Source organism: Rattus norvegicus, chromosome 2 (genome assembly GCF_036323735.1).
Source record: "Rattus norvegicus strain BN/NHsdMcwi chromosome 2, GRCr8, whole genome shotgun sequence".
NCBI classification, from domain to species: domain Eukaryota; kingdom Metazoa; phylum Chordata; class Mammalia; order Rodentia; family Muridae; genus Rattus; species Rattus norvegicus.
The window spans coordinates 180629002-180701090 of record NC_086020.1 but is presented as its reverse complement, the minus strand read 5'-3'; the positions used below and the strand labels follow the sequence as shown (position 1 = coordinate 180701090).

Below are 72089 nucleotides of genomic sequence, written 5' to 3'. Positions count from 1 at the left end.
CTTGCTGGGGCACCAGTGGAAGGGGGAACCCTTGGTCCTGCCAAGGTTGGACACCCAGTGTAGAGCAATATTGGGTGTCAGTAAGGGGGATGTATGGGATGAATACCCATATGTGGGAGGGGAGGAGAGGGGAGGGAATGGGGTTTATGGACAGGAAACCACGAAAGGGAATAATATTTGAAATGTAAGTAAAGAAATATATCTAATAAAAATTTAATATATATTCTAGCTATTAAAAAGTTGTAGATATTTGTTTATTTATTCAATTTTATTTAATCTTTTTTTTTACACTCCAGATTTTATCCCCCTCCAAGTCCACTTTCTGACTGTTGTCTATCCTATACCTCCTCCTCACCCTGTCTCCATGAGGATGTCACCATCCCCACCTCACATCCACCACCCCATCCAACTTCTAAACTTCATGGGGGCCAATAGTCTCTTGAGGGATAGGTGCATCTTCTCTGACTGAATGCAGACACACAGTCCTCTGCTGTATATGTGTCGGAGGCCTCATATCAGCTGGTGTAAGCTGCCTGGTCAGTGGTCCAGTTTCTGAGTGAAGTTGGTTGTCCAGGTTAATTGAGACTGCTGGTCCTCCTACAGGGTTGCCCTCCTCCTCAACTTTTTCCAGCTTTTCCTTAATTCAACCACAGGAGTCAGCAGCTTCTGTCCAGTGGTTGGGAGTAAATACATGCATCTGACTCTTCCAGCTTCTTGTCAGGTCGTTTGGGGGGCAGTCCTGATAGTCCCCTGTTTGTAAGCACTCCATAGCTTCAGCAACAGTGTCATGCCTTTGTACCTCCATGCCTCCCCTTAAGCTGGATACCACTTTGGGCCTGTCACTAGACCTCCTTTTTGTCAGGCTCTTCTCCATTTCTGTCCTTGAAGTTCTTTTAGACTGGAAGAATTATGGGTCAGAATTTTGACTGTGGGCTGTCAACCTTGCCACTCACTTGATGCCCTGTCTTTCTACTGGAGGTGGGCTCTACAAGTTCCTTCTCCCTTCTTTAGGGCATTTTATCTAAGGTTCCTTCCCTTAAGTCCTAGGTCTCTGGTGCATTCTAGAGGGACCTCCCATCTTCTACCTCTCAAGGTTTCCTGTTTCCATTCTTCCTGCTGACCCTCAGGGTATAAGTCTTTTTCCCTAACCCAATACCTGATCACGTCCCCCACTTCCCCTCCCTGTCCCCTTTCCCACCCGAGTCCTTCCTTCCCTCCTTTTGATTTCTTTCTTCTTCTTCTCAAATGGAATTAAGGCATCCTAACTTGGGCTCTTTGGCTTATTGACCTTTTTGAGTTACAAGGGCTGTATCTTGGGTATTCTGTAATTTGCTGTGTTAATATCCACTATTAGTGAGTACATGCCAGGCATGTCTTTTTCGGTCTGAGTTTCCTCACTCAGGATACTATTTTCTACTTCCATCCATTTGCCTGCAAAACTCAAGATTTCCTCATTCTTAATAGCTGAGTAGTATTCCATTGTGTAAATAAAACACATTTCCTGGATCCATTCTTCTGTCATGGAACACCTGAGTTGTTTCCAGGGTCTATCTATCACAAAGAAGAACACTATAAACATAGTGGAACATGTGCCCCTGTGGCTGGTGGGGCAACATTTTGGTATATTCCCAAGAGTGGTTTAGCTGAGTCTTCTGGTAGTTCTACTAACAATTTTCTGAGGAACCTCCACATTGATTTTCAGAATGGTTGTACCAGTTTGCAATCCCACCAGTAATGGAGTTTTCCTCTTTTTTTACATCCTCACCAACATGTGTTGTCATCTGAGTTTTTTATCTTAGCCATTCTGACTGGTGTAAGGTGGAATCTCAAGGTCGTTTTGGGTTGATCACCAAAGACTTTGAACATGTCTTTAGGTGCTTCTCAGCCTTTCAAGACTCTGTTTTGAATTCTTTGTTTAGTTCTATACCCTGTTTAGTTCTATACTCCGTTTTTTGATTGGGTTGTTTAGTTTTTTAGTGGTTAGCTTCTTGAGTTCTTTATATACTTTGAATGTTAGCCCTCAATCAGATGTGGGGTTAGTGAAGATTTTTTTTCCCAATCTGTAGGTTGCTGATTTGTTCTAGTGACTATGTCCTTTGCCTTACAGAAGCTAGAAGCTACAGGCAGAGCAAGGTTTTTGTTGATTTTGCCCCAACTAGGTGCACTTTGGAGATAACAGATAGAACTAAGGAAGGGGCGTTTCATCAAGGGAGGCTTGCAAGACAGCTATGACTCGAAGCACAGCGGAGGTATGATGGAAATCAGACACCAAAAGAAGCATGCACAAGATACTATGCATTAGTAGAAGTCCTAGAAGAAAGGTGAGCCTTTATCCTTTCAATCCCAAAGAATGCTTAGTTTATCAAACACAACTGCTAGAAGTTTGTATGGTTTCCTTTTTTCTATAGCATCTTAACTTTGAATATGTGCCTATAACGAACTTTCTTTCCTCATAATACAACAGAAAATTCTACTTATATTCAGGAATATTATTTAACATTTAATATTAGATGACTACACAAAAGAACTCCAGAAAGACATTATCAACTTTATAACTGCTTGATCAATTTCCTAAGAACGCTTTCATCACATTATCCTTTGAAGTACCTATTACAGATGTAACTCAGCTTCCATAGACAGAACTCAGGCTCTACTCCAAAGAATGAATGATTCAGGCCTAACTTCAAGGTGCTCCTAATCTAACAGCCTTAGTAATCTTGTGATTATTATAGTTTAAACTTAATAGAAGAATAAAATGCTTGTAATCCTATTTGGACACCCAAGGCCATGTTAGTAATAACTTAACTAGGAGGTTGAGAATTAGTAACTGAGTTGCATAGCAATAGTGACTCTGCAAATCTAATTAAGATAGAAAATACCAGTGTTTCAAATATGGAGTCAGAACACTCAGATGACCAACAGTGACAGGATGTGACAGTTTGGGGGCTGTTAGAGAAAGAAGGTGATATGCATGAAGAGGAGACAGACAATTTCATACCTTGACCCCTGTCTTTCCTTCTAGTCTGTACTCCCTACATTTTTAGGACAGTGATAGTCACTCCATATATTCCACCAAACTTTCTTTTCCTCAAATGCTATATAGAAAAGAGAGTTTAATTTGAAAACCTCAGAATAATACATTTAAAACAGTATTTCCCATACTAGCTACACATAAGCCTCATACATAAATAGTAATGATGGCAGACGCTGCCAATAAATCATTGTTTGCTAAGAGCTAATTCATTCTTGGGCATTGTGCTAATCTAATAAATATACTGATACAATTCTCTAACAATGTTATAATGTAAATGCTACTTCTTGAATGAGTGCAGGGGAAAGGAATTCAATTTCTGAATATTTAAATAATTTGTTCCTCAAAGAACCAAATAGTAACTGTAAACAATAACAAGTATCTGAATTATTTTAAAAATAATATTTAGTACAGTTTCTAATTCTGAGACAATTGATCTTCAGAGTCTTGCCAAGATATTCTTTATAGTTTGAATGTAAAATGTCATCCATAACCTCATGTGCTTGAATTCAGAGGTTATAACTGTTTAAAATGTTCTAGAACCTTGAGTAAGTATAGCTTTACTGGTAACTGGAAATGGAATTTGAGGTCTAAAACATGGCCCCAGTTCTTGTCTGCTCTCTGCTAATTGATTTTTTCATAAAAATGTGACTATTCCCCTGTCACCATGCCTCCACCATGATTGTAATCTCTCAAACTGACTCCAATTGCATATGTAGCAGAGAATAGCTACATATTACACTGGTGTTGGGGCACCAGTGGAAGGGGAAGCCCTTGGTCATGCCAAAGTTGGGGCCCCCCAGTGCAGGGGAATATGGGGACAGTAAGGGGGATGTATAAGGGGGAATACCCGTATGGGGGAAGGGGAGGGGGAGGGAATGAGGGCTTATGGACAGGAAACCGGGAAGGGGAATAACATTTGAAATGTAAGTAAAGAAATATATCTAATAAAAAATTGTAACCTTTATGAATCTTTTTTGCATATCCTTGTTACATGAAATAGTTATTATGCTAATATAGACACTTTAGTTCTTTTTTAAAATTTTTTTATTACATCAGTAACAATTGTCCAAGTTGTGTAATCCCCTGCCTAAGTGACAGGAACAGTGAGAAGGTTCCACTGAGGGCATTGGGACACCACCTGCTATTCTTCCTTCTGAGCATCAGGAATACTAGACTACCAAAGGGCCATTTCTGGCAATCTCTTGATAGCAGCAGGGGAATACACTCAGAGAAGCTCTTTTCCAATCAGAAATTATCAGTGGTATGTAGAGGGAGGGTAAAGGGTGGGGAAGGTTCTTCTGCATCCATGAGAGGTTTTGAAGGGAAGATGGAGGTGTTGCTTTGGAAGTACATGATGCACCTTGTCTTCTCTTGGTCTTGATGATTGCTAAAGCTTTCACTTGCTTTTGGGTGGGCATTTCTGCTGGCATGGTGGAGGAGTTTGGACAGGAGGGCATTTCTGCTGGCATGGCTGAGGAGCGCACGGTTCAGGGCACTTTGGAGGAGGACATGGCTCTGGGCACTTTTGGGGAGGACAAGGTTCTGGGCACTTTGGAGGAGGACAAGGCTCTGGGCACTTTGGAGGAGGACAGGGCTCAGGACACTTCTGGGATGGGCACACAGGAGGAGGCTGGCAAGGCTGCTTACATTGCTGTTCTTGGTAAGACATTGTGCTGGTGTCTCAGGATCTGAAAGGCATTAAATGATATTTCTCTCTCAAAAAGGGATTCTTATATATTCCCCAAGTTTCCCCAAGTTTTTAGAATATCGGATAGTAATTCTCTCATTCACACACATTAATCCCCCAACTCTTCTTTTATGATGTTATAGATGTTCCATTCAAATTTCATAATTTGTTTCATTTAACTTTGCAAGTCCTTGTTTAGCTACATACCCAGAATCATATCTGTTCCACAGAACAAAATAGCATTGCTTGCAGAAATTAACATATTTGATAAGAGCAGTCCGAATTTCTGAAACCCTAAGCAATTTCAAAACCTTTTGTTCATGACTAGCACCTGTTAAATCCAAGAATATAGGGTTCATATCAGAGGAAGCCTGAGAAAAAACAAAAGTCTAATGCCCGCTAAGGCATAAGCCTTATTAAAGGGCACCAAAATGCAAGAAAATTAAAATTCTCTGTTCTTTCATGTTCTTCAAAGCAACCCTCCCCTATTGTCTTGATATTTGATATAGACCTACACACAAAAGCAACAACAAAATAACGTAGTGTATCACTCTACAACACTACTAAAATTCACATTGTTAACTAGCATGCAATCCATGATAACAATTTAGAAGCATCAAACTGCTTCTCCAAATTAAAATACATGAGAAGGCTATAAAAACAGATCAATTCAGAATGTTAGACTCACCAAGTTTTCTGTAGTCCAAGGCTTGAGTACCAAGTGTGTTGCACTCATTCATCTAGGCACCTTTTTATAGGACTGGTTGCCCCACCCAGTATGATGTAATGCCAATTCACTGTGGGCTGGTCCGACAATTTCCTAACCTAAATGCAAATCCTTATCACTGGCCTAACAAGGACTCCCCAAAATAGGAAATATCCTGTTCCTGGACATAGTCATTGGGTGAAGTACAGTGACTCAGAGACCATTACTTCTTTCTCAGTTTCTGTATTTTGTTGCAGCAGTTGGAAAATCTGGGGGTGGGGGTGGTTGTGGTAAAACTGGCTGTCAAAAATCCTTTTTCTTGTTTTTTGACACTATGTTTTTCATCTTTACTAAATCTAAAAGCCATCTACTCTAGCTGCTTGTCATTTTGTAGCACACAGACCTATTTGCTTTCATAAGACTGATACATGGTCTGCCACTTAAATGTGTAATTTGATGACTATTTCTGAATACGCTCTATGTAACCAATATGTTTGGAACCTGGACCTTTCACGTTCTTTCAGTATTCAAGAGACTAATGGAAAATAGGACATTAAATGTTTAATGTGCTATTGTTAGAACCTTCTTTTCTTGATGAAGTGACTAAGAAGGCTTCCACGATTCGATGTAATCAAATTTGAATTTAAAAAAATAGAAAAAATGTAAAATAATATCACCTTATTCTTTGTCAAGAAAGAATAGAATGAGGAAGATAAAACAATGTTTTAACTTGTATCAGCTATGCTTCAGAGAAGCCCACAGGCACTAAATCAACCTCAGTCAAGTATATCAGGTTCCTAAAACTGTCAAGTCTTCTGAAAGTTAGGAAAGATTTAGTTGAGAATGCCATTGTCCATGTTCCTCCAGGAAAAGAGTCATCAGTTCCGCACCCAAGGCTGGTTCATGGTTCACACAGGCTGATTCACATACTGCAGGGCAAATTCAATAGCATTCATTCAGTAGGTCTCTTACTGCTCTCCATATTCCAACTACATCTAAAGCATTGTCTGAGGGAAATGTTTGATTTCTGATATACAAAATCAACTCAGAGTAAACTTAGGTTTTTGCCCTTGCTTCTTGCCATCTCCTTATCTCTTGTGTTAGTTGGTCTTGCTGTCTCTGACAGTGGTTTGACCCTCCTTTAAGCCTGTGTGTCAGCACTCATGGAGGCTTTCTCCCAGTGGGATCTGGGTACAGATAACTGTGTCAGAGGGTCAGCTCCAGGCATAGGCAGAAACTGGAAGGATCCTATCCCAGACTATGCCTATCTTCCTGTATCCAGAGGACTCCAGGTGGGTTGCCCTTGAGCCAGGAATGTGAGCATAAGTGGTGGTCTTACCTGTGCTCTCAGGGTTGTCCTCACTTCTGAAAATCCAGCTCTCTCACCCACGGGATCTGGGTACAGAGAGCTGTGGCACAGGGTCAGCTCCAGGCACAGGAAGAAACCAGAAAGATTTTGTCCCAGACTGATCCTCGATTCCTGTGTCCTGAGGGCTGCGGTCAGGTTCCTCTTGGTTAGGAATGTGAGCAGAAATGGTGGTCTCATCTGTGCTCTCAGATGTGTCACTTCTGAGACTCTAGCTCTCTTCCAGTGGTATCTAGGTACAGAGAACTGTGTCACAGGGTCAGCTCTGGCTACAGGTGGAAACTGGAAGGATCCTCCATTTTCTTTCTATTTCAACATTTTGTTTTATTATTCTAGGAAATGTTCCCTTTTCTTTAATGAGAAAATGATGTCTTTGTAGTGACAAGTTATGGTGCTAGGAGAAAATAACGTTTTTAAATGTTATTTAAACTTCTCTCCTTTATGAGCCAGGAATGTACTTTGTTTCTTGGGGAAGAACCATACTTACATCCAAACAGAAAGTAACTGATTACTCCCAGGCCTTTGTGCTACATTCATACCAGTGGGCACAAGTTTTCAGGACACTCATTGTTGATCCTTCAGCATTCAGGTCTGGGAGCGTCTCCGTGATTCTTTCTCTCTCTCAACCATGGACATAGGACCTTCCAGTACTTCATTAAAGTCTGAAGTTTAAATTTTAAAAACCCCAGAAATCTCAGGGGTGACAGTAACTACTGTCATTATTATCACTTGGAATGTCTCAGGAAGTTATAGTATGAACCAAAACCCAGAAAAATTAAAGAATCTGGACCCTGCTAATTGGGACAACAAGGTGTTTAAAAAAACAAAAGGAAAGAAAAAAAGAAATTCTGTTTGGTCCTGGAAAGTTGCTTTATATCTGGAAGACAAACAGTAGAATGAGGCAGGTGAAACAAAGCCTTTAAATCCAAAACAGAAAGTCACTGATTCCTCCCAGGCCTTTGTGCTACATTCATTCTCCTAGCTTTGCTCTGAGAAGCAGATGGTTACTCATTCAACACCAGTGAAGCATGCCAGCTTCCTATGACTGTCAAAGCTTTTGACAGTAAGGAAGGGTTCAGCCTAGCACTGTCCATGTCACTAAAAGGAAAGAGTCATCACAGTTCAGAATCTGAGGGCACATGATGACAAATGCACCAACAGTAGAAGGCTCATAAAGGCTGTACATGTACCACCTGTCCAGGTTAGCACAGGACTTACTACTCTCCATATTTGCATATAACACATAAAGGATTATCCTCGGAAAATGTCTGTCTTTTGCTATTACAAATTACAAAATTTCCTACTGAGTTGTGATGCTGGAATAACACAGCATCAGTTATACCCACGTTTCTTCTTCTGAATACATTTATAGACCATTAATACACTCTTCTCAGAAGTGTATAAATGGTGAAAGGGAAATGATGGAAAAGAATTACATTGTGATGGGAGATGGGAGGGCAGAGTACATCAGGGCATATGTGGAAGGAAGATTAACCTAAAGGTCTTAATTAAAAAAGTTCTGCAGAAATCTACTACTCTAAAAGCTTACTAAAAGGTATACATATATAAATGTTTTGAAGTTACATCACAACTAGGGAGGGAAGCACAGGTGAGATACTACCACACGTAGTCAATGCGTACTAGGAAATACAAACCTGGATACCAATAATAAACTATTTCTTTTTTTTAAGGTGTTATCTTTTTTTGTTTTTTTTTTACGATTTATTTATTACTATGTTTATATGAGTACACTATAGCTGTTTTCAGATACACCGGAAGAGGGCAACAGATCCCATTACAGATGGTTGTGAGCCACCATGTGGTTGCTGGGAATTGAACTCAGGACCTCTGGAAGAACAGTCAGTGCTCTTAACCGCTGAGCCATATCTCCAGCCCCAATAAACTATTTCTTTGTTAGCCAGTGGGGTCCATAGACTGATCCTACTGTCTTGCAGACTATTATCTCTACTCTTCTCTATCCTCTAGAACTTCATGGTTAAGACCTTATTGCTCTAGAAATCACATGCTTAAGTCAGAGAACATGGAGAGATGTCATCTAGGAGATAGTCATCTAGACACTTAATCCTTTCTGGCCAGCTTTCAGGGTACTGGAGGGTACTATGTCCACTGTTGAGAAAGAGAAATAATCACCAAGTCTTACCCAGATCTGAATGCTGAGGGTACAACAATGATTAGCCTGACAACTTGTGCCCACTAGTATGAATGTAGCACAAAGGTCTGGGAGGAATCAATGACTTTCTGTTTGTATTTAAGTATGGGTCTTCCCTAAGAAACAAAGTACATGCCTGGCACTTGTAAAGGAGAGAGAATATGTAACTCGGTAGGACATAAGCCCTGCAGGATAACCCAATTAACATCACTATTCTCATAATGGACAAATCAACACAAAAATCCTAGTGACAATTCTATACTCATAGCAATACATCTCCAATACTTCATCAGAGAAGCTCTACTTGCAGCAGATTAGCACAGAGACCCTCACCTGATCTATAGTTCAGAAAATAAGAAACTTGCGTGTGTTTTACATTATGCTTATGGAAGAGTGGGAAGAAATGTTCTTAAAGACAGAGGTTGAAACTTATATTCACTCAACAAGGCCAATAAATATTTGAGACACTGTGCATAAGTCATGTGAAAGCTCAAACCAGACAACAAATCGACACAGGAGAGAAAGGAAGCATGAAATTTCACAATTAGCTTAGGAGCTATTGATGATTGATAGCTTCAGTGTTATTCAGTGATGTTATCCTTGGTATGTTGACCATACACAAAAGAGGTCCTACTCTCTACAATAGTTGTGCACTACACAAACTGGAATTGATGGAAAAGGAAGAAGCATATAGAAAAGAACAGAAGGTTGGATGGGAAGAAAAGCAAAATCACACTGGATGAATGAGGACAGTTGTTTGTAAGCACCTATGTGACTACCATCTAAATTCATTGTATAAAATTCTCGAAGAATTAATAAAGATAATATTTTAAGGGAAGTATCTTATTAAATGACATAAGCAAGTCTCCAAGGACAGGTATGTGTCTGCTCTCATATGTTGAATGCAGTAAATGAGGTTGAATGCAGTCTTTATGCATATTGAATATGATGACATGCTTCACCTTTTACAATTATATATACAATAACGTTTTTAAAATAGAGGCTACTAATTCTCACAGCACTGGTACCAGAGTCAGAGTAGCCCAAGTCTCTTTCCAGGCTGAGACACTAAGATTGAGTTTCTTCCATGTAAGCTTCATGAAGAGCTGCCACAGATGAACAAGTACACACAGCATACTTTCTCCAAATATGAGCCTTCATGGTCTGAGAACATACATGTGCACATACTTGAATATCCACACAAAGGTCATACTATCTGTCATTCTCTCATTGAACGAAATATTTGAGTCTCTCAATTTTAGGTCAATTGGTGCTGTGTTCAACCTGAATATTGTTTATCCTGGTTTCCTGACAAGCATAGACATGGATTTTTAATGTTTTTATAATTCTTCATTTAATTTCATACTTTACTATGATATAATGTATGGCACCAAGAAAAGTCCCTAAAAATAATCATGATTCTACACTACCAGGTGAAAAAAAAAGAAAACAAAAAACAAAATAACAACAACAAAAAACCCAGGATGTTCTATACAGTGAAGGAATATAGGGTCCACACATGCACAGGAGGCACTTTCACACTCACTAATCCCAGAATCTGCCTGATACCCAGAGACAAATAAGACATGTAAGACAGAGCTTGTGAGCAGGACAGTCAATCTGTTGGTGTGAGCTGCGTAACACAGGCAGTTACTACAGGCAGAGGGGACATGGACATGGGCAGAGTGTATAAAGTCACTCTCTGCTATAACAATAAATGAGTCTGCTTCTGCTTCTCACCTGGCTCCCAGATCCTGTGTTATTGATTCTGTGCCTTCTTATCCCCTACCCCCAAGGACCATCTAGGAGGGTGGTTGAAAGCTAGGGCAAAAATGCAGGGCCCACATTGCTTGGCTGGACTCACTTTCCCCTACATTACTAAATTTATTTGGGTTTATGATGATGTTTGTGGCCCTGTTGGTAATGGGCATGAAATTGTTGATAAACATTGAATAGTGCTATTTGGGGGGTTATAATAGTGAGGATCACAAGAATATTGGGTTGACAGTGGTGGATGCTGTGAGGACTTGCAGTGTAATGCATGTGATAATGATGGTGGTATTGGTGATTAAAGATGATGGTGATGCTGATGCTGATGCTGATATGATGATATTGGTGATGGAAGTGGGGATGGTAGGGACAGTAGTATAAACTCTGTAGAGCAGCAGCTTCTAAAACTAACACTTACTTGATTCTAATTACATACTTAGGATTTTACAAACCAAACGGCATATATTAATTCAATTATTACCGAAGACATACTTTAAACATGACTACAAAATTTCACAACCACAACAAGAAAATATTCAACATCTTTAGCTGTTAGAGCAATTAAAATCAAACCTACACCAGAGGATCATTATACCAGTGTAAGAATCAGCACCACCCTCATCCCATGGGCAAGAATTGAGCCCTGATACTATTAATGATACTCTGTTATGCTTGCAGACAGAAATCTAGAACAACTGTCATTTGAGAGGTTCCACTCAGCAGCCAATGGAGAGAGATGCAGAGCCTCACACTCAAACAGACTGAATACTCAAGGAGCATTCAGGAAGAGTTGAGAGAAGGATTGAGAGACACAAGGAAGACAGGGAGCCCACAGAAAGACTTGACAGAGTCAATTAACCTGGACCCTTGGGGGCTACCATAAACTGAACCACAAATCAAAGAGCAAGTAAGAGCTGTATCTAGACCTCAGGCACATATGTAGCAAATGAACAGCTTGTCTTATTTGGAGGTCCTCCAACAACAGGAGCAGAGTCTGTCCCTGAATATATTGCCTGCCTGCCTGCCTGCCTGCTTCCCTGTGGACCCTATACTCCTAATTAGGCTGCCTTGAGGGAAGATGTGGCTAGTTCAGCAGTGACTTGATGTCCAGGGTGGATAGGAGTAGTTGGGGTATGTGATATCTAGAGGGGGGACTCACTTCTTAAAGTAGGGGAGGGAGGAATGGGGGAAGATCTGCATGAGGGGATATTGGGATGTAAAGTGAATACATACATGAATTTAATGAATAAAAAAAGAATGAGTCCCACTAACATAATAATAAGTATTGGCAAAGAAGTGGAGGAGAAAGAATTGAAACTCACTGACTGCAAGAAAACAGATTAACCAATTTATTATGGAAGTTGGTGTGGGGTTTACTCCAGAGAATTAACACTAAAAGCAGAAGTATTTTATGATGCAGTGACATCACTTTCATTCATATAAACAAAAAGTCAAATAGAGCATACAATGGAGTAGTGTTCAATAATAAAAATAATGATATTCAATTGCTTTCAGGCAAATGCACACAACTGTATATGATCATGTAGAGAAAAATAAGTACATATATTCTAAAGAGCAAGGCTCACATGGTTATTTCAAATATAAAAGCAACTGAATGTAATAAGGATAGATTAGTGTAGATGGGTAAGTTCTAGGGAAGGGGAAATTTAGAAGACACAAGTGAGAGCAAATTCAGTGGAGGTGTGCATAGAAAATATAAACCAAATGGCATATGAATTCCTGAATATTACATGATATTCTCAAACTAGCATGTGCTGAAGGTGAGACTGTAATTTTGCAGAAATAGATGATATGTTCCTGAGCAATCAAATACTAAGTGTGATGGCTAGTTTGCTGTCAACTTGAAACAAGCTAAGGCATGGAAGGAGAGGGCTTCCATTGAGAAAATGACTTCATAAGACTGGGATGCAAGCAGGCCTTTGAGAGATTATCATAGTTAGTGATTAAAGCCTACTGTGGATTTACTGCATTCTATAAGAAAGCAGACTGAGCAAGCCATGTGAGATAAGTCAGCAGCCCTCCTCCATAGGCTCTGTTTCAGCTCCTGTCTCCAGGTTCTTTCTCTCTTTGAGTCTTTTTTTCTGAGGGACTTCATTGATAAGTTGTGAATATGGATGTGTAATCCAAATAAACACATTCCTACCCAATTTCATTGTGGCCACAGTGTGTCATCAAAACAGAAGCAATTCTCACTAGGAAACTAATTATGATCCAAACATGATCCAAAACTCTGTCAAAACCTGATTACAGCAAACTGGCAAGCAGAACAAGGTTTAGAATTAAAGGAACATGACCATATCATAACAGTAATAAAGCAAATGTTCTTCAAATAATTTATATTTTCTTTCTTTTGAAGACAATTACTGAGGTCCAGAGTGAGGAGAGTCTTGAGAAAGGCAGAAACGGGAGCAGTGCTGATTCAGTAACTCAGAGTCAGTAGTGGATGAATGCTGTTAGTTCAGGTACTCTGTTCCCTGAAGAGTCTCATTATTCTTCCTTATTCTCCTTTCTGACCAGAGAGTATGAACACAGTCTTTTATTTTTTAAAATTATATCATCATGGCTTTGTTCATTGTTAATAATCTTCAAAAATTCTTAAGTTTACATAAATTCTATGAGTCTCAGATCAATATCTCCAACCTCTGTTTCCTTAGAGCAAAACTAAACACAAAACAAAAGCACATTTCTTTATAGGTTTTACATGGCCTGTTTTTCACAGGCAGCAGGACACAGTCCTTGTGCTTTCCTGGTACAGCAGACAGCAGTCTTTAGTAACTGTTCTCATGTAAGAACAGAAAGATTACAGACTTCTAAAATTAAAGTTATTCCTTACAATGCTTTAAAATTTATGTAAGTGAAGTGCTTAGCTCTCTCTAATATCTTTCCAGGCATTATCATCTCCAATTTTTCAAATTGCTAGATAAAAACAAAGTACTTCTTCAAAAGGGGAACAAGAATACCCTTGGGAGGGGATAGGGAGGCAAAGTTAAAACAGAGGCTGAAGGAACGCCCATTTAGACCCTGCCCCACATGAGACCAATACATATACAGCCACCAAACTAGATAAGATGGATGAAGAAAAGAAGTGCAAGCTGACAGGAACCAGATGTAGATCTCTCCGGAGAGACTCAGACAGAATATGGCAAATTCATAGGCAAATGCCAGTAGCAAACCACTGAACTGAGAACAGGGTCCCCATTGAAGGAATCAGAGAAAGAGCTGAAAGAGCTGAAGGGACTTGAGACCCAATATGAACAACAATGCCAACCAACCAGAGCTTCCAGGGACTAAGCCACTATCCAAAGACTATACATGGACTGACCCTGGGCTCCAACCTCATAGGTAGCAATGAATAGCCTAGTAAGGCACCAGTGGAAGGGGAAGTCCTTGGGATTCCTGGAGAGAGGGCAGTAATGGTGGTAGGATTGGGAGGGGAACACCCATAGAGAAGGGGAGAGGGAGCGATTAGGGGGATGTTGGCTCAGAAACCTGGAAAGGGAATAACATTTGAAATGTAAATAAGAAATAACAAATTTAATAAAGATGGAAAAAAATAAAAAAACCAAAACCCCCCAAAACACAAAAACACAAAGTACTAATTTTTCTATACATCGATATCATCTTCTAATTTTCTAATTTTTGTTTCCTCATCTTAGCAATTCCAAAGCTTCATGTACTCTTCCTATATTATTTATTTCTAAATCATATATATATATATGAGTTTTTCTATCCATACCTTTTCTTCCTCAGACCATTTTATCTTTCTATCCTTGATGGCCACAAGTTCATCCTGACTAATTAAAATAGTAGTCATTGGACCAGAGGGTACCTGTGTCTCCTAATGATTCCAAATTCAAGGCCAAGTCTGACAATGAATTACTTCTACAAAGGACCATGTAGGCTTTTATGGCCTCTGTGGTTATATTGTCTAGATCCTTTCCCGTGGCTCTAAAGACCTAGCAAAAGGACTGGTCCTTGTCCTCCATAGCCTCATACCACCTCCATACCTCATTCCTGAGAACTACATCTGTTTTATTTCTTATGACCTGATTTGCTCTGAGTATCTCATTACTATATTTCCTGGGAAGAAAGAAAGATTAAGAGCAAAATAATAAAGACAGAAGATCAGCTTCAGGGCCAAGAACTGTGTCATATGCAGCCATGCTGGATCAGGCAGAAAATAAACAAAAAAAATGCCTTCAACAAGATAATTCTTTATTCAGGAAATAAAACAACAGTGATAAGTACCCTGCCCAGGTGACAGAGAGAGTTGAAAAATGTCCTACTGAACCATGGAAGAAGGACAATTCTCAGCAGCCCCTTTGCAACAGCAGGATTATCATCTCAGGTAAATGCTTCTCCAATGAGAGATCATCACTGGCATGTAGAGAGAGGTGATACATGTAGCAAATTCTTCTGCATAGCTGACTGACTTTGAACAGAAGACGTAGGTGTGGCTATGGAGGTACATGGGATGGAGTTCCTTCTCTCCTTTGGGTCTTGATGAATATTGAGGTCTTCACTTGCTCTTGGGTGGGCACTTCTGCTGGCAAGGTGGAGGAGGTTGCACAGGAGGGCATTTCTGCTGGTGTGAGGGAGGGGGGCATGGCTCAAAACAAGGCTCAGGACACTTTGGAGGAGGACAAGGCTCAGGGCACTTTGGAGGAGGACAAGGCTCTGGGCACTTTGGAGGTTGGCACACAGGAGGAGGTTGGCAGGGCTGCTTGCACTGCTGCTGTTGGTAAGACATTATGCTGAAGGCTCAGGACCTGAAAGAAATTACATGAAAGTGTTCAGAGGTGATCCCCACCAAGAAGATTAATGGACACTTGAACATCAAGTTCATTTCTCTCTCTGGGAATAAACATGATTTCTCAACTTTTGTTTTACGAGCCCTTGGCTTTTTCCTTTGTCAGTAATTGGTTGCATGTAGCCTTGGAAAATGCTCCTTTGGATCATTCCTTTTTTCAGGAGAAAGTATTTTGTTCCAATGAAACAAGAAATTCTGTTTATACAAAGAAACACTTTCAAAACAGGCAGTCACCCACTGGTGCCCTGAGGAATCTCAAAACCAATTCCTGTCCCCCTCAGTATCTGTATCACACCAACAGGTTTTCTGGGTTTGTACAGTGAAGGACAGTTCAGTAAAGTCTCAGGTTCTGTTACATGCATAAGGTATATGACATTTCAAACACACCAAAAGATGCTTGGGAAGGAAAAATGTACTATGTTCAACTACCGGCCAAATGAAAGGAAAAACCACTTGTCACAGTGGACTATTAGATCCATTGCTAAAGTTCAGACTGCTAGGAAGGTGTGTACTATCCATCTCAGAACAAAAACCTTACACACAACACTTATTTCCTCAAAACTGACGACAGTGCACAGAAGACCATAACGACAGACCAAATCAAGGAATGACACTCACCAGGACCTCCAAAGTAGTCCAGAACTTGAATACCAGGTGTCTGCAGTCAAGCAGCCAAGGATCTTTTTATACCATTGGCTATCCATCCCAATGGAAGTGCAAATGCCAGATAGAGGCAGGTCCAAGAATTTCCCAACAAAATGCAAATTCGTGCATTACTGGCTTGCCTGGGGCTCTACAGAATAGAAATATCCTGTCCCTGAACATCCCCCTTGTTGAGTGCTGTGACTCAGTATCCCTCATGTCCTTCAGATTCAGTGTGACCTCACTAGATGCCTAAGTTGTCTTTCTTGAGTAAAGACAATATTATTTTCTTTAACTTGTGTCCTTTTGTTCTATTTCCACTCATTGGTATTCTATTGTACATTGGCCTATTTACATTTTTGTCTTTTAGGTTTAACTTGCCTATGGGCTTAATGATGGGAATTAAAGGGGACCATAGTCATGATTTCAGCATCACCTTTGACAATTCTGTTCCCTGAGACAGATCAGGTATACATTTATGTCCTCCAGACAGGAGGCTTATGGACTTGGCCCTCTTCAGAACTGCCATATTAAACGACATATTTGGAATGTATATTTGGATTCACACCTGAAAATGACCACAGGACTGCTTACATGACAGTAAAGGAAATAAAATTGTACATATCCTAAACAGTTCTTGCTTAGCATGAAAATTCACAGTCATTCATAGATCAACCATTTGCGGATTCCTTGTGTTACAGCAATTAAATTTTATCTGAGAACTTCCAAAAGGTATAGTACATGGATCCTTTGAATATTGAAGGCATGAGCATCTCTCTGTCTCTGTCTTTCTCTCTGTCTGTCTCTGTCTCTCTGTCTTTCTCTGCCTCTCTCTATCTGTTTCTGTCTCATACATGCATATACACACACCTGCAAACAGAAACACAAACATGCTCATGCACACACACAAGCCCAGGCACATATACACTCAAAGAAAACCGACAGAGAGAAAGGGGAGAGGTAGGAACCTCAGGTCTTACATTATAACCTGTCATGTACTTATATAAATATTGTTTCCTAATATTCAAAGGTTTATTATTAAATCAATGCTGCATAAAACCTGACATAATTCAAATTTTGGGGTTTTGTAGTTTATCCCTTTTGGGAGGGAGAAGGGTCTTGGCACTTAGAGAATGTGCACACCAGAGTACAACAAACATTTTGTACTTCTCCTTTTGTTAGGAATTCTCTGGATCTAGAATATTATGTAAATTTCTCTACAAAGAGGGAACATTTTGTACATGAAATATTAGAACAACTCATCAATTCCAAACTTCTTCAGAACTTCGTGACTTTTCTTCCATGTCAGCTTTCTATTTGTTACCCTTAGATTTTTTCTTTTTCTTCACATTTCCATTAAGACATGTATTTGCCTAAAGGACAGAGAAATGGTACTTGGAGAAAATATCATCTATAAGACAGGCAGTCTGAAGTTTAAATTCTAAAACACTGAGTAATCTCAGTGATTATACAACTGCTGTCAATATTATCACTTGGTGGGTCTCAGGAATTTAGCTAGAGTATAACCAAAAACCCAGAAAATCAAGGATCTAGACCTGCTAATTGGGACAACAAAAGTGTTCAGAAAGAGGGGAGCATTCTATTTAGTCCTGGAAAGGTGCTTTATATTTTGAAGTAAAAGAATAGAATGAAGAAAATGAAAAAGGGCCTTTAACTTCTCTCAGCTTTTGTCTGAGAAGCAGATGGACATTGAGTCAATGTCAGTGAAGCATGTCAGCTTCTTATGACTGTCAAAGCTTTTGACAGTAAGGAAGGGTTCAGCTGAGAATGCCACTAATTCATGTTCCTAAAGGGAAAGAGTCATCACAGTTCAGAACCTGAGGGCAGATGTTGACAAATACACCAGCAGTAGAAGGCTCATAAAGACTCTACATATACCACCTGTCTAGACTAGTAGGAGACATACTACTCTCCATATTTGCATATAACACTTGAAGGACCATCCTAGGAAAATGACCAACTTTTGTCATGACAATTACACAATTATCTATTGCATTGAGATGCTAGTAGACTCATGCTAACTCAATTGTCCATGAGTCAGAGTCAGGTACACCCACATTCTTCTGAATGTAGCCCATTCAGAACGGTATAAAGGGTAAAAATGGTAAAACTGAAAAATGAAGGTTTAGATTGTGGTAGGAGATATGAAAGCAGAGCACATCAGGACATAAGCAGAGGGATGATCAACATTAAAGGTCTGGAAAAAGGTGATGTACAAAGTCTACTACTAAGGGGTTGGGGATTTAGCTCAGTGGTAGAGCGCTTGCCTAGTAAGCACAAGGTCCTGTGTTCGGTCCTCAGCTCCGGAAAAAAAAAAAGAAAGTCTACTACTATGCAAGGTTATATGTGTTCTTATATAAAATATTTCAATACAATTATCTTACAAGTAAACTAGAGAGGGGGTATACTACTACAATAAGACACTATATACTGGGAAACATAAACCTCAGAATTAATAATACCTCTTTTTAGTTAACCAGTGGGGTCTCATAGATGGTCTTAATTATTGCCTATAATCTTGTCTTGACAATCTTGTTGTATCCTTAAAAGTTGAGTCATAGCATCCCGAGTCGTTATCCAGACTGAGGCTCTAAAATTGAGTTTTTTCCACATAATCTCCATGAAGAAACAGCTGCCAGGAACAAGGGAACACAACACACTTTCTTTATGCATGAGCCTTCAAGGCTCGAGAAATAGAACATTCCTGTGAATCCATATGAATATAATTGCAGGATCTTTAGTAACTGCCATCTATCATTGCACTAAACTTTCTAGAAATTTTTGGTAAAAACCTACTTGTCTAGTTATAACATGGTTAAGTTGAGAATATGGAGAAATCTAGGAAACCCTCACTTGGATACTTTATCTCTTATGGCTACCCCTATGATACTGGAAGATGCTATGTACTCTGCTGAAGGAGAGAAATAATCACCAGTTATCACAAAGGAATAGATCATGAAAGCTACAACAGGTCTTCCTGGTTGCTGCCGCTGCAGAGAGCCCCTGGGCAGCACCCCACGAGCGAACTTGAGCCTCGGGACCACAGGTAAGACCAAATTTTCTGCTGCAAGAAAGCTGCCTGGTGAGCTTGGGACACACGGAAGCAGAATTTCTCTAGAACCGGGCACGTTCTGTGTTTACCGGAAGTCCCACACCCGCGGATCCCGGCCCGCAGCAGCTCTCTGCTCCCAGACCCGGTGAGAGAGAGACCCAACCGCCTGGTCAGGTGGGCACTCCTGAGGCTGCAGAGCGGAAGAGACCACCAACACTGCTCACCCCTGCCCACATCCCTGGCACAAGAGAAAACTGTATAAGGCCTCTGGGCTCCCGTGGGGGAGGGCCCAGGAGCGGCAGGACCCCTGCCGGAGACACCGCCGGACCCTGAAGGAAACAGACCGGATAAACAGTTCTCTGCACCCAAATCCCGTGGGAGGGAGAGCTAAACCTTCAGAGAGGCAGACAGGCCTGGGAAACCAGAAGAGACTGCTCCCTGCACACACATCTCGGACGCCAGAGGAAAAAGCCAAAGACCATCTGGAACCCTGGTGCACTGAAGCTCCCGGAAGGGGCGGCACAGGTCTTCCTGGTTGCTGCCGCTGCAGAGAGCCCCTGGGCAGCACCCCACGAGCGAACTTGAGCCTCGAGACCACAGGTAAGACCAAATTTTCTGCTGCAAGAAAGCTGCCTGGTGAGCTTGGGACACACGGAAGCAGAATTTCTCTAGAACCGGGCACGTTCTGTGTTTACCGGAAGTCCCACACCCGCGGATCCCGGCCCGCAGCAGCTCTCTGTTCCCAGACCCGGTGAGAGAGAGACCCAACCGCCTGGTCAGGTGGGCACTCCTGAGGCTGCAGAGCGGAAGAGACCACCAACACTGCTCACCCCTGCCTACATCCCTGGCCCAAGAGGAAACTGTATAAGGCCTCTGGGCTCCCGTGGGGGAGGGCCCAGGAGCGGCAGGACCCCTGTGCCTAAGACACCACCAGAACCAGAAGGAAACAGACCGGATAAACAGTTCTCTGCACCCAAATCCCGTGGGAGGGAGAGCTGAACCTTCAGAGAGGCAGACAAGCCTGGGAAACCAGAAGAGACTGCTCTCTACACACACATCTCGGACGCCAGAGGAAAAAGCCAAAGACCATCTGGAACCCTGGTGCACTGAAGCTCCCGGAAACGGCGGCACAGGTCTTCCTGGTTGCTGCCACTGCAGAGAGCCCCTGGACAGCACCCCACGAGCAAACCTGAGCCTCGGGACCACAGGTAAGGCCAAATTTTCTGCTGCAAGAAAGCTGCCTGGTGAACTCAAGACACAGGCCCACAGGAACAGCTGAAGACCTGTAGAGAGGAAAAACTACACGCCCGAAAGCAGAACACTCTGTCCCCATAACTGACTGAAAGAGAGGAAAACAGGTCTACAGCACTCCTGACACACAGGCTTATAGGACAGTCTAGCCACTGTCAGAAATAGCAGAACAAAGTAACACTAGAGATAATCTGATGGCGAGAGGCAAGCGCAGGAACCCAAGCAACAGAAACCAAGACTACATGCCATCATCGGAGCCCAATTCTCCCACCAAAACAAACATGGAATATCCAAACACACCAGAAAAGCAAGATCTAGTTTCAAAATCATATTTGATCATGATGCTGGAGGACTTCAGGAAAGACCTGAACACACTTAGGGAAGCACAGGAAAACATTAATAAACAAGTAACAGCCTACAGAGAGGAATCGCAAAAATCCCTGAAAGAATTCCAGGAAAACACAATCAAACAGTTGAAGGAATTAAAAATGGAAATAGAAGCAATCAAGAAAGAACACATGGAAACAACCCTGGATATAGAAAACCAAAAGAAGAGACAAGGAGCTGTAGATACAAGCTTCACCAACAGAATACAAGAGATGGAAGAGAGAATCTCAGGAGCAGAAGATTCCATAGAAATCATTGACTCAACTGTCAAAGATAATGTAAAGCGGAAAAAGCTACTGGTCCAAAACATACAGGAAATCCAGGACTCAATGAGAAGATCAAACCTAAGGATAATAGGTATAGAAGAGAGTGAAGACTCCCAGCTCAAAGGACCAGTAAATATCTTCAACAAAATCATAGAAGAAAACTTCCCTAACCTAAAAAAAGAGATACCCATAGACATACAGGAAGCCTACAGAACTCCAAATAGATTGGACCAGAAAAGAAACACCTCCCGTCACATAATTGTCAAAACACCAAACGCACAAAATAAAGAAAGAATATTAAAAGCAGTAAGGGAAAAAGGTCAAGTAACATATAAAGGGAGATCTATCAGAATCACACCAGACTTCTCGCCAGAAACTATGAAGGCCAGAAGATCCTGGACTGATGTTATACAGACCCTAAGAGAACACAAATGCCAGCCCAGATTACTGTATCCAGCAAAACTCTCAATTAACATTGATGGAGAAACCAAGATATTCCATGACAAAACCAAATTTACACAATATCTTTCTACAAATCCAGCACTACAAAGGATAATAAATGGTAAAGCCCAACATAAGGAGGCAAGCTATACCCTAGAAGAAGCAAGAAACTAATCGTCTTGGCAACAAAACAAAGAGAATGAAAGCACACAAACATAACCTCACATCAAATATGAATATAACGGGAAGCAATAATCACTATTCCTTAATATCTCTCAATATCAATGGCCTCAACTCCCCAATAAAAAGACATAGATTAACAAACTGGATACGCAACGAGGACCCTGCATTCTGCTGCCTACAGGAAACACACCTCAGAGACAAAGACAGACACTACCTCAGAGTGAAAGGCTGGAAAACAACTTTCCAAGCAAATGGTCAGAAGAAGCAAGCTGGAGTAGCCATTCTAATATCAAATAAAATCAATTTCCAACTAAAAGTCATCAAAAAAGATAAGGAAGGACACTTCATATTCATCAAAGGAAAAATCAACCAAGATGAACTCTCAATCCTAAATATCTATGCCCCAAATACAAGGGCACCTACATATGTAAAAGAAACCTTACTAAAGCTCAAAACACACATTGCACCTCACACAATAATAGTGGGAGATTTCAACACCCCACTCTCATCAATGGACAGATCATGGAAACAGAAATTAAACAGTGATGTCTACAGACTAAGAGAAGTCATGAGCCAAATGGACTTAACGGATATTTATAGAACATTCTATCCTAAAGCAAAAGGATATACCTTCTTCTCAGCTCCTCATGGTACTTTATCCAAAATTGACCATATAATTGGTCAAAAAACGGGCCTCAACAGGTACAGAAAGATAGAAATAATCCCATGCGTGCTATCGGACCACCACGGCCTAAAACTGGTCTTCAATAACAATAAGGGAAGAATGCCCACATATACGTGGAAATTGAACAATGCTCTACTCAATGATAACCTGGTCAAGGAAGAAATAAAGAAAGAAATTAAAAACTTTTTAGAATTTAATGAAAATGAAGACACAACATACTCAAACTTATGGGACACAATGAAAGCTGTGCTAAGAGGAAAACTCATAGCGCTGAGTGCCTGCAGAAAGAAACAGGAAAGAGCATATGTCAGCAGCTTGACAGCACACCTAAAAGCTCTAGAACAAAAAGAAGCAAATACACCCAGGAGGAGTAGAAGGCAGGAAATAATCAAACTCAGAGCTGAAATCAACCAAGTAGAAACAAAAAGGACCATAGAAAGAATCAACAGAACCAAAAGTTGGTTCTTTGAGAAAATCAACAAGATAGATAAACCCTTAGCCAGACTAACGAGAGGACACAGAGAGTGTGTCCAAATTAACAAAATCAGAAATGAAAAGGGAGACATAACTACAGATTCGGAGGAAATTCAAAAAATCATCAGATCTTACTATAAAAACCTATATTCAACAAAATTTGAAAATCTTCAGGAAATGGACAATTTCCTAGACAGATACCAGGTATCGAAGTTAAATCAGGAACAGATAAACCAGTTAAACAACCCCATAACTCCTAAGGAAATAGAAGCAGTCATTAAAGGTCTCCCAACCAAAAAGAGCCCAGGTCCAGACGGGTTTAGTGCAGAATTCTATCAAACCTTCATAGAAGACCTCATACCAATATTATCCAAACTATTCCACAAAATTGAAACAGATGGAGCCCTACCGAATTCCTTCTATGAAGCCACAATTACTCTTATACCTAAACCACACAAAGACACAACAAAGAAAGAGAACTTCAGACCAATTTCCCTTATGAATATCGACGCAAAAATACTCAATAAAATTCTGGCAAACCGAATTCAAGAGCACATCAAAACAATCATCCACCATGATCAAGTAGGCTTCATCCCAGGCATGCAGGGATGGTTTAATATACGGAAAACCATCAACGTGATCCATTATATAAACAAACTGAAAGAACAGAACCACATGATCATTTCATTAGATGCTGAGAAAGCATTTGACAAAATTCAACACCCCTTCATGATAAAAGTCCTGGAAAGAATAGGAATTCAAGGCCCATACCTAAACATAGTAAAAGCCATATACAGCAAACCAGTTGCTAACATTAAACTAAATGGAGAGAAACTTGAAGCAATCCCACTAAAATCAGGGACTAGACAAGGCTGCCCACTCTCTCCCTACTTATTCAATATAGTTCTTGAAGTTCTAGCCAGAGCAATCAGACAACAAAAGGAGATCAAAGGGATACAGATCGGAAAAGAAGAGGTCAAAATATCACTATTTGCAGATGACATGATAGTATATTTAAGTGATCCCAAAAGTTCCACCAGAGAACTACTAAAGCTGATAAACAACTTCAGCAAAGTGGCTGGGTATAAAATTAACTCAAATAAATCAGTTGCCTTCCTCTATACAAAAGAGAAACAAGCCGAGAAAGAAATTAGGGAAATGACACCCTTCATAATAGACCCAAATAATATAAAGTACCTCGGTGTGACTTTAACCAAGCAAGTAAAAGATCTGTACAATAAGAACTTCAAGACACTGAGGAAAGAAATTGAAGAAGACCTCAGAAGATGGAAAGATCTCCCATGCTCATGGATTGGCAGGATTAATATGGTAAAAATGGCCATTTTACCAAAAGCAATCTACAGATTCAATGCAATCCCCATCAAAATACCAATCCAATTCTTCAAAGAGTTAGACAGAACAATTTGCAAATTCATCTGGAATAACAAAAAACCTAGGATAGCTAAAGCTATCCTCAACAATAAAAGGACTTCAGGGGGAATCACTATCCCTGAACTCAAGCAGTATTACAGAGCAATAGTGATAAAAACTGCATGGTATTGGTACAGAGACAGACAGATAGACCAATGGAATAGAATTGAAGACCCAGAAATGAACCCACACACCTATGGTCACTTGATTTTTGACAAAGGAGCCAAAACCATCCAATGGAAAAAAGATAGTATTTTCAGCAAATGGTGCTGGTTCAACTGGAGGGCAACATGTAGAAGAATGCAGATCGATCCATCCTTATCACCCTGTACAAAGCTTAAGTCCAAGTGGATCAAGGACCTCCACATCAAACCAGACACACTCAAACTAATAGAAGAAAAACTAGGGAAGCATCTGGAACACATGGGCACTGGAAAAAATTTCCTGAACAAAACACCAATGGCTTATGCTCTAAGATCAAGAATCGACAAATGGGATCTCATAAAACTGCAAAGCTTCTGTAAGGCAAAGGACACTGTGGTTAGGACAAAACGGCAACCAACAGATTGGGAAAAGATCTTTACCAATCCTACAACAGATAGAGGCCTTATTTCCAAAATATACAAAGAACTCAAGAAGTTAGACCGCAGGGAAACAAATAACCCTATTAAAAAATGGGGTTCAGAGCTAAACAAAGAATTCACAGCTGAGGAATGCCGAATGGCTGAGAAACACCTAAAGAAATGTTCAACATCTTTAGTCATAAGGGAAATGCAAATCAAAACAACCCTGAGATTTCACCTCACACCAGTGCGATTGGCTAAGATCAAAAACTCAGGTGACAGCAGATGCTGGCGAGGATGTGGAGAAAGGGGAACACTCCTCCATTGTTGGTGGGATTGCAGACTGGTAAAACCATTCTGGAAATCAGTCTGGAGGTTCCTCAGAAAATTGGACATTGAACTGCCTGAGGATCCAGCTATACCTCTCTTGGGCATATACCCAAAATATGCCTCAACATATAAAAGAGACACGTGCTCCACTATGTTCATCGCAGCCTTATTTATAATAGCCAGAAAATGGAAAGAACCCAGATGCCCTTCAACAGAGGAATGGATACAGAAAATGTGGTACATCTACACAATGGAATATTACTCAGCTTTCAAAAACAACGAGTTTATGAAATTCGTAGGCAAATGGTTGGAACTGGAAAATATCATCCTGAGTGAGCTAACCCAATCACAGAAAGACATACATGGTATGCACTCATTGATAAGTGGCTATTAGCCCAAATGCTTGAATTACCCTAGATCCCTAGAACAAACGAAACTCAAGACGGATGATCAAAATGTGAATGCTTCACTCCTTCTTTAAATGAGGAAAAAGAATACCCTTGGCAGGGAAGGGAGAGGCAAAGATTAAAACAGAGACTGAAGGAACACCCATTCAGAGCCTGCCCCACATGTGGCCCATACATATACAGCCACCCAATTAGACAAGATGGATGAAGCAAAGAAGTGCAGACCGACAGGAGCCGGATGTAGATCGCTCCTGAGAGACACAGCCAGAATACAGCAAATATAGAGGCGAATGCCAGCAGCAAACCACTGAACTGAGAGTAGGTCCCCTATTGAAGGAATCAGAGAAAGAACTGGAAGAGCTTGAAGGGGCTCGAGACCCCAAAAGTACAACAATGCCAAGCAACCAGAGCTTCCAGGGACTAAGCCACTACCTAAAGACTATACATGGACTGACCCTGGACTCTGACCCCATAGGTAGCAATGAATATCCTAGTAAGAGCACCAGTGGAAGGGGAAGCCCTGGGTCCTGCTAAGACTGAACCCACAGTGAACTAGTCTATGGGGGGAGGGCGGCAATGGGGGGAGGGTTGGGAGGGGAACACCCATAAGGAAGGGGAGGGGGGAGGGGGATGTTTGCCCGGAAACCGGGAAAGGGAATAACAATCGAAATGTATATAAGAAATACTCAAGTTAATAAAAAAAAAAAAAAAAAAAAAAAAAAAAAAAAAAAAAAGAAAAAAAAAAAAAAAGTCTTAACTAATGACAAAAAAAAAAAAAAAAAAAAAAAAAAAAAAGCTACAACAATGATTGTATTGAAAATGTATGACCAACCACCAGGAAGAATGTAGCACAAATGCATAGGAGAAACCATCCAATTTCTGTTTGGATTTACGATTCTTCTCCATGAAACTAAGTGCATCTATAGCTAGACAGGACATAAACTCTAGGGGATATTCCAAATGCTATTATTCTCATAATTGACAAATCAAGACAAAAATCCCTCAGGGCATTGTTATAATTATATCTCTCATTCATGTGTGAAACCTACAATCTACACCGACTAGCCAAATAAGACATGTACACTGGTCCAATAGTGTAACTGACTACTTTCTGATTATATCTAAAGGCTTGGTCAATGAAATGGAACCAATATCTGCTATTGGCACTGTTAATGAAGCTGAGAACCTGAGGCTGGAAAGGGCAGAGTCCTTAGGGGAGAATGAAATATTATTGTATTTTTAAACATATTTAGCCTTAAAATAATTCCCTATGCCCAAGGACTCCCAAGATTGTAATTCTCTGTGCATTGACCAATGGAGATCTCTGTGTTAATTAAGTATACATGAGGAAACTTCTCTGATGAGGAATAAGTGATACATTATTCCATTTGCAATTTGCGTTTGATAGCTACTGGCAGAAAGAGAGTCAGTTTTCTTTAATTAGGGGACCCTGGCAGGTTAATCACACTGCTGGGTATGGCACATTACCATGACACCTTGAGAATTACAATCTTGGCTTATAGACAGCTGGAGGGAACTTCAAGGTGCTTTAGCAGTTAGGGTGTGACAGTGGACAGAGGCAGTAGAAGAGATAGTGGGTGAGGTGATTAATATAAAAATGTACAGTATGATACTATCAAAGAATTATTAAGTATTATGTTAAAGGTATCATATTAAGAAAAATAAGCAAATATCCAAAAGATAAATGTCATGGTTTTCCTCAGACATTGAATGAGTGTTAATGAAGGATGAATGAAGTTTTGAATGAGGTCTAATATGCTCTATTCTGTCTATTATAAATTAGCATAGTATATATTAAATATTTTTATTCACCTTACAACCCAAATCAGTCCTTTCTCTTCTACAAGTAACCTCCTCACACAAGCCCTTCCCCATTCCACATACCCCTTCTTTCTTGAGAAGGGGAAGCCCACTAAGATCCACCCCTTCACATATCCCCCACACTTCTCAACAAGATGATGTGGTAATAAGTGCATCCTCTCCTACTGAGGCTGGATAAGGTAGTCTATTTGGGTCTCAGGAGCCACAAGCAGGTAGGCAACAAGCTCATGGATTGCCCCTGCCCCAGACGTTTGGGACCAGCATGAAGACAAAGTTGCTCATTTACTACATGTGTCCTGGTACATAGGTCCAGTCCATGCTTGATCTTTTGTTGATGGTTCAGTCCCTACGAGTCCCAAAGGTCCAGGTTTCTGTCAGTCTTTCTGTGGAGTCCCTGTCCTCTTAGAGACACTCAATGCTTCTCACAACTCTTCCTTAGGATTTTTTGAGCTCCATCTATTCTTTGGATGTGAAAATTTGCATCTTTTTCTATTAGAGGCTGGGTGGAGTCTCTCAGAGGACAGTTAATGCTATGTTCCTACCTGAAAGCATAACAGAGTACTATTAATAGTGTCAGGGATTAGCTCTTGCCCATGAAGTGAGTCTCAATTTGGCACATTCATTGGTTGGCCATTCCCTTGGTCTCTTCTCTATCTTTGTCCTTGAACATCTTTTAGGGAGGACACATTTTTGGTAGAAGGCTTTGTGGGGGTTTCTCTCCTTATTTGTCCACAGGAAGTCTTGCCAGGGTACAAACAGTGGGAGAGGATGAACCTAATCTTATAGAGTTATATAGGGGTTACCATGGTATCACCCTATGAGAGGTAAAGCAGATGTATGATGAAGGGAAGAACCCTGCGAGGAGGAACTGGGAGGCAAGGCAAAGTTTTGGATGCAAATAAATAAAGTAATTAATAGTAAAAGAAAAAGCCATATGGAATTCCCTACTATAAAAGTTTTCTAAAACACATAAGATATAAATGGAATTTAAATAGTCATACCATGTAATGTGGAGACAATGTTTCAACTATACTGCTTATGCTCTAAAATAAAACTTCCAGTACATAGAATAAGTCACAATTCTTTTGATTTCTTGATCAAAGTGTGTCCCAGAGACTTTGCTTTCAAACATCATAGGCTATTGTTAATGCTGCTGGATAACTTCCAAAAAGTCTGATAGATGAAGATATTGCACATTTATGTCATTCAACATGTAGTAATAAAGCTTGGAGTCAACATTTTCCATAGAGTTGGAAATTATTATAATACGACTTCACCCAAAAATTTCATATTAAGTCCCACCCATATACAACCTTGAGATCTGCAATTCAGACCTGTATGCAATATATAACCTTTAGTGCAGTAGTTACACAAATATTGGGGAAGTAAGTAATCACATTTTGATCAGATTTCAGGACAAAACCCTAATATGAAACCCATATCCAACACAAATGTAAACAAGAACCTGAGAGTTAGACAGTCCATATGGGCTCCAACAGAAATGTTACCATAGTTACTTTGCTAAATGTTCAGACAATAAAATTACACCTAATGATATTGCTATACTCATAGATAAGTGCATCACTCAATTCTTGACAGGGAAACTCCTAACAATAGATGAATGAACACTGAAACCCATGTTGTCCATCATGTAGAGGTTCAGGGTCTTTGGAACATTAAATCTTAATGGAATGTCTTTATCAAACAGATTTCTTCAAGGTTAAGGAACAGGTGAAAAGATTGTAAGAACCAGAAGTGAGAGATGACCCGAAAGAAAGAGCTTCTTACATTCGGAAACACAACAGGGCTGATACACATACAAATTGAGAAACTATGACGTGATGAAGATGTACATGCGTTAAAATCAGACAAGACAAATAGAAGGGTAAATGGTCACAAAATCCCATGGCTAAGAAGTCATTAGAAATGTAAAGCCTCTTGAAGCACCCACATTCCCTCTTGTTTTCCTGTATTTTCATCTCAGGTTTGACTCAGAAAATTACTATGACAGTTCTTTGCCATTGGTATCAAAATGGTGTTCACCTTGTAAAATTAATTGTGAAGCACGGAAATCTGTTGTCTAAAGGATACCACATAGGACTTGTATTATTTCATCCTTGAACTGCTCATGCAATTCTTCACCAAAGGGAGTCTAAAGGGTGGAAGTTTGTCAGGTTCTCCATACTGCTTTGCTTACAATGGATGTGTATGTGTGGGTACATGAAAGTGGGAAGAGTAGGAGACAGCTTCTATTTTTTCTGTGATGTTTCAATGGAGTAGGACAATTACTGCCTGTAAAATTCCCATCTTGTTAAAATGTTCATTTGTCCCATGGCACGAGAGAAAAACATTATGTTTAGATTTGGGGGATCCTTTGAATATTGAAGGCATGAGCATCTCTCTGTCTCTGTCTTTCTCTCTATCTGTCTCTATCTGTCTCTGTCTCTCTATATTTCTCTGCCTCTCTCTGTCTCTGTCTCACACATGCACGTACACACACCTGCAAACAGAAACACATACATGCACATGCACACACACAAGCCCAGCCACATATACACTCAAAAGAACTGACAGAGAGAAAGGGGGGGTGGCAGGAACTTCAGGTCTTACATTTTAATCTGTCATGTACTTATATAAATATTTTTTCCAAATTTTCTAAGGTTTATTATTAAATCATTGCTGCATAAAACCTGACATAATTCAAATTTTGTGGTTTTGTAGTTTAACAATTTTGGGAGGGAGAACGCTTTTGGCACTTAGAGCATGTGCACACCAAGTGTAAAGGGTAAAAATGGTAAAAAATGAAAAAGTACAACAAACCACTTTGTACTGATCCTTTTGTTAGAAATTCTCTGGATCTAGAATATTCTGTACGGTTTCTGTACAAAGAGGGAACACCTAGTACATGAAATATTAGAACAACTCATCTGTTCCAAACTTCCTCTGAAATTCCTGACTTTTCCTTCCATGTCAGCTTTCTGTTTCATTATCCTTGGATTGTTTTTTTTTCTTTTTCTTCACATTTTCATTAAGAACTGTATTTTTCTAAAGGACAGAGCAATGGTACTTGGAGAAAATGTCATCTATAAGACAGGCAGTCTGAAGTTTAAATTCTAAAACACTGAGGAATCTCAGTGATTATACAACTGCTGTCAATATTATCACTTGGTGGGTCTCAGGAATTTGACTAGAGTATAACCAAAAACCCAGAAAATCAAGGATCTAGAACCTGCTAATCGGGACAACGAAAGTGTTCAGAAAGAGGGGAGGATTCTATTTGGTCCTGGAAAGGAGCTTTACATTTTGAAGAAAAAGAATAGAATGAAGAAAATGAAAAAGAGCCTTTAACTTCTCTCAGCTTTTGTCTGAGAAGCAGATGGACATTGAGTCAATGTCAGTGAAGCATGTCAGCTTCTTATGACTGTCAAAGCTTTTGACAGTAAGGAAGGGTTCAGCTGAGAATGCCACTAATTCATGTTCCTAAAGGGAAAGAGTCATCACAGTTCAGGACCTGAAGGCAGATGTTCACAAATACACCAGCAGTAGAAGGCTCATAAAGATTCTGCACATACCACCTATCCAGGCTAGTAGGAGACATACTACTCTCCATATTTGCATATAACACATTAAGGACCATCCTAGGAAAATGGCTGACTTTTGTCATGAAATATTACACAATTATCTACTGCATTGAGATACTAGTAGACTCATGCTAACTCAATTGTCCATGAGTCAGAGTCAGGTACACCCACATTCTTCTTCTGAATGTAGCCCACTCAGAAGAGTGTAAAGGGTAAAAATGGTAAAAAATGAAAAAGGAAAGTTTACATTGTGGTAGGAGATGTGAGAGTAGAGCACATCAGGACATATGCAGAGGAATGATCAACATTAAAGGTTTTGAAAAGGTGCTGTAGAAAGTATACTACTCTGCAAGTTTACTAAAATGTATTCTTATATAAAATATTTCAATGCAATTATCTTACAAGTGAACCAGAGAGGGTGTACACTACTACAAGAAGACACTATATACTAGGAAACATAAACTTCAGTATTAATAATACCTCTTTTTTGTTAACCAGTGGAATATCATAGATGGTCTTAATTATTGCCTATAATCTTGTCTTGACAATCTTGTTGTAGCCTTAAACGTTGTGTCATAGCATTCCAACTTTTTTTTAATTAACTTGAGTATTTCTTATATACATTTCGAGTGTTATTCCCTTTCCCGGTTTCCGGGCAAACATCCCCCTCCCTCCTCCCCTTCCTTATGGGTGTTCCCCTCCCCATCTTCCTCCCATTGCCGCCCTCCCCCCACCAGTCTAGTTCACTGGGGGTTCAGTCTTAGCAGGACCCAGGGCTTCCCCTTCCACCGGTGCTCTTACTAGGATATTCATTGCTTCCTATGAGGTCAGAGTCCAGGGTCCGTCCATGTATAGACTTTAGGTAGTAGCTTAGTCCCTGGAAGCTCTGGTTGCTTGACATTATTGTTCATAAGGGGTCCCGAGCCCCTTCGAACTCTTCCAGTTCTTTCTCTGATTCCTTCAACGGGGGTCCTGTTCTCAGTTCAGTGGTTTGCTGCTGGCATTCGCCTCTGTATTTGCTGTATTCTGGCTGTGTCTCTTAGGAGCGATCTACATCCGGCTCCTGTCGGTCTGCACTTCTTTGCTTCATCCATCTTGTCTAATTGGATGGCTGTATATGTATGGGCCACATGTGGGGCAGGCTCTGAATGGGTGTTCCTTCTGTGTCTGTTTTAATCTTTGCCTCTCTCTTCCCTGCCAAGGGTATTCTTGTTCCCCTTTTAAAGGAGTGAAGCGTTCACATTTTGATCATCCATCTTGAGTTTCATGTGTTCTATGCATCAAGGTAATTCAAGCATTTGGGCTAATAGCCACTAATCAATGAGTGCATACCATGTGTGTTTTTCTGTGATTGGGTTACCTCACTCAGGATGATATTTTTCAGTTCCAATCATTTGTCTATGAATTTCATAAAGTCATTCTTTTTGATAGCTGGTAAGTGTCAATTAACCTGAACCCTTGGAGGCTCCCAGAGACTGAATTACCAACCAAAGAGCAAGTGTGAGCTGAAGCTAGGCCGCTGAACATATGTAACAGATGTGCAGTTTGGTCTTCATGTACATCCCCTAGTAACTGGAGCCTGGGCTGTCCTTAACTCTGTTATATGGCTTTGGATCCTGTTTCCCTAACTGGACTTCCTTTTCTGGCCTCAGTGGGAAAGGATGCTCTGATTCCTGCAGTAACTTGATGTGCCAGGGTGGTTTGATATCCACAGAAGTGGGAGCTTCCCCTTTTCAGAGGAGAAAAAAAAAGGGAAGCATGGAGAAGAGCTATGTGATGTCAGAAGCAGACTGGCAGTCCTTGGCTCTATATGTGTTGGGGGCCTCATATCAGCTGGTGTGCGCTGTCTGGTTGGTGGTTCAGTGTCTGAGAGATCTTGGGGGTCCAGGTTAGTTGAGAGTACTGGTCTTCCTACAGGGTCCTCCTCCTCAGCTTCGTCCAGCTCTAACATAATTCAACCACAGGGATCACCATCTTCTGCCCATTGGTTGGGTGTAAATATCTGCATCTGACTCTTTTAGCTGCTTGTTGGGCCTTTCGGAGGGCATTAATGATGTCTCTGTTTGCTCACTTTCAACAGATGATAAATCAAAGCGAGGGATAATACTTCAAGGTACTAGAAATTAACCCTACCAGAACATATGAGATACAGCAACGGTAGTTATTGCTAAAAGTGCCTACAACATTGAATGAGGGATTAATATCTAAAACAGAAAAACAAAAAAGGTTACGTGACAAGAGAGATAGTTCACTAGTTAAGCATATTTAACTGCTAATAGAGCGGATCCAAGTTCATTTCCCAGCATACACTTCTAACACATCTGAAGTTCCTTGTCTCTATCAAGTGGAATCTGTCACCCACTTCTGGCTTCTATAGAAAACACAATCACATGTCTAAAAACATACAGAGACACATAGAAATCTACATAATTAATATAATAATAGATAGGTGGCATCAACTGACAAATAGAAATGGAGATAAACATAGAAGGACAAAACGGGAAGAGGGACCAAAAACGCCAACAGTTTTTGATAAGTTTTTGTACTGTAAACAATGTGTGTATGTATGTATGTATATGTGTGATACTCTAAGAACACAAGACTCTCGTGTCTCCAGTTGGATCTTTTGTACAGTCTAGCTTCCATGGTTCCAGGAGCCAGTGGAAAGAAGCAATTAAAAAGTCCCACAAACCTATGCCACCTGGAAATCATAAAATCACAGGCATAGACAGGCATGCATAAGGATACAATCAGGAATCATTTATGTGGAGCAGCCAAGAACTGCCTAATCAGACTTAGACCTCACTGAACAAGAAGAAATTCATGACTGATACTGGAGAACTAACCAGCTTCCAGGACTGCTGAGATAACTTTTCTAAGAAAAAGAACCTACCCACTGTTACTTTGCTCGACAAGCATAGAGACTTATTACAGACTCATTTCATCTTTACACCTACAGATAAATGTGGCTACTATCTATCACCAATCAAGCCCCATTTTACAAAAAAATGGAAACCACAAGACACCACAACTGGACAAAATTCAGAGACCATCAAGTAGTGGGGAATCCAACACAAATGGATACCTGTGGATACCTGTATCTATAATTTTGGGAACATCGTCAAAAAGAGGGCTTAAAGACTGTCTAAAGGGAAGTCTTCAATAAATTATATTCTCCTGGAAATGACTCCAAAAACAAGTCTTAACAATAGATGTATCTTTGTAGATATTAAGAAGGGGGCAGGGGTTGGGGATTTAGCTCAGTGGTAGAGTGCTTGCCTAGCAAACGCAAGGCCCTGGGTTCGGTCCCCAGCTCTGGAAAAAAAAAAGAAGGGGGCAATGTTCAATGGAATACTAATCTAAGACAAAGAACTACAGCCAGATAATAACTGCTGGGAGAAGGAAAATTAGCCTGTTGCCTGAATGAACACTCTAATTCATTGTCTGATGCAGGCTCAGACTTGAAACCATATATATAATAATAGCAAAATGAATCTACCTGGATACACTTACAAGTATCTTTATGCACACACACACACACACACACACACACACACACACACACACACACACCTACCTTTTTAACTGACTACCAAGATACATGTGTTCTGTGGCCTACACAGGAGTTGTCACTCTAAATCCCTTGGCCAGTGCAAGATAACTCACCTGTTACTAAAATTATTTCATGACAAGGTATACCCACTGGCATGGCAATGATACAATTGTATGGGAGCAACCAGCCTCCTTCTGTTGGGATATCCGGCATTTCTCAATAAAATGAATGTCTACTTGGCACTGGTAAACAGGTCAAGAAACTGGCTAGATATGTCCTAGGCCTTGTGGCATAAGACAGTCAATATAATTATTCTATTATTCTGCTAAAGGGACAAATCAACAAAACAATTCCTAATGACTTATTGCTATATGAAATATCAATTAACTGGCCATTCCTCAACAAAACAGCTCCTGGTAGTAGTACAGAGACATTCAATTCATCAGTGAAACAGAGGGTAAGAGACTGTGACTACTTAGTATTACCCTCATGGAAGAGTTGGCAGAAGGCTTGTAAGAGATTGGTAGAAAATGCTATTTTCTTCATATAACTTGTCAATTAAACAGTGAGCTCATTATTGAGACAGCGTGCACAAGTCTTGTGAAAGTTCAAAACAGGCAAAAACTTAACATGGGAAAGAAGGGATGTATGAAATCTACTACTGTTTAGCAATACGTGACAGTGGGTAGTTTTTGAGAGGGATGTCACTTTTCTTCAATGATGTAACCCTTGCTAGGTTTAATGCACTCCAGGGTGGGCCTCACTCTTGATGAAAGTTGAATGATACAAATTGTACTTGCTAGGAGAAAACAATAAAAATAAAATACTTTAAAGTTGGTTGGGATGAAAAGGGAAGGCACAGTAAGTGGATACAAGGATGATTGTGGACAGTGAAGTAAATACCATTGAAATGCTTAGTATGAAATTTTCAAAGAATCAATAAAAATTTTACTTGAGTTCCATAAAAATAATAACAAGTCTTTACAAAAGTTTGAGGAAAGTAAATACAAAATCTCAAACTTTGAGAGAGTAGATTAATTCATCAGTTACATAAATCAATGTGAAGTTTCCTCCAAAGGAATAAAAGCAGAACTAGCATATAATTGAAGGACATCAATTTGTACTTTAAAAATTAAAAGAGATCATACAAGCAACCAACATGTGTCTGATGCCAGAATATAGGTTAATAGGTAGGATTTATATGCAAGGTAGATGTTTAGTATTTTTTAGGAAAACTTTGAAATTAAACTATGTTTTTCAGAGTAGAACTAAGGTGTTTGTTTCTTTCTGTGCACTTCTCATGTGAAAGGAGAGGTTCTCAATATTGTGTTCAGCTCACTCTTGAACTCCCTGATTTTACTTTTGATTATTGCTCTTTTCTCATTTGCTCATGTTTTCCTACAGTGCCATTCGTTATTCACAAGATAAGCCTCTATTTCATGTTTATAAATTCATTATGTCTCACTGCCCTCATTTTCTTCTTGGACAAGGCCATAAATTCATCATGCACATTTTAAGATGAGTAGGTCTAAGCCTACGTTCCTTCACATTTCTTCTGCTATGGATATGTGTAGTAAAACAGGGTTAAAAGTGAGGAAGAACATCACAACTGAATATGTATAATCACTTTATGTACAAAATGAACAAAGCAGCGACATTTTCCCCTGAGGCGATCATAGGAAAAGCTGTAAGCCCCAAAGAGCTTTGCTCTCAGCCTTCGTCTTTCTGCGATCAGCCATCATCTTCCTTGGGTAGCTGATGTTATAAACCCTGCCATATGCTTTTCATTTATAAGCATTGTAGAGATAGAACTGAATCTCTGGTTTTACTTTTTGAACAAATTTTCTCTTCAACTTTAAATAAATTAATTTAAATAAATTTCTTAGCAATCTCTATGGATGTGTTTGGGGAATACAGAATATTCAGTATGTTCCAACATAAAAAATTCACCTCCCTTTCCTGTTTCTTCAGCATTGATACTCAAGGATGCACTGGACCACCAACAATGTACAGAGGAACTGAGTGTGTTGTTGGGAGTCATCTCATGGTTCCCTTAAAAAAGAATCTCAGTCCTGAGTTATATTTTGGGAAGATGTTTGTAAAGGATGTTCCTTCAGCCTTGTTGCATTAAAAAAATAATACAGTGGACTGCCTGTATCTATATATCAGCATGACTCATACCTCATTAAGTCAAAAAACCAGCTTCTCATGAGTGGATGAATGGACTAAGAAAATATGGCATATATATATATATAATAAAAATATCAGTAATAAAAATGACATCATGTTGTGTTGTTTTCACGCAAATGACTGTAACTTCATATTATCATATTTAGAAAAATAAGAAAAATTTAAAGCAAGATTGGTTGGCATGTTTGTTTTAATTGTCTAAGCAGAAAGAAACATCAACAACAGATTTTTGTGTGTGTGCAACTAGTAGGACTGAAGAAGGAGACTAGTGAGAATCAAACATGTAGAGTTTAAGAAGAAAATATGACTCAAGTGGCACATGCATATCACAATACCACATAGTCTTAATAAGTTACTGGGGGCTAAATGAGAGATCGTATTTATGCAGAATGAAATAAGGTATCTCTCAAACAACCAAACACTTAGAAATAAAGGAACATGGGCATATCATAATGGGAATAAAGTGAGTTTTAGAAGAAAGCACACATACATCCAATCAATGTGATTGTAATTTTTATTCAGGAAATAAACAAAAATGACAACTACCATGGCACAATGTCAGACAGATTTGGAAAAATGTCCTCTTTGGGATCAGGGTAGACCAGTGCAACTCTTCCTTCTGTGCGGCTGAGATACTGAAGCATCGAGGAAGGACCATTCTCAGCATCCCCTTGACAGCAGAAGCAGGGAAATTCCTTTGCTCTCATGAGTCATCACAGGCACATGAAGGTGGAAGGATGAAGTAAATTTTTTGCATCCCTGACAGGTTTTGGAGTGGAGATGGAGGTGTTGCTGTGGAAGTACTTTAGGTGGATTCTCTACTCTTCCCCCTTGTCACAATGACTGCTGAAGACCTCACTTGCTCTTGGGTGGACACTTCTACTGGCATGGTGGGAAAGGTTGCACAGAAGGACATTTCTGCTGACATGGGGGTAGAGGACAAGGCTCAGGGCACTTTGTAAGAGGACAAGGCTCAGGGCACTTTGGGGGAGGACAAGGTTCTGGGCACTTTGGAAGAGGACAAGGCGCAGGACACTTTGGAGGAGGACACACTGGAGGAGGCTGGCAGGGCTGCTTGCACTGTTGCTGTTGGTAAGATATTCTACTGAAGTCTCAGGTTCTAAAAGAGATTGAATGATAGTTTTCAGTTAGAAGAGGCGATTCTCATCGAGAAAGCTCAAGTTTATAAAATATTGGACAGTAATTTTCTCATATATACACATTTATGCCCTAATGCTTCTCCTATTAGGATCTCTTGTATGTTCTTTCCAGTTTAGAGATTTGTTTTACTTAACTTTGAGAGTCCTTCTTTGGTTACATACCGCATACTCAGAAATATCTCTGTTTCAGAAAACAAGGTGGCATTGATTACACAAAATAATATATACAGGAATGTCAGACCCACTTTCTGAAACCATAAGTAGTTTCAATGCCAATCATTATTATATTAACACCTGTGAAATCCAAGAGGATGGCATTCAAATTAGAGGATTCCTAAGAAAATTAAAAGTCTAATGTTGGCTAAGATGTAAGCCTTTGTAAAGGCAACAAAATGTAAGAAAATGAAAATTTGGTGTTCTGCCATTTTCTTCAAATCAACTCTTCTGATTGCTATGATTCTCCATATGGGCAACCACCTACCTTGAAAAGCAAAAAAAAAAAAAAATCTAATATTGTGTGTCACTTTACTATATAGCTTAATTTCAGGCTGGTAACTAATATTTTTCTTGATATTTGCTTTTTTATTATATATATATGTATATATATATATATATATGGATTTTCTATCTGTTTAAATGCATGCATATCAGAAGAGGGCATTAGATAGCACTAGCATTGGTTGTAAGCTATCATGTGGTTGCTAGGAATTGAACTCAGAACCTCTGGATGGGTATAGTGCTCTAATCACTGAAACATGTCTCCAGCTCAGTACCTAACATTTAACACTTACTCAAAATTTGGAACCACCATGCTCTCTCCAAATGAAACCACATGAGAAGGCATAAACACAAATCAGTTTTGGAAGTCAGGCTCACCAGGTTATCCTTAGTCCAAAGTTTGAGTACCAAGTGTATTGTGCTTTAGCAGTTAGGATGTGACAGTGGACAGAGTCAGTAGAAGAGATAGTGGGTGAGGTGATTAATATAAAAATGTACAGTATGATACTATAAAAGAATTATTAAGTATTATGTTAAAGGTATCATATTAAGAAAAATAAGCAAATATCCAAAAGATAAATGTCATGGTTTTCCCCATATTTTGAATGAGTGTTAATGAAGGTTGAATGAAGTTTTGAATGAGTGCTAATATTCTCTATTCTGTTTATTTTAAATTAGCATTATATATAATAAATATTTTTATCCACCTTACAACCCGAATCAGTCCTTTCTCTCCTCCTAGTAACCCCCTCAAACAAGCCCTTCCCCATTCTACATACCCCTTCTTTCTTGAGAAGGGGAAGCCCTCTAAGACCCACCCGTCCACACATCCTCCACACTGCTCATCAATATGCTGTGGTAATACATGCATCCTCTCCTACAGAGGCTGGATAAGGTAGTCCATTTGAGTCTCATGAGCCACAAGCAGGTAGACAAGAAGCTCAGGGAGTGCCACTGCTCCAGACATTTGGCACCAGCATGAAGACAAAGATACTCATCTACTACATGTGTCCTGGTACCTATGTCCAGTCCATGCTTGCTCTATGGTTGATGGTTTAGTCCCTAGGAGTCCCAAAGGTCCAGGATTCTGTCAGTCTTTCTGTGGAGTCCCTGTCCTCTTAGAGACACTCAATGTTTCTCACAACTCTTCCTTAGGTTTTTTTGACCTCCAACTATTATTTGGATGTGAACATTTTCATCTTTTCATCTTTTTCTATTAGAGGCTGGGTGTAGCCTCTCGGAGTACAGTTAATGCTAGATTCCTATCTGAAACCATAACACAGTATTATTAATAGTATCAGGGGTTAGCTCTTGCCCATGCAATGAGTCTCAATTTGGCGCAGTCATTGGTTGGCCATTCCTTTGGTCTCTTTTCTATCTTTGTCCTTGAACATCTTTTAGGGAGAACACATTTTGGTAGATGGTTTTGTGAGGGGTTGCTGTTTTTATTCGTCCACAGGAAGTCATGCCTGGGTACAAGAAGTGGGAGAGAATGCACCTAATCTTATAGAGGCTTGATGCCCGTGGATGGGGGATACCAGAGTATCAACCTATCAGAGGTGAAGGGGAGGTAAGATGAAGGGAAGAACTTTGCGAGGAGGAACAGGGAGGAGAGGCAAAGTTTTGGATGCAAATAAATAAAATAATTAATAGCAAGAGAAAAAGCCATGTGGTAACCCCTACAATAAAAGTATTCTAAAATACATAAGATAAAAATGGAATTTAAATAGTAATACAATTAAATGGGGAGACAATGTATATCGCTCATGCTATCAAATAAAATTTCTAGTACATAGAATAAGTCACATTCTTTTGATTTCTTGATCAAAGTGTGTCCCAGAGACTTTGCATCGTAGGCTATTGTTAGTGCTTGCTGGAGAACTTCCAAAATGTCTGATAGGTGAAGATATTGCATATTTATGTCATTCAACTTGTAGTAATAAAGCTTGGGCTCAACACTTTCCATAGTGTTGGAAATTATTTTTTTTAAGCATAATTATTTTTTTATTAACTTGAGTATTTCTTATATACATTTCAAGTGTTATTCCCTTTCCCGGTTTCCGGGCAAACATCCCCCTCCCCCCTCCCCTTCCTTATGGGTGTTCCCCTCCCAACCCTCCCCCCATTGCTGCCCTCCCCCCTAGTCTATTTCACTGGGGGTTCAGTCTTAGCAGGACCCAGGGCTTCCCCTTCCACTGGTGCTCTTACTAGGATATTCATTGCTACCTATGGGGTCAGAGTCCAGGGTCAGTCCATGTATAGTCTTTAGGTAGTGGCTTAGTCCCTGGAAGCTCTGGTTGCTTGACATTGTTGTACTTTTGGGGTCTCGAGCCCCTTCAAGCTCTTCCAGTTCTTTCTCTGATTCCTTCAACGGGGGTCCTATTCTCAGTTCAGTGGTTTGCTGCTGGCATTCGCCTTTGTATTTGCTGTATTCTGGCTGTGTCTCTCAGGAGCGATCTACATCCGGCTCCTGTCGGTCTGCACTTCTTTGCTTCATCCATCTTGTCTAATTGGGTGGCTGTATATGTATGGGCCACATGTGGGGCAGGCTCTGAATGGGTGTTCCTTCAGTCTCTGTTTTAATCTTTGCCTCTCTATTCCCTGCTAAGGGTATTATTTTTCCTCATTTAAAGAAGGAGTGAAGCATTCACATTTTGATCATCCGTCTTGAGTTTCGTTTGTTCTAGGGATCTAGGGTAATTCAAGCATTTGGGCTAATAGCCAGTTATCAATGAGTGCATACCATGTATGTCTTTCTGTGATTGGGTTAGCTCACTCAGGATGATATTTTCCAGTTCCAACCATTTGCCTACGAATTTCATAAACTCGTTGTTTTTGATAGCTGAGTAATATTCCATTGTGTAGATGTACCACATTTTCTGTATCCATTCCTCTGTTGAAGGGCATCTGGGTTCTTTCCAGTTTCTGGCTATTATAAATAAGGCTGCGATGAACATAGTGGAGCACGTGTCTCTTTTATATGTTGAGGCATCTTTTGGGTATATGCCCAAGAGAGGTATAGCTGGATCCTCAGGCAGTTCAATGTCCAATTTTCTGAGGAACCTCCAGACTGATTTCCAGAATGGTTTTACCAGTCTGCAATCCCACCAACAATGGAGGAGTGTTCCTCTTTCAGTGCTGGAAATTATTATAATATGACTTCATCCAAAAATTTCGTATTAAGTCCAAACAAGATACAACCTTGAGATCTACAATACAGACCTGTATGCAATATATAACCTTTGGCACAATAGACACACAAATGTTAGGGGAGTAAGTAATCACATTTTGATCAGATTTCAGGACAAAACCCTAATATGAAACCCATATCCAACACAAATGTAAACAAGAACCTGAGAGTTGGACAGTCCATATGGGCTCCCACAGAAATGTTACCATAGTTATTTTGCTAAATGGTCAGACAATAAAATTACACCTAATGATATTGCTATACTCATAGATAAGTGCATGAAACTCCTAACAATAGATGAATGAACACTGAAACCCATGTTGTCCATCATGTAGAGGTTCAGGGTCTTTGGAGCAATATATCATAATGGGATGTCTCTATCAAACAGATTTCTTCAAGGTTAAGGAAGAGGTGAAAAGTTTGTAAGAACCAGAAGTAAGAGATGACTCCAAAGAAAGAGCTTCTTACATTTGCAAACACAACAGGGCTGATGCACATACAAATTGAAGAACTATGACATGATGAAGATGTACATGCGTTAAAAGCAGACAAGACAAATACAAGGGTAAATGGTCACAAAATCCCATGGCTAAGAAGTCATTAGAAATGTAAAGCCTCTTGAAGCACCCACATTCCCTCTTGTTTTCCTGTATTTTCATCTCAGGTTTGACTCAGAAAATTACTATGACAGTTCTTTGCCATTGGTATCAAAATGGTGTTCACCTTGTAAAATTAATTGTGAAGCATGGAAATCTGTGTTCTATAGGGTACCACATAGGACTTGTATTATTTCATCCTTGAACTGCTCATGCAATTCTTCACCAAAGGGAGTCTAAAGGGTGGAAGTTTGTCAGGTTCTCCATACTGCTTTGCTTGCAATGGAAGGGTAGGTGTGGGCATAGGAAAGTGGGAAGAGTAGGAGACAGCATCTATTTTTTCTGTGATGTTTCAATGGAATAGGACAATTGCTGCCTGTAAAATTCCCATCTTGTTAAAATGTTAATTTGTCCTATGAGAAGAGAGAAAAACATTATGTTTATATTTGGGGGATATGTGTCCATCCATTTTTATGCTCTTTTTTTTTATTAACTTGAGTATTTCTTATATACATTTCAAGTGTTATTCCCTTTCCCGGTATCCGGGCAAATATCCCCCTCCCCCCTCCAATTCCTTATGGGTGTTCCCCTCCCAACCCTCCCCCCATTGCCGCCCTCCCCCCACCAGTCTTGTTCACTGGGTGTTCAGTCTTAGCAGGACCCAGGGCTTCCCCTTCCACTGGTGCTCTTACTAGGATATGCATTGCTACCTATGAGGTCAGAGTCCAGGGTCAGTCCATGTATAGTCTTTGGGTAGTGGCTTAGTCCCTGGAAGCTCTGGTTGCTTGGCATTGTTGTACATATGGGGTCTCGAGCCCCTTCAAGCTCTTCCAGTTCTTTCTCTGATTCCTTCAACGGGGGTCCTATTCTCAGTTCAGTGGTTTGCTGCTGGCATTCGCCTCTGTATTTGCTGTATTCTGGCTGTGTCTCTCAGGAGCGATCTACATCCGGCTCCTGTCGGTCTGCACTTCTTTGATTCATCCATCTTGTCTAATTGGGTGGCTATATATGTATGGGCCACATGTGGGGCAGACTCTGAATGGGTGTTCCTTCAGTCTCTGTTTTAATCTTTGCCTCTCTCTTCCCTGCCAAGGGTATTCTTGTTCCCCTTTTAAAGAAGGAGTGAAGCATTCACATTTTGATCATCCATCTTGAGTTTCATTTGTTCTAGGCATCTAGGGTAATTCAAGCATTTGGGCTAATAGCCAGTTATCAATGAGTGCATACCATGTATGTCTTTCTGTGATTGGGTTAGCTCAGTCAGCATGATGTTTTCCAGTTCCAACCATTTGCCTACGAATTTCATAAACTCGTTGTTTTTGATAGCTGAGTAATATTCCATTGTGTAGATGTACCACATTTTCTGTATCCATTCCTCTGTTGAAGGGCATCTGGGTTCTTTCCAGCTTCTGGCTATTATAAATAAGGCTGCAATGAACATAGTGGAGCACGTGTCTTTTTTATATGTTGGGGCATCTTTTGGGTATATGCCCAAGAGAGGTATAGCTGGATCCTCAGGCAGTTCAATGTCCAATTTTCTGAGGATTTCCAGAATGGTTGTACCAGTTTGCAATCCCACCAACAATGGAGGAGTGTTCCTCTTCCTCCACATCCTCGCCAGCATCTGTTGTCCCCTGAGTTTTTGATCTTAGCCATTCTCACTGGTGTGAGTTGAAATCTCAGGGTTGTTTTGATTTGCATTTCCCTTATGACTAAAGATGTTGAACATTTCTTTAGGTGTTTCTCAGCCATTCGGCATTCCTCAGCTGTGAATTCTTTGTTTAGCTCTGAACCCCATTTTTTAATAGGGTTATTTGTTTCCCTGCAGTCTAACTTCTTGAGTTCTTTGTATATTTTGGATATAAGGCCTCTATCTGTTGTAGGATTGGTAAAGATCTTTTCCCAATCGGTTGGTTGCCGTTTTGTCCTAACCACAGTGTCCTTTGCCTTACAGAAGCTTTGCAGTTTTATGAGATCCCATTTGTCGATTCTTGATCTTAGAGCATAAGCCATTGGTGTTTTGTTTAGGAAATTTTTTCCAGTGCCCATGTGTTCCAGATGCTTCCCTAGTTTTCCTTCTATTAGTTTGAGTGTGTCTGGTTTGATGTGGAGGTCCTTGATCCACTTGGACTTAAGCTTTGTACAGGGTGATAAGCATGGATCGATCTGCATTCTTCTACATATTGACCTCCAGTTGAACCAGCACCATTTGCTGAAAATGCTATCTTTTTTCCATTTGATGGTTTTGGCTCCTTTGTGAAAAATCAAGTGACCATAGGTGTGTGGGTTCATTTCTGGGTCTTCAATTCTATTCCATTGGTCTATCTCTCTGTCTCTGTACCAATACCATGCAGTTTTTATCACTATTGCTCTGTAATACTGCTTAAGTTCAGGGATAGTGATTCCCCCTGAAGTCCTTCTATTGTTGAGGATAGCTTTAGCTATCCTGGGTTTTTTGTTATTCCAGATGAATTTGAAAATTGTTCTGTCTAACTCTTTGAAGAATTGGATTGGTATTTTGATGGGGATTGCATTGAATCTGTAGATTGCTTTTGGTAAAATGGCCATTTTTACTATATTAATCCTGCCAATCCATGAGCATGGGAGATCTTTCCATCTTCTGAGGTCTTCTTCAATTTCCTTCTTCAGTGTCTTGAAGTTCTTATTGTACAGATCTTTTACTTGCTTGGTTAAAGTCACACCGAGGTACTTTATATTATTTAGGTCTATTATGAAGGGTGTTGTTTCCCTAATTTCTTTCTCAGCTTGTTTCTCTTTTGTGTAGAGGAAGGCTACTGATTTATTTGAGTTAATTTTATACCCAGCCACTTTGCTGAAGGTGTTTATCAGCTTTAGTAGTTCTCTGGTGGAACTTTTGGGATCACTTAAATATACTATCATATCATCTGCAAACAGTGATATTTTGACTTCTTCTTTTCTGATCTGTATCCCCTTGACCTCCTTTTGTTGTCTGATTGCTCTGGCTAGAACTTCAAGAACTATATTGAATAAGTAGGGAGAGAGTGGGCAGCCTTGTCTAGTCCCTGATTTTAGTGGGATTGCTTCGAGTTTCTCTCCATTTAGTTTAATGTTAGCAACTGGTTTGCTGTATATGGCTTTTACTATGTTCAGGTATGGGCCTTGAATTCCTATTCTTTCCAGGACTTTTATCATGAAGGGGTGTTGAATTTTGTCAAATGCTTTCTCAGCATCTAATGAAATGATCATGTGGTTTTGTTCTTTCAGTTTGTTTATATAATGGATCACGTTGATGGTTTTCCGTATATTAAACCATCCCTGCATGCCTGGGATGAAGCCTACTTGGTCATGGTGGATGATTGTTTTGATGTGCTCTTGGATTCGGTTTGCCAGAATTTTGTTGAGTATTTTTGCGTCGATATTCATAAGGGAAATTGGTCTGAAGTTCTCTTTCTTTGTTGTGTCTTTGTGTGGTTTAGGTATAAGAGTAATTGTGGCTTCGTAGAAGGTATTCGGTAGTGATCCATCTGTTTCAATTTTGTGGAATAGTTTGGATAATATTGGTATGAGGTCTTCTCTGAAGGTTTGGTAGAATTCTGCACTAAACCCGTCTGGACCTGGGCTCTTTTCGGTTGGGAGACCTTTAATGACTGCTCCTATTTCCTTAGGAGTTATGGGGTTGTTTAACTGGTTTATCTGTTCCTGATTTAACTTCGGTACCTGGTATCTGTCTAGGAAATTGTCCATTTCCTGAAGATTTTCAAGTTTTGTTGAATATAGGTTTTTATAGTAAGATCTGATGATTTTTTGAATTTCCTCTGAATCTGTAGTTATGTCTCCCTTTTCGTTTCTGATTTTGTTAATTTCGACGTACTCTCTGTGTCCTCTCGTTAGTCTGGCTAAGGGTTTATCTATCTTGTTGATTTTCTCAAAGAACCAACTTTTGTTTCTGTTGATTCTTTCTATGGTCCTTTTTGTTTCTACTTGGTTGATTTCAGCTCTGAGTTTGATTATTTCCTGCCTTCTACTCCTCCTGGGTGTATTTGCTTCTTTTTGTTCTAGAGCTTTTAGGTGTGCTGTCAAGCTGCTGACCATTTTTATGCTCTTAGTTTCTCCATTTTGGATATCCATAATAAGAAGGAATCCTAGGCACTTGGGTTGAATATCTGTAGTTGTTGTAGAAAATAACACAACACGGGATTCATCTCCAGGCCTGCATAAGTAATCCAGAGTGAAGTAAGCCTGCAATTCAGCACTTGAGATGTGAAGTCAGGAAGAAAAAAAATATGATATCCTACTTCAAAATAAAAAGAAATCAACCCAGTGTCCTTCTTCCAATATCACATTCCTAACCTGGACCTTCTTTTAACATGGTTAGCATTTTAACAACTTTAATATATATATAAAATCCTGTTGTTTGGTGTGGTACTTAACAATATTAATAAAAAATAGTTTCTTCTCCATCTTCCCAGAAATAGAAATTTCTAAGCATTCCCATTGTATCAAAGGAGCAAGAAACTTCTATGACATTACAGGTTGTCAAATCTTCACAAATTCTGCATGCCATAGCATAGTGCAACTCCCTTCTAGAGTAAGTGTACTACCAGTAATGATGGCCCTGGGTAGGGTGGTAACCAAACCATATTACATTGGATTTAATCATATGTCAGTTGTAATGGTGAACCATTATATACTAAGGAAAACTCTTGTTATATTCACCGCAGGAAGAAAATGAAGTTGACATATAGGAGTTAAAAGGTCTTATCCCAGGTAGTCATTTGACAATTGAAAGACAGGTAAGAGTTTGAGCCAATGTAGAAAGACTCTTTGTTTTGGGCCTCACAAATCTAGAGACAAGCTACTTGAGAGAGCATTTAATCATAAAACACGAGTAGTATTGAAAACAGAGGCTCCACCAGGAAACATGAACTTCATCTAGGGAAGAAGTGTAAAATAAATTGGTCTAGTCCTGAAACTAGTTTCTTAAGTACAAATAACTAATGAAACACTAATGTTTACTCCCTTAGAAATATTGCCTTTTTTTAAGTCTCACTGATCTCCAGAGGTCATGTTGTTATTTCCTGGCTCTGAAACACTGGAATGCTAACTCACATCTATAGGAAAAATGAGGGTTTTAGTCCAATTGGCCAAGTTAAGTACACCACAGAGTTGGTCTTTGGATCTGAAGAAGGCATATTTCAATGAAGAAAGCTTCCAAGGCACATATGAGTCTAAACAGTCTGTTTGTGGTGTAGTAACTAGACACTTAGGGAAGCACAGATGTGTGCCTGGAAGGGCTGCTTTTACTGTTGCTGACACTGCAGAAGAGCCCATGACTCAGGATAGTAAGCAAAAGCTTCCATGCAGAACATTTACAGAAGAAGACCCTGCACACTGTGTACACTAAATTCTTCCTAAGGGATAGGCATGCATTTCTTCAATTCAAAACAAACAGACAAGAAAAAATCATGTTTTTTTTAAAATCTCAAACATGGTCTGTCAGACACTGGGTCACTTCTCTTCTCTTTATTATGAATAAATTTCTATTTCCCAAGCTGGATAGACTTTTATTTTTCGTGATATATTCCATAGAAAATGCCATTTCTTTCCACAAGTAGATATGTTGGAGAGTTGTAGAAGACATTGTAAAAGAGTTGTAAAAGATATGCTGTATTAGAAAGGCATAGTTAACTTTATAAATCTGGTAAATCCCTGAAGAGACTTTTTTCCCCAATATTAACTACTTGTGAGTTCTACCAATGAAATGTTTCAGCTTCATGAACAATAACCCAGAAAACTCCAGAAATCAAGGAGCCTCATACCTGTCCTCAAGGCACTGGTAACTGTACAAAGTGTCTTGTTGACTTAGAGGTTCAAACTCCAGCGATTAGAAGTGTACATGCCATCATTCCATTAACACTCTCTGATTTTACATATCTCTGCCCCTAAAACAGGACATATTTGTCATTTGTCACAATTTTAATTGACTGCAGTGTTCAATACTTATAAAGAAAGGCGGCTGCTTTCAGGTGGGGCTGAGGAAAGGGATTATGGAAGGGGTCTGTTGTCCCAGATGGAGGTTTGTGGTTTTGTGTGGCCAGGGCTGGAGCCAATCCAAGTGTTCATTCTGGGCTGTGGAGAACTCAGAATGGGTTCTTAGGCTGTGGTGGAAAGGGCTAGGAGGCAGGGAGCAAAGACTGATATGCCTCAGGACATGCCAGAGCAGGTGCAGAGTGGGGGTGGGGGTGCCGCTGTGCCTACACCAAGGCAGCCAAGGATCAACAACCCTTTCCACAAAAAGTGGCAGTTGCAGAATAAGATGGTGCTCCCCTAAGTGGCCGTAACTGCCATGGCCCTGCTGGGGCCTTCTATGCTGTGGTGCCCCTCTATCATATCTACTGCCAGACTGCCAGAGTTGTAGGATCAGCAGTGGCCTGGCACACAGTAGATCAGATTGAAAACATGGTGCATGTTAAGGATCGGGTCATTAAGGTCACCATCATTGCTGACTTTCATGCCAGTCTCTAGTGGAACTTCAAACCAGAAAAGACTGAACTAGCATCTTATTTTATTTTACTTTATTTTATTTTATTGTAATTTTTTTATTATATATATTTCTTTACTTACATTGCAAAAGTTATTCCCCTTCCCGCTTTCCTATCTATAAGCCCCCTTCCCGTCCCTTTCCCCTTCCCATAAGGGAATTCCTTCTATACATCCCCCTTGTTGCCCCCCTCCCCATATTCCCCTGTACAGAAAGTCCAACCTTAGCAGGACCAAGGGCTTCCTTCCCCTTCACCTGGTGCCCCAACAAGGCTATTCTCTGCTACATATGCAATTGGAGCCCTGGATCAGTCCGTGTGTAGTCTTTCGGTAGTGGTTTTAGTCCCTGGAAGCTCTGGTTGGTTGGCATTGTCGTTTTAGTGGGGTTGCCAGCTCCTCCAACCCTTTCAATCCTTCCTCTAATTCCCACCAAGGGGGCCCTGTTCTTAGTTCGGTGGTTTGCTGCTAGCATTGACCTCTGTATTGGACATGCTCTGGATGTGTCTCTCAGGAGAGATCTATACCCGATCCCTTTCAGCATGCATTTTCTAGCTTCATCAATCTTATCTAGTTTTGGTGGCTGTATATTTATGGGCCAAATGTGGGTCAGGCTCTGAATGGCCATTCCTTGAGTCACAGCTCTAAACTTTGCTTCCATATCCCCTCCTATGGATATTACTTCCCCCTTTTAAGAAGGAATGGGAACATCCGCATTTTGGTCATCCTTCTTGTTGTGCTTCCTGTGGTCTGTGGATTGCATCTTTGGTAATTCCAGCTTTTTGACTAATATCCACTTATCAATGAGTGCATATCAAGTGTGTTTTTCTGTGATTGAGTAACCTCATATAGGACAAACCAGTAATTGGAATTTCTACATAAAATGTACCGCTCAAACCTGGATAGAATTTCAATAAAATACAGTGCTTCTGTTTTGTTGTACATATGCCAGTGTTTTTTCTATATTGTTCCTGAATTGGCAGAAGATCCAAGAATGTAGAATGTTGAACTCATCAATCTTTCTTACACTTTTTTTGAAGTGAAGGAAGGGCACAAGTTGCTGGTCACAGGCTATAATTGAAGTAGTTCCCAACACCTGCTTCGGATATGTGATTTTTGGAAAACCATGAAGTGGTCAGGCCGGAGCTTTCTCAGAAGAGAAATATTTTACAGTAGTGTGTTTTGAAACCTTGTATTCTAAAATGGTTTTACTTTTCTTTGTTTGTAAATTCATTTATCCCACTTAAGACTGAGAAAAATGTTCAGAATTCTGTCTGTGATGGTGCTTAAGGAGAGGAAATGGACATTGCACTGTTTTAAGCAATAGAATATGAATGATGCTCACACTCCAAGCTGGGAGAGTATATGACTGTCCTATGTAGCACAAGTGTGACTTAAAAACAGCATCATGCGCCAGGGAGGTGAATCAGTGGCTTAAACTGTTTGCCACATAGGCCTGACAACTTGAGTTCTAGTTCCTAGAATCTGCCTTAAAAGAATGAATCTAGAGAGCAGGACATCTGTGTAAGTGACTTAACATTTGTGGTGTTGACCAACCCAGACCGCATTTAAAATGGGTGATGTTGAAAAAGGCAAGAAGGTTTTTTGTTGAGAAGGGTGCCCAGTGTCACATGATGGAAAAATGAGGCAAGCATGAGACTGAAACAAACCTCTAGGGTCTGTTTGGGCAGAAGACAGGGTAAGCTGCTGGATTCTCTTACACAGATGAGAGCAAGAACAAAGGCGTCACCTCTGGGGGAGAGAATGCACTGATGGAGTATTTGGAAAATCCCTAAAAGTAAATCCATGGAACAAAAATGATCTTTGCTGGAATTAAGAAGAAGTAAGAAGCTTATCTTAAAAAGGATACTTATGAGTAATTCTACTTTCTTGTTTATTACACAACAAATGTCTCATGGCTTTTAATGTAAGTGATAATTTAATTCATACACCAAATTCAGATCATGAATGGCTAACAATGTTTTTTGTTGGACAGCCCTGATTTAAGTAAAACTTACTTGTCATGAGGTGGATATGATCTTTTTTAAAATAACACTTTCTGTTGTATACATGCTATCCCTGCTCTCCATTTCTTAAGGTAAGATTGGATTTAATTAGTAATGTTATACTTTCCATAAATATGTGGGTGTCGCCCCAAACCTATTGACTGGTTACTTAGATTTATATAAATGGGTATATGGATATGTTTAAACACTGGGAAAATTCTCTCACTGTCTCAGAAACAAAAAGACTCCCCCATGCTTCAGTGTGTGCTCACAGGCCTCTTACAGGCAATGCTAAACTCCAGGAAGGAACTATTCTTGACAATGCTGTTTTAACTAGTATTCCCTACATCAATGATGCTGCCTTTTACCACTGAAAGGCATTTAACGTGGTTTATGTATGATATCAAGAAAAGAGTATTTAACACTTACAAAAATACAAAAGTGAATGCAGTAGCTCATATCTGTAATCCCAGAGTTTTCAAAGTGAGGTAGGAGGTTGAGCCAGGAGATCAGTGTTGCCTGTATATGTATGCTCTGGCTGTCCACACACACACAGGTATAAACAGCTTTAATAGTTAAATAGTCCTGAAGTATTAGCCCTTCATACCTGTAATAATGTAGCTGAAAACTTCAAAAAAGAGTCTATGCGCAACTATTTTAGTTCATAGGCTGCTGGCTGCAGTTTTCTGGCATGTGGGGAAGATGAGTGGTACCCAGGCTGCAGCAGACAATGTAGTAGTGAGTGGGCAAGCTGGGAGAGACCATTTTCTCTTACTATGAGGGTCTCAGAATCAGACAAAGTACTAAATACCCTCACTGAGCTTTCTTTAGCTGAACCAACAGTTAAAAACTCTGTGTGGAAGAGGAATCCCTTGCTCCCAAGTTTGTGTTCCTAGTTCAAGCATGTCTTTTTCAGATCAGCTGAAAGGCCATTTTATTCAGAGTACTGAAGTGATAGTGACTTGGAAATGATGATGTCAAGATCTAACAGAAGAATTATGCCTGCGAGTCTAAGCTAGCGTTTGCCACCATAATTCCAAATTCATTAATTTTATGATGGAAGGGTGAAAGATTTACTGACATAAAGGCTCATAAACTAAAAGACAAAACAAAATTCCAGCAAAGAAATGGTCCACCTTAGCTTTCCCCATTGGCAGGTCTTGTCTTCCAGGCCTTAGTTGATCAGGGACTACTTTATAGAGCTGACCCTTTATGATGCTCAGTTCGTTATCTGAAATAAAAGGAAGATATTGGCCTATCTGCCCTTCCTGAAGGACTGGAAGGCCACAGTTAAGTAGGAGAAAGGCTGGAATGGACTTCCTCCACAGTTACAGATGAGAAGGAAATAAAAAGGGAACAGGTCAATGGCTCAGGATCAGCTTTCCCATAGTGTGTAAATAGGATAACTGGTGCAGGAGCACTAATGATGGTTTCTATTGGTGCAGATATGAACTGCACACCAGAGCCATAAGGGCTGCATTAAAGTGACAAGGAATTTCTACTAGTCATCTGGTTTTTTAGCATTAATACTACATACCCAAAGCCAACTTCTTAATTTCCATGCCTCATTTCTAGATAAGAGAGCAGAGATTATACTTAATTAGTGAGCACTGCTCATCACTAAGTAATTCAGAGGAACTTGGTATTGTAGTAAAACACATGTCAGACTTGTGTGGTTCTTATAGAATTTCATACAGGATGTGATAATTCCACTGAAATTAGATGGAAGTTAGATGAAATTAGGTGCATAAAAGCTGATGTCACTATATGACTCAGCAGTCACTATGACTTTGAGCTCTCTTCTGGTGACAAATATCAATTTCTTCATAAACAGCTCTGAAAAAAATTCAACAAGGCAGAAGAATTACATATCAGTTTCAAAGTACCGTATTACTACCACCAGAACTAAAAATACAGGCTTTGGGGGAGAGGGGATCAGGAATCATAAATGAATTAAAACTAATCTGGAGCTTATTCTAGCATAAAACATCTAATGTTAGAGTCTTTTCAACATCTTTTAAAACCCAATATATTTTTACTTTTGATTTAAACTAGGATTTGAAATTGGGCGGTTTTTTTTACTTCAAATATAAAGCTCTGAGTTTTAAAATACTTTAAAAAATTAAGTCTGCTTTGTTTAACATTGTATTATAGTCTAGACCTGGGGAAATCCTGTAGCTTGTATTGTGCATCTTTGTACATTTAATAAATTACTATTTTTATGAAAAAAAGAACAGCTGTATCTTTAAATTAGTAACAGTGCTAAACAAACATAGGAAAGAGCAATTCAAACTCACATAGAATGAGATCAACTCACAAAATAATTATAGCAATAAAGCACAAGGAGAATTTATTTAAATGTTGTAGACAGTTAAGGGAGGCCAGTAGCAAAGGTGGAAAGGGGCCAAATATTTAAAACCCATGTTTGTTTTAAGTATGATGATCCTCTGATTTTTCCATTATGGTTCATATTACATAAAACATAAACATATTTTGTAAACAATATAGAAGGAAAGTGAAAATAGAATATAAAGAATAATAACTTTTAAAATTATATTTCCTCTACAAGTTTGATATGTCTAAGCCACTCTCTACTTTGGTACTATAATTGTGGTTATGTCCTAATGTTGTTCAAGGTGGAGGCAGCAGTGATGAACTTGTGGTTTCTGTGGTGGAGATGACTGTCCTGGGTACAGTGGTATAAGTGGAACTGAGGGTCATAGTATAGACAAAGAGGGTGGTAGGTGATGATAGATGTGCTATTGGTGATACTGATGACCAGGATAGTTAAGGAGGTAAAAAATGAAGATGATCAGCATCTACCAGGCCCTGACACACATCTAATTCTAAGTTGTCAGAGAATGGACCAAAAAATGACTCACATTTATTCTAGTTTGGCAAAGACAAGTAGTTGATCTATTTAAGTGTTTCAATGACTAATAGTAGAAATAAAGCAGCCTGTACCCTGAAATTTCAGGAAAATGCAAATGGACAGTGGAATCCCATTGCTCCAAGTTACGAATGAATACTCTCAAAATAATAAGCCTTATCCAGAATATAGATAAGGAGAACCCACTCTGCCAAATGGAAGGGAGATCAATCGGTCCAGGATGAAAATCAATATGGAGTTTCTTTCTATCAAACAAGAAAAGTTGTACTAATATAAGATTGATAGGCAGTGTTTATATATTCCTAAAAAGTTGTCAAATAGAAAATACTCAAGAGATATTTGCATGTCCTTCTTTATCATATCACAACTCATAATATGCAAGTTAAATAATCAGGATTGATGCCCATCGTTGGAAGATTCTATTAAGAAAGTATGATATATATATATATATATATATATATGTAGCAAAGTAATATTTAGTCATAAAGAACAATAGCATCATATTGTGTTCATGATAATTGATATAACTGAATATCTTATTAAAAACAATAAAACTATACTCTGAGGAGAAGGGGAGGAGAGCTATATGATCATGGGAGTGAAAAAAAGAGGACAAGGAGGACTAAAATCTGGATGTAATGTGAATGAATAAATGAAAAGTAAAAAGACCAAGGATCATTCTAAAAGACATGGTGAGCATGTTTGTTTTAGATGTAAAAACAGAATAATTTAACAAGGTTACATTAATGTACATGTACAAATATTAGGGGACAAATGAGAACAAAATATTTGAGACATAGGTGCAAATATGATCTGAGTCATAAATACATGGCTGAAAAATGACATCTTTTTAAGTTAGTATATTATAATAAAAGAGATTATAGTTTTGTGAAATGAAATAATGTGTCATTCATGCAATCAAACACTAAGTAATCTTTGTCATGACTCAAAATTCATTCAAAATGCAAATGCTAAAGATTGACATGTGCACCAAAGTTTAAAAATTAAGGAAAACGAGGATGTCGCAAGGATAGGAAACTTTGTGTATATAAAAAAAACACATGAATACCATCAAAAAGATTATAATTTATTCAGCAAATGGAACAACAATGGTATGCAGATTTGGAAACGATACTGTGAATGCACTGAGGGGACATGTACTACTCTTTCCTCTGAGTATCTGGGACATGAAACTATTGAAGGAGAGTCTTTCTGAGCATTCAGTTGAAAAAAAATGCAGGAATAAAGTTTCAGAGAAGCACCTTCCCTATTATGAGACAAATAGGCACATGGAGGGTGAAGGGTAGAGAAGATTCTTTTGTTTTCAAGATGTCCTTTGAATGGAAGATGGAGGTATTGCTGTGGAAAGACAATAGATGGATGCTTTTCTCTTCCCCTTGTCCTGACGACTGCTGATGTGCTCACTTGTTCTCGGGTTGGCACTTCTGCTGACATGGTGGAGGAGTTTGCACAGGAGGGCATTTCTGCTGGCATGAAGAAGGGAGGCATGGCTCAGGACACTGCTCAGGACACTTTGGAGGAAGACAAGGCTCAGGGCACTTTGGGGGAAGACAAGGCTCAGGGCATGTGGGAGGAGGACAAGACTCAGGGCACTGTGTAGGTGGGCACACAGGAGGAGGACAAGGCTCAGGGCACTGTGTAGATGGGCACACAGGAGGAGGACAAGGCTCAGGGCACGGTGTAGGTGGGCACACAGGAGGAGGACAAGGCTCAGGGCACTGTGTAGGTGGGCACACAGGAGGAGGACAAGGCTCAGGGCACTGTGTAGATGGGCACACAGGAGGAGGACAAGGCTCAGGGCACTGTGTAGATGGGCACACAGGAGGAGGACAAGACTCAGGGCACTGTGTAGGTGGGCACACAGGAGGAGGACAAGGCTCAGGGCACGGTGTAGGTGGGCACACAGGAGGAGGACAAGGCTCAGGGCACGGTGTAGGTGGGCACACAGGAGGAGGACAAGGCTCAGGGCACTGTGTAGGTGGGCACACAGGAGGAGGACAAGGCTCAGCGCACTGTGTAGGTGGGCACACAGGAGGAGGACAAGGCTCAGGGCACGGTGTAGGTGGGAACACAGGAGGAGGACAAGGCTCAGGGCACTGTGTAGGTGGGCACACAGGAGGAGGACAAGGCTCAGGGCACGGTGTAGGTGGGCACACAGGAGGAGGACAAGGCTCAGGGCACTGTGTAGGTGGGCACACAGGAGGAGGACAAGGCTCAGGGCACTGTGTAGGTGGGCACACAGGAGGAGGACAAGGCTCAGGGCACTGTGTAGGTGGGCACACAGGAGGAGGACAAGGCTCAGCGCACTGTGTAGGTGGGGATGCAGGAGGAGGACAAGGCTCAGCGCACTGTGTAGGTGGGCACACAGGAGGAGGACAAGGCTCAGGGCACTTGGGTGTTGGGCACACAGGAGGAGGCTGGCAGGGCTGCTTGCACTGCTGTTCTTGGTAAGACATGGTGCTGAAGGCTTAGGATCTGAAAGACATTAATGAGTGTGCTCAGGGGTGATCCAGAACAGAGAAAATAGATCGACATGTGGAATATCATATTCATTTCTATCTGAAGTGATGGACATTATTCCCCAACTCCTGTTTTAGGACTTCTTGCATTTTCCCTTTCCTGTCAGCACTCTGTTGCACAAACCTTGGGAAATCCTCCTTTGTTTGATATTCTTTTCCAGGAGAAAGTATTTTGTTTCAGTAAAACAAATAAAGCTATTTTATATAGCAACACCTTCAAGAATAGCAATCTCAAGTTCTCTCATCCTGAGAATTTTCGAATGAATTCCTGTATCCAACATTACTTGCATCACCATAACAAGCTATCTGGGTTTGGACAATAAAAGACAGCTCAGGATAATCTCAGATTATCATACCTGCTATGGTACATGGCCTTTCAAAGAACAGCGAAGTATACACATCAATGAGGAATATTCTCTATTCAAGCACCTACCAAAGGAAAAGGAAAGCCACTTCTCATAATGATCTGTGGTATTCACTGATAAGTTTCTGACTGCTAGGTAGATATCATTCATGCCATGATTAAAACGGGACTCAATATACTTATCATCTCAAAACTAACAACAGCACATAAGAAGACCAGAGAGACAGAAAAATTCAAGAAATGACACTCACTCACCAGCTTCTCCAAAGTAGTGTAGGACCTGAGTATCAGGAGTCTGCAGTCAGTCAGCCAAGGATCTCTTTATAGGACTGGCTTCTCAGCCTAGTGGATGTAGAACTAACTGAGATTTGACAAGCCCAAGAATTTCTCAACCAAAATGCAAATCCATGCATGACTGGCTTTACCAGAACTCTACAAAGTAATCTATGTCCTGTTCCTTGACATAATCACTAGTTCAGTGCTGTGACTCAGAGAGCACTTTTGACTTTTAAGTTTCAAAAGATTTGATAGCTGCAGAAATGGAGGGTTTTTTTCCTCTGATTGTCTAAGTTCTATTTCTTGATTCAAGACTATTTTTTCCTCTGCTACAATTGTCCTATTTATTTTACTTCAGCTCATTGGTATTATGTGGTACACAAGCCTATTTACATTTCTCTTTTTTAGACTAAATTTTCCTAATTGCTGGAAGAAGGGAATTGAGGGACCTTAGTTATAATTTCAGCATCATCATCAATAACTCTGTTACAAGAGACTGTTCATGTCTCCTGCCTAACCTACACACTTTTCTGTGAAAAATAGAAAAAAGTATATGCCCTTCAGAGTAAAGGCTGATGATCTTTGACAATATTGTGACTATTTACAAGACTGCCATGTCAAATGATATATGTGGGGTATATATATTTGGACTAACCTATGAATATGACTGCAAGACTTTATTATGACAGGAAAGGAACTAGAATCCCACCTGTCCTAAGTATGTTATGCTTATGTGTCTATCATGAAGGTGCACAATCACTTGCAACTTACTTATGTGAATTATTATTGAGAACAAATATAGTACACGGCCTCTAAGGTGTCTATGAGAACTTCCACAGGAAATACAACACTAAACACACACTCACCCCCCCACACACAAACACACACACATAAAAGAGAGAGAGTATACCAGTCTTATATTTTAATTGCTATATATTTCTTGATTTTCTAACATTCATATTAAAACATTGCTTCATAAAAATGACAAAGTGAATTTAAAACTTGGATGCTTTATAATGTTTGACTGTTTTAAACACTTTTGGGGAAGACAGGTCTCTGGGATCTTCAAATGTGACATATAGGAGGAGGTTGGCAGGGTTGCTAGCATTGGTGCTGTTTGTAATGCATATACTGCAGTATCAGGATCTGAAAGAAATTATGTGATAGTTCTCTCACAAATGATCCTAGCAGAGAATGAATGTTACATTTATAGGCTATCAGAACTACTCATCAATCCCTATTCTTCCTCAGGACTTCTTGTCACCCTTCAATCTTTTGCCTAGGTAACCCTCCTTTTTCCTCACATTTTCCATGAAAAATGAATGATTTTATTCAAAATGGCAGTGCAATAGTGCTAGGAGAAAAAACTATCTTTAGGATAGTCCTTCTGACATTTAAATCCTAAAAACAAGTTATCTCAGTAATGACAGTAACTACTGCCATTATTAACACTTGTATGTACCAGGAAATTGACTAGGTATTAAAGAAAAATCAGAACTCCAGGGTCTAGACCTGGGACAACAAAAGAATTCTGAAAAAAGAAAACTATTCTATTTGGTCCTAGAAAGTTGCTTTATTTTTGGAGGAGAATGAATAGAATGAGGAAGATGAAACTAGCTTTCATTTACTTACAGCTTTGCTCTGAGAATCACATGTACACTGAATCATCATCAGTGAAGCATTGTCAGCTTCTATGACTGTCAGTACTTTTGACAGTAAGGAAGGGTTCAGCTGAGAATGCCACTGTCAACTCCCCTAAGGGGAAAGAGTCATCACAGTTCAGCACTGGAGGTAAGATAATAGGAAATGTATCACCAGTGGATGGCCCAGAAAAGCTAGTTCAGGTACCTCACATTCAGGTCAGTAGACTTATAACTCTCCATGTTTGCATAAAACACATAGAGCATCATCATAGGCAATATGTCTGCCATGGCATATTACAAATTTGGCTGCTGAGTTTCAGTGCCAGTGTAAGACAGAGTCAGTTTAACCTGAGGATATTCTTATTTTTATTAATATAGCCCACTAAAGAGGGTACAAAACAGTAAAGGGAAATAATGAAAATGAAAGAGAGCAGAATATATCAGGGCATATGGAGATGGATAATTAACTTTTTAAACCATAAGGAAATCTACTACTCTAAATGTTTACAAATATATATATATATATATATATGTAAAATGTTTAAATTAAATTACCTTACAACTAGAGTGATGGTTAGGGGCCTTACCTCCCCAAGTAGATACCACATACAAGGAAATACAAACCTCAGTGACAATAACAGCTTACCAGTATTTAGTTAGTCAGTGGGGTCCCGTAGTTTGACCCTAATATCTTTCAGACTAACTGTTTTAATCTTGTCTACCTTCTAGAAATTATGGTACGATCCTATTTCTATAGAAATAACATTCTTAAGATAGAGACCATAGAGAGGCCTAGGAGATGCTCATCTGGACATTCATCACTTCTGGGTATTATGGTCATAGAAGACTTGGCAGAAAGATTGTGGGAGCCAGAGTTAGAAACTCTTTTCTTCATTCAACCAGAACATTAAACAGCTGAAATCACAACTATTGAGATGGTGTGCACAAGTCTTATGAAAGATCAAGTCAGACAAAACTCAGCATGGAAGAGAAAACAAGTGTGAAATCCCATGACCAACTGAGGACCTATTAATAGCTGTTAACTTCTGGGAAAAAATGTGTTAGTTTTCTACAATGACGTGATACATGGTACACCTGAGTAGACCCTACTGTCTAGAATATTTGAACTACACAAAATGAAATTTATGAGGTCAAGAAGAGGCAAATGTAAAATAACCCATATTTGAGTGGGAAGTGATAAAAAGGCATGGTGGATTAAAAAGGACCAATTTTGTTAAGCACCTGAGTGAATACTATTAAATTGTATTGGATAAAATGAAGCTAAGTAACAAATAGGGCCCAAGGGTGAATCTCACCAAGTTGGAGACATAAGTTAGATATTGGGGTTGAATAGAGGGAGAGTATATGGTGGTGGATGATTCAGGATAAGAATGTAAGAAATGGGGAGAGGATAAAGGGAGAGAGAACTGAAAGCGAGAAATTAAATCAGAGGAGAGGCATTTTTTGAGAACAGCTAGAAACCTATAACAAGGGAAACTTTCAAGCGTCTTTGAGGGTGACCCTAGCTAAGACCCTTAGCAACCAAGGACATAAAACATGAAACAGCCATCACCTATAACCAGGCAAGACTCCAATGCAAAGGTGTATACACCAAAGCACTCACTAAACCTTTGGCTAAAAATTTTTCCTGGCTATAGGTTGCAAAGGAGTGGAGATGCAACAGAAATTGAGGGAATGTCCAACCAATGACTGGCTCATTTTGAGACCCATCACATGGGACAGAGAGCCTACACTGACTTTGATAATGACATTCTGCTATAACTCCAGACAGGTGCCTAGCGTAACTGTCCTCTGAAGGCTTCACCAGCATCTGATAGAAATAGATGCAGAGACCTACAGTCAAACAGCAGGCAGCATTCAGGGAATCTTGTACAAGAGAGAAAAGAAATGAAAGAGCCATTAAGGTTAAGGACACCATCAGGAAACCTACAGAATCAACTAGCATGGACCCATAGGGGCTCACAAAGACTGAACCATCAACCAAAGCATCTGCATGTGATATGTATCCTATGTAGGTAAGAGATGAATAAATTGTTCTTCATGTGGTACCTATAAAAACTAGACCCCTGACTCTGTTCCCTGACTGAAATATTACCCCTTACTTGTTTGCCTTTTCTAGCCTCAGTAGGAGGATATCAGCCTAGTCCTACTTCAGCTTAATATACCAAGCTGGGTTGATAACCATGGGGTCTCCCCTTCTGTGAGGAGAATGGAAGTGGAGGAGGGGGAGGGAAGGGAGAGTGTGGTACTGGAAGAGGAGTGAGGGGATAAAAAGTAAATAAATTAACTAATTAAAATTCTCAAAGAAGTAATAATGATGTTACGTTAAAGAAGGCATCATGTTAAATGCATAAGCAAATCTCCAACAAGTTTCATTTCTTTGCTCTTGTACATTGAAGTCAGTGGATGAGGGTGAATTCACTCTATATATGCACGTATTGAAGTGTATTTATAGTTTTTTGGCTGACAGGGATAGTTTATTGAGCATACACCCCAGGACTGGCCAGTCAAAGCCATGTTCTAGATTTGAACTGAATCATGACCCAGAGTTAAAATTATACAGAATTTTTAAAGCACCAAATCCACAAACATCTGTGCCATGTTATTTTACCAATCAGAATTTAGGGATAAGGGGTTTTCTTAGTAATGTGTCTTTGTTGTACATTTATCCTGCCCCCATTGTTTGGGGTATTCAGCTGTGGCAGGGGACTTGCCTTGTCTTATATCAATGTCCTAGGTGCCAACCAGGATGGGACTTGTCTAACATTCATGTCTAACTTGCCAACTAGGATGTCAGTTCCCAGGGAGGTCTTGGAATCTTAAATTTTACTGGACAACTACTCTGTAGGCATAGGTACCTAATTGTCTCTTGGTTGAGTAAATAAAGACAGCCGAACCCAATGGCTTAGGGAAGGATAAAGTGGAATTTCCAGGCTGAACAGGAAGAAAGGGGGATGCAGGGAGGATTGAGGATTTGGACCAGGCTGTGGAACAGAGAGGAGGCAACAGACTTGTAGTTTGTGGCCTTTGCTGTGGCATCCAAGGAGGATGGGGCAGGATATTCTCCATCCAGGCTTTTCAGTCATTTTATTTTATTTTTTAAATGGATTTTTAAAGTTTTTTTTCTTTTTTTTTAGTATATTTTTTTCTCGATCTATATTAAATTGTGTGTGTGTATTTCTCATTTACATTTCAATTGTTATTAGCTTCACCTGGTTTCCAGGCCAACATCCCCCTAAACCCTTCCCCCTCCCTTCTAAATGGGTGTTCCCCTCTCAATCCTTCCCCCATTGCCGCCCTCCCCCCAAAAATTCCGTTCGATGGGGTTTCAGTCTTGGCAGGACCCAGGGCTTCCCCTTCCACTGGTGCTCTTACTAGGCTATTCATTGCTACCTATGAGGTTGGAGCCCAGGGTCAGTCCATGTATAGTCTTTGGGTAGCGGCTTAGTCTCTGGAAGCTCTGGTTGGTTGGCATTGTTGTTCATATGGAGTCGCAAGCCCCTTCAAGCTCTTCCAGTTCTTTCTCTGATTCCTTCAACGGGGTTCCCGTTCTCAGTTCAGTGGATTAATGATGGCATTCGCCTATGTATTTGCTGTATTCTAGGTGTGTCTCTCAGGAGAGATCTACATCCAGTTCCTGTCGGCCTGCACTTCTTTGCTTCATCCATCTTATCTAGTTTGGTGGCTGTATATGTATGGGCCACATGTGGGGCAGGCTCTGAATGGGTGTTCCTTCTGCCTCTGTTCTAAACTTTGCCTCCCAATTCCCACCCAAGGGTATTCTTGTTCCCCTTTTAAGAAGGAGTGATGTATTTGCATTTTGGTTATCTTGAGTTTCATTCATTGTGTGCATCTAGGGTAATTCGAGCATTTGGGCTAATATCCACTTATCAATGAGTGCATACCATGTGTGTTTTTCTGTGATTGGGTTACCTCACTGAGGAAGATATTTTTCCAGTTCCATCAATTTGCCTATGAATTTCATAAAGTCGTTGTTTTTGATAGCAGAACAGTATCCCATTGTGTAGATGTACCACATTTCTGTGTCCATTCCTCTGTTGAAGGGCACCTGTGTACTTTCCAGCTTCTGGCTATTATAAATAAGGCTGCTATGAACAGTGTGGAGCAGGTGTCTTTGTTATTTCCTGGGGCATGTTTTGGGTATATGCCCAATAGAGGTATAGCTGGGTCCTCAGGTAGTTCAATGTCCAAATGTCTGAGGAACCTCCAGACTGATTTCCAGAATGGTTGTACCAGTCTGCAATCCCACAAACAACAGAGGAGTGTTCCTCTTTCTCCATATCCTCGCCAGCATTGCTGTTGCCAGAGTTTTTGATCTTAGCCATTCTCACTGGTGTGAGGTGGAATATCAGGGTTGTTTTGGTTTGCATTTCCCTTATGACTAAAGATGTAGAACATTTCTTTAGGTGCTGATCAGCCATTCTATATTTCTCAGCTGTGAATTCTTTGTTTAGCTCTGAACTCCATTTTTTAATACTGTTATTTGTCTCCCTGCACTCTAACTTCGTGAGTTTTTTTTTTTTTTTTAGATTTTGAATATGATCCCTCTATCAGTTGAAGGATTGGTAAAGATCTTTTCCCAAACTATTCATTGCCATTTTGTCCTAACAACAGTGTCCTTTGCCTTACAGAAGCTTTGCAGTTTTATGAGATCCCATTTGTCAATTCTTGATCTTAGAGCATAAGCCATTGGCGTTTTGTTCAGGAAATTTTCTTTAGTACCCATGTGTTCGAGAATCTTCCCCACTAATCTTCTATTAGTTTGAGTGTATCTAGTTTGATGTGGAGGTCCTTGATCCACTTGGACTTAAGCTTTGTACAGGGTGATAAGAATGGATCGATCTGCTTTCTTCTACATACTGACCTCCAATTGAACCAGCACCAGTTGCTGAAAATGCTATTTTTTTTTCCATTGGATGGTTCTGGCTCCTTTGTCAAAAATCAAGTGACAATAGGTTTGTGGGTTGATTTTTGGGTCTTCAATTCTATTCCACTGGTCTATCTGCCTGTCTCTGTACCAATACCATGCAGTTTTTATCACAGTTGCTCTGTAATACAGCTTGAGTTCAGGGATAGTGATTGCCCCAGAAGTCCTTTGATTTGTTCAGGAGAGTTTTAGCTATCCTGGGTTTTTTGGTTATTCCAGATGAATTTGCAATTTTTTCAGGCTAACTCTCTGAAGAATTGGATTGGTATTTTGATGGGGATTGCATTGAATCTGTAGATCGCTTTTGGTAAATGGGCATTTTTACTATATTAATCCTGCCAATCCATGAACATGGGAGATCTTTCCATCTTCTGAGATCTTTTTCAATTTCTTTCTTCAGAGGCTTGAAGTTATCATACAGATCTTTCACTTGCTTGGTTAAAGTCATACTGAGGTATTTTATATTATTTGGGTCTATTATGAAGGTTTTCATTTCCCTAATATCTTTTTCGGCTTGCTTCTCTTTTGTGTACAGGAAGGTTACTAATTTATTTGAGTTAATTTTATACTCAGCCACTTTGCTGAAGGTGTTTATCTGGTTTAGTAGTTCTCTGGTGGAAATTTTGGGATAACATAAATATACTATCATATCATTGGCAAAGAGTGATATTTTGACTTCTTACTTTCCAAGCTGTATCCCTTTGATCTCCTTTTGTTGTCTGATTGCTCTGACTAGGAATTCGAGAACTATATTGAATAAGTATGGAGAGAGTGGCCAGCCTTGTCTAGTTCCTGATTTTAGTGGGATTGCTTCAAGTTTCTCTCCATTTAGTTTAATATTAGCTACTGGTATGCCATATATGTCTTTTACTATGTTTAGTTATGGGCCTTGAATTCCTGTTCTTTCTAGTACTTTTATCATGAAGGGGTGTTGAATTTTGTCAAATGCTTTCTCAGCATCTAATGAAATGATCATGTGGGTTTTATCTTTCAGTTTGTTTATATAGTGAATTATACCGATGTTTTTCTATATGTTAAACCATCCCTGCAAACCTGGGATGAAGCCTACTTGATCATGATGGATGATTGTTTTGACCTGCTCTTGGATGTGGTTTGTAAGAATTTTATTGAGTATTTTTGTGTCGATATTCATAAGGGAAATTGGTCCGAAGTTCTCTTTTTGTGTTGGGTTTTTGTGTGGTTTAGGTATGAGAGTAATTGTGGCTTCATAGAAGGAATTCGAAAGTGCTCCATCTGTTTCAATTTTGTGGAATATTTTGGATAGTATTGCTTTGAGATCTTCAATAAAGGTCTGATAGAATTCTGCACTGAACCCATCTGGACCTCCTCTGTTTTTGGTTGGGAAACTTTTAATGACTGCTTCTATTTCTCTAGGAGTTATGGGGTTGTTTAAATGGTTTATCTGTTCCTGAGTTAAATTTGGTACCTGGTATCTTTCTAGGATATTGTCCATTTTCTTCCAGATTTTCAAGTTTTAATGAATATATGCTTTTGCAGTAGGATCTGATGATTTTTGGAATTTCCTCTGATTCTGTTGTTCTGTCTCCATTTTCATTTCTGATTTTGTTAATTTGGACACACTCTCTGTCTCCTCTTGTTAGTCTGGCTAAGGTTTTCTCTATCTCATTGATTTTCTCAAAGAACCAGCTTTTGGTTCTGTTAATTCTTTGTATAGTCCTTTCTGTTTCTACTTGGTTGATTTCAGCTCTGAGTTTGATTATTTCCTGCCTTCTACCCCTCCCAGGTGTATTTCCTTTTTTTGTTCTAGTGCTTTTAGGTGTGCTGTCAAGCTGTTAAGGTGTGCTCTCTCCTGTTTCTTTCTGCAGGCCCTCAGAGCTATGACGTTTTCCTCTTAGCACAGCTTTCATTGTGTCCCATAAGTTTGGATATGTAGTACCTTCATTTTCATTAAATTCTAAGAAGTCTTTAATTTCTTTCTTTATTTCTTCCTTGACCAGGTTATCATTGAGTAGAGCATTGTTCAACTTCCATGTTCATATGGGCGTTCTTTCCTTATTGTTATTGAAGACCAGCTTTAGCCCGTGGTGGTCTGATAGGAATCATGGGATTATTTCTATTTTCTTTATCTTAATAGTACATCTGTCTTTCTGCATCAGAGAAGCTTCTGCTTGCAGGAGATTATTTGCACAGAGAATTTCAACTGATCCATGATGTTTAGGACAAGTGAATTGTATGTGTTAGAATTACCCTCATAGAAGAGGTAAATAGAAAGTTTGTGAGAGCCATAAGTAGAAATTGTGTTCTTTCCACAACTAGATCATTAAACATGTAACTAGTGATAGACGTGGATATGATGCTCTTAATAGGGATGAGAAGAGTAAGGATGGCAATGGTAGTAAAGGTAGGTAGTAGTGGATATTGTGATAGCCTGTACTGTTTATAATAATAATGGTAGAATTGGCGATGTACATGGTGATCTTGCAGATGGTAATGGGGTGGTAGTAAGGGTAGTAGAAACAATGTGAACCAGCAGTTTCTAAAGCTATCAGTTACATACATCTAATTAGTGTTGTAGACTGTGTAAATGAAAAGGCATGAAATAGTTCAATTGTTACTAACACAAGTTTGGGTTATAATTAACAGTTTTCACAACTAACAACAAGAAGAAAATGTTCAATATTTCTAGTTATTGAAGAAACAAAATCCAAAATTCCACCAGAACCATTTTTACCTGTACAAGAATTAGTACCATTGACATAATAACAGGACCTGGCAGAACAGTGAAGCAAAAAGAACACAAACACTCAGATTGTAAAAGAAGAGATTAATGAAACAAATATTGAAATCACTGTGGAGTATTCCAAAGAAATAAAATTAAACAAACCAATCATATAATTGAGCAGCATCACTTATGTTCATTATATTTTTTAAAAAAAATCCAAGACATGAAATACAGATGGTTGCATAACTATCTATATTTCAGCACTACTCCTACTATTCTAAATAATCAACTTAGCTGATTACCAGAGAATGAATGAATTAATAAATATGACACACAGATATACTGGAGTAATTGTCAATGATAATGAATAATGATGTCATATCATTTTGAGAAGGGTGAATGAAATTGCATATAATTATATTAAGACAGACAGACCTTTTAAAATCTAAAGTTAGCTTAGTTGTATCAATTATAAAAGCACAAAAACATAACTATGATAGTTGATGTAAATGTATTACTATCTGGTCCATGGAAGGAGTCAAGGGAGAGCAAAATACATGGTGGTATTAGATGAATGTAGGAGTGTGTCCTAAATGTAACCTTCATATCTAAAGATTAGTCTGCCTTAATTAGCATGTGCAAAAGACAACTCTTTGTTATGCAGAGTGAAATAATGTGTCTCTTAAGGAAACCAAAACAAATAATCTTTGTTATGACAAAAAGTTAGTCAACACCTGATTACAACCAGATGACTTGGGAGTCAATGAATAAAATTACTGAACTACAGGATGTAGGAAGCACAAAAAGTAAGACCAACTCTAGAAAAAGCAGACTCACAAGGGTCTTCAATGTATTCCAGAACCTGAGTACCAAAAGTCTGCAATCATGGATTCAAGGACCAATTTATAGGACTAGCTGGCCAGCCTAGTAGGAGCAGAGAAAACTGAGAGTGGTCCTAAATTTAGACACCAAAATGCACATCCCTGCATAAATTGTAATAGAGTACATATTAGAAGAAAAGAACATATGAATCCCATTCATCAGATTGTGATTTATTCAGGAAATGGAATTTCAATTGCAGCATTACAATTAAGGTGACTAACATCTTGAGAAACATCTTCTGAGTGCACAGGATAGATAACAGCTACACTTCCCACTGAGCATCTGGGACACCAAATCACTGAGGACAGACATTGTCAGCAGGCTCTTGATACCAAAAGCAGGGAAACTTCTGTGTAAGGGATCATCACAGGAACATGGAGATGGAAAAGTTTAGAAGATTCCTGTGCATTCATGAAATGTTTTGGAGGGAAAGGAAGGTGTTACTTTGCAAGTACATGAGACAGATTCTCTTCTCTTTTCCTTGTCCTGATGAGTGCTGAAGGTCTCACTTGCTCTTGGGTGGGCACTTCTGCTGGCAGGGTGGAGGAGGTTGCACAGGAGGGCATTTCTGCTGGTATGAGGGAGGGGGACATGGCTCAGGGCAAGGCTCTGGACAGTTTGGAGGAGGACAAGGCTCAGGGCACTTTGGAGGAGGACAAGGCTCAGGGTACTTTGGAGGAGGACAAGGCTCTGGGCACTTTGGAGGTGGGCACACAGGAGGAGGCTGGCAGAGTTGCTTGCACTGCTGCTGTTGGTAAGACATAGTGCTGGAGTTTCAGGATCTGAAAGAGATTACATGAGGGTGTTTAGGCATGATCAATTCAGAGAAGAGGGATGAAGCTCTGGAGCATCAAGTTCATTTTTTCTCTCTGGACATCATTATTTCCCAAATTCTGTCTTAGAGCTTGTTGGATTTTTCCTTTCCTGTAAGCACTATGTCCCAGCAGACTTGGATAATGATCCCTTGTTTCAGTCCTTTTCTCAAGAGAAAGTATTTTGATCCGAAGAAACAAGTAATGGTGTTTACATAAGAAAACACATTCAAGACAGGCTGTCACTAGTATTGGTACTCTGAGAAAGAACAATTCCATGTCCTGTCCCCTTCATTGCATGTGTTATCCCAGCAGGTTGTCTGGGGCTTGAGAGTAAAAGACAGCTAAGGAAAGACTGGGGTTCTAATACATACTTAAGTGTGTAGCTTTTCAAAGAACACTTAAAGATGTATAAGAAAAAAATCCTGTGTTCTATGAGTTATTAAATGTAAGGAAAAGTCACTTATCACTCTTGAGTATTCTAGCCTCTGCTATGTTTCTGACTACTAGATCACATCCCATGATTAAAAATGATTTCTAGAGATATACACCATCAAGGACTGTACACAAGAAGAAAAAGACAGACCAAGTAAAGAAAAGACACTCACCAGGTTCTCCAATACAGTCTAGGACTTGATTACCAGGAGTCTGCAGTCACGCTGTTCAGGACCAATTTATAGAACTAGCTGGACAGCTCAATGGGAGCCGAGGAGACTGAGAGTGGGCAGTTCCAAAAATTTCCCAACCAAAATGCAAATCCATGCATGACTGTCTTGCCTGGGACTCTACAAAGTTGGAAATCCATTTCTGTTCCTGAGCATCATCACTGTGACTCACTGGACATTTCCCTCTTTACAGTTTCAGTAAGATCTGACTGGCTGCCTAAGCTCTTTTTTGTGATTGAAGGCAATGTTTGTTTTCTTTGTTACAACACTTTTTTTGTCCTAAATTATGGGTTTTATTTGTTCTACTTCAGTTTCTTAATATTCTTTGATGCCTTGGCTCATTTAAATTCATTTTCTAAGGATAATTTCCCTATAGAGCAAAAGAAAGAAAATATCAAAGATTTTAATAGTGGTTTCCTCTTTATCTATGAAAACCCTATGCCTGGAATCAGTCATGTCTCCTTCCTACAATACTAATTTTTCTGAGACTTAGGGTCTTTGGTCTTGACATCCTTCAGGACAGCATGCCACATGACACTTTTGGTGTATATATTTGAACTCACCTCTAAATATGAACACAAGACTGTGTATCAAGACAGTACCCTAACTAAAAATCACATGTTCTTTATTAGGTGTTCAGGGCACTTTGAAGGAGGACTTCAGAGTTGAGTACACAGGAGGAGACTGGCAAGGCTGCTTACACTGCTACTCTTGGTAAAACATAACAAACATATGGGGCAGTGGAGAGGCAGGAGCTGAGACAGACAATGACTCAAACAGAGAAAAAGAGACAAATACACAGAAAGACAGAGAGTCTTACAGTTTAACCTCCCTACCATGTAGCTACAAGTACCACTTTTTTATTATTATTAGATATATTTCTTTACTTACATTTCAAATGTTATTCCCCTTCCCGGATTCCTGTCCATAAGCACCAATCCCCTCCCCTTCCACTCCCCCTCCCCCATAAAGGTATTCCCCCAATACATCCCCCTTACCGCATCCCCACATTCCCCTGCACTGGGGGTCCAACATTGGCAGGAGAAAGGGCTTCCCCTTCCACTGGTGCCCCTTCCACTGGTGCTAGTCTCAGCTACATATGCAGCTGGAGCCCTGGGTCAGTCCATGTATAGGCTTTTCGTAGTGGTTTAGTCTCTGGAAGCTCTGGTTGGTTGGCATTGTTGTTTTTATGGGGTTGTAAGCTCTTTAAATAGTTCCTCTATTTCCCCCCAAGAGGGTCCTGTTCTCAGTTAGTTGGTTTGGTGGTAGAATTGACCTCTGTATTGGACATGCTCTGGATGTGTCTCTCAGGAGAAATCTATATCCGGTCCCTCTCAGCATGCACTTTTTAGCTTCATCAATCTTCTCTAGTTTTGGTGACTGTGTGTGTGTGTGTGTGTGTGTGTGTGTGTGTGTGTGTGTGTGTGTGTATATATATATATATATACATGGGCCACATGTGGGGCAGGCTCTGACTGGCCATTCCTTGAGTTGCTGCCCTAAACTTTGCTTCCATATCCCCTCCTATAGGTATTTTCCACCTTATAAGAAGGAGTAGGAATATCCACATTTTGGTCATCCTTGTCCTTACTGTGGTTTGTGGATTGCATCTTGGGTAATTTGAGCTTTTTAGCTAATATCCAATTATCAATGAGTGAACACCAATTGTGTTTTTCTGTGATTGAGTTACCTACCTCACTCAGGATAATATTTTCTAGTTCATTCCGTTTGCCTATGAATTTCAGGAAGTCATTGTTTTTGATAGCTGAGCAGTACACCATTGTGTAGATGAACCACATTTTTTTAATCCATTCCTCTCTTGAAGGGCATCTGGGTTCTTTCCAGCTTCTGGCTATTATAAATAAGGCTGCTATGAACATAGTGGAGCATGTGTCTTTGTTATATGTTGGAACATCTTTTGGGTATATGCCAAAGAAAGATATAGCTGGGTCCTCAAGTAGTGGAATGTCCAATTTTTTGAGAAACTTCTGGACTAATTTCCAGAGTGGCTGTCCCAGTTTCCAATCCCACCAACAATGGAGGAGTGTTCCTCTTTCTCCACATCCTTGCCAGCATTTGCTGTCACCTGAGTTTTTAATCTTAGCCATTCTGACTGGTATGAGGTGGAATGTCAGGGTTGATTTGATTTGCACTTCCCTGATGGCTAAGGATGTTGAAAAATTCTTATGGTGCTTTTTTGGCCATTTGATAATCCTCAGCTGAGAATGATTTGCTTAGCTCTGTACCCCATTTTTAATAGGGTTATTTAGCTCTCTGGAGTCTAACTTCTTGAGTTCTTTGTATATTTTGAATATTAGCCATTTATCAGATGTAGGATTGATAAAGATCTTTTCCCAATCTGTTAGTTGCCATTTTGTCTAAATGACAGTGTCTTTTGCTTTACAGAGGTTAGTAGATTTATGAGGTCACAGTTGTCAATACTTGATCTTAGAGAATAAGCAGTTGGTGTTTTCTTGAGGAAAATTTCCCCAGTGCCCATGTGTTTGAGACTGTTCCCCACTTTTTCTTCTATTACTTTGAATGTATCTGGTTTGATACGGAGGTCCTTGATGCACTTAGACTTAAGCTTTGTACATGGTGATGTCCATTGTTCAATTTGCATTCTTCTACATGCTGACCTCCAGTTGAACTAGCACCATTTGTTGAAAATGCTATCTTTCTTCCATTGGATGGTTTTAACTCCTTTGTCAAACATCAAGTGACCATAGGTGTGTGCGTTAATTTCTGGGTCTTTGATTCTGTTGCACTGATCTATCTGCCTGTCTCTGTACAAATACCATATGGTTTTCATGACTACTGCTCTGTAATACTGCTTGAAGTCAGGGATGGTGATTCCCCCAGAAGTCTTCTTATTGTTGAGTATAGTTTTTGCTATCCTGGGTTTTTTGTTATTCCAAATGAATTTGCAAATTGCTCTTCCTATTTCTATAAAGAATTAAGCAGGAATTTTGATGGAGATTGAATTCAATCTGTATATTGCTTTTGGCAAAATGGCCATTTTACTATATTAATCCTGCCATTCCATGAGCATGGGAGATCTTTCCATCTTCTGAGATCTTCCTCAATTTCTTTCTTCAAAGACTTGAAGTTTTTGTCATAGAGATCTTTCACTTGCTTGGTTAAAGTCACACCAAGGTATTTTATGTAATTTGGGACTATTGTGAAGGGTGTCATTTCCCAAATTTCTTTCTCAGCCTATTTATCATTTGAGTAGAGGAAGATTACTGAGTTGTTTAAACCCCAACATGTTGTTTAAGTTGTGTATCAGGTTAGGTAGTTCTCTGGTGGAACTTTTGGGATCACTTAAGGACACTATCATATCATCTGCAAATAGTGATATTTTTATTTATTCCCTTCCAATTTGTATCCATTTGACCTCCTTTCATTGTCTGATTGCTCTGGCTAGGACTTTGAGTAATATATTGACTAAGTAGAGAGAGAGTGGGCAGCCTTGTCTAGTCCCTCATTTTAGTGGGATTCCTTTAAGTTTC

At 39.7% G+C, this 72089-nt stretch overlaps 4 protein-coding genes and 2 pseudogenes across 5 annotated transcripts; 1 reads left to right on the top strand and 5 right to left on the bottom strand.

The window, feature by feature from the left end:
* Positions 1–4064: 4064 nt before the first annotated feature.
* Positions 4065–4703, bottom strand: Sprr2l2 (small proline-rich protein 2 like 2). Of its 2 annotated transcripts, XM_039103324.2 has the most exons (2): positions 4656–4703; positions 4065–4601 (listed from the first exon to the last, which is right to left on the bottom strand). In XM_039103324.2, exons 1-2 carry the CDS (start codon positions 4701–4703, stop codon positions 4431–4433), a joined length of 219 nt encoding a protein of 72 aa, XP_038959252.1. In that variant the 3' UTR covers positions 4065–4430. The 2 variants fall into 2 exon arrangements, with proteins under 2 accessions (XP_038959252.1, XP_038959251.1); XM_039103323.2 differs by having other exon boundaries at positions 4065–4703.
* A 10570-nt stretch (positions 4704–15273) lies between these two features.
* Sprr2f (small proline rich protein 2F) lies at positions 15274–15504 on the bottom strand. Its single transcript, NM_001408912.1, has one exon. It carries the CDS (start codon positions 15502–15504, stop codon positions 15274–15276), a length of 231 nt encoding a protein of 76 aa, NP_001395841.1.
* Positions 15505–37718: 22214 nt separating this feature from the next.
* Positions 37719–39392, bottom strand: Sprr2d-ps1 (small proline rich protein 2D, pseudogene 1; annotated as a pseudogene).
* An 8944-nt stretch (positions 39393–48336) lies between these two features.
* Positions 48337–49907, top strand: Cox11-ps1 (cytochrome c oxidase copper chaperone COX11, pseudogene 1; annotated as a pseudogene).
* Positions 49908–54789: 4882 nt separating this feature from the next.
* On the bottom strand, positions 54790–58833 carry LOC134485793 (uncharacterized). Its single transcript, XM_063282813.1, has 3 exons — positions 58756–58833; positions 56882–56921; positions 54790–56218 (listed from the first exon to the last, which is right to left on the bottom strand). Exons 1-3 carry the CDS (start codon positions 58831–58833, stop codon positions 55047–55049), a joined length of 1290 nt encoding a protein of 429 aa, XP_063138883.1. The 3' UTR covers positions 54790–55046.
* An 8419-nt stretch (positions 58834–67252) lies between these two features.
* On the bottom strand, positions 67253–68562 carry LOC102552542 (small proline-rich protein 2D-like). Its single transcript, NM_001408875.1, has 2 exons — positions 68521–68562; positions 67253–67882 (listed from the first exon to the last, which is right to left on the bottom strand). Exon 2 carries the CDS (start codon positions 67861–67863, stop codon positions 67606–67608), a length of 258 nt encoding a protein of 85 aa, NP_001395804.1. The 5' UTR covers positions 67864–67882; positions 68521–68562; the 3' UTR covers positions 67253–67605.
* Positions 68563–72089: the final 3527 nt, after the last annotated feature.

What these genes read in the sequence shown, in the direction of transcription:
- LOC102552542 (NM_001408875.1), bottom strand. Translation starts at nt 67,863, where the DNA reads ATGTCTTACCAACAGCAGCAGTGCAAGCAACTCTGCCAGCCTCCTCCT.
- Sprr2f (NM_001408912.1), bottom strand. Translation starts at nt 15,504, where the DNA reads ATGTCTTACCAACAGCAGCAGTGCAAGCAGCCCTGCCAACCTCCTCCT.
- Sprr2l2 (XM_039103323.2), bottom strand. Translation starts at nt 4,703, where the DNA reads ATGTCTTACCAAGAACAGCAATGTAAGCAGCCTTGCCAGCCTCCTCCT.
- LOC134485793 (XM_063282813.1), bottom strand. Translation starts at nt 58,833, where the DNA reads ATGGCAGACATATTGCCTATGATGATGCTCTATGTGTTTTATGCAAAC. An exon ending in ATAAGTCTACTGACCTGAAT is followed by an intron (nt 56,922 to 58,755) that starts GTGAGGTACCTG and finishes GACTGACTGCAG; the next exon opens with ACTCCTGATACTCAGGTCCT. An exon ending in ACACTACTTTGGAGAAGCTG is followed by an intron (nt 56,219 to 56,881) that starts GTGAGTGAGTGT and finishes AATGTCTTTCAG; the next exon opens with ATCCTAAGCCTTCAGCACCA.